This window comes from Artemia franciscana, chromosome 7 (assembly GCF_032884065.1).
Source record: "Artemia franciscana chromosome 7, ASM3288406v1, whole genome shotgun sequence".
NCBI lineage: Eukaryota > Metazoa > Arthropoda > Branchiopoda > Anostraca > Artemiidae > Artemia > Artemia franciscana.
The window spans coordinates 31,064,605-31,136,693 of NC_088869.1; the positions used below are offsets into that span (position 1 = coordinate 31,064,605).

The following is a 72,089-nucleotide window of genomic DNA, read 5'->3' on the forward strand; positions in this document are numbered from 1 at the left end:
GAACTTTGGCATAGCTTAGTTAGTGGCTCAGCTAAAACTCAACATGCTTCTTTCAAATGTACAGGGGTAATGCCATAAGGACCTGTTGACTTATAATGATCCACCCTTTTCAACTATTTATAGACTAAATTGGAATAAAGACTGGGGATTGGCATAGGATTATCAATTTGGTAGTTTGGCTGTGATGGTAGATTTGTATCATCTGGGGGTGTGACTACTGACTTAAACTATTAACTTAGCAAATTTGCTATGTTCTTAGGGTTAGTAATCAATGGACCTAGTGATGCTGGATGGGTCTACAATCTCCATTTCCATTTTTTGGGGGGGATTAAATTTTGTCTCTGTTGCCAAAAATGCTTCATATTTTGCAGTTACTTTTCTTGTCAAATCTCCAAGGTAATTTCTAGCTTGTTCAAACTTTCTTAGTTTATCTGGGGATAAAGACTTTTGGTAGACAGTCATTGTTTTGTTATTTTTTGGTAATAACTTTTAGTACTTCTTGGGAAATAAATAGAAGGGTTTTGTTTTTTTTTCTCAAATTTCACTGATATGTTTTTCAACTGATTCTTACAATAAAGTTCACGTTTTACTCCATGTACTTACAAGATCTTGTTCTTCAATAAAAGAACAGTCAGAGATTGTTAATTCTTTAGTTACTCTACAGTAATCAACAAACACATGTCTTAAAAATTTATATTTTCTAGATGGAAGCAAACAATATACTAAGATGCACAAGTGGTCACTATGCCCAAGTGGTGGTAAATTTTTACCAATACAACATCATCTATTTCATTCACTATAAGTAAATCTAGAAGGGATTGTTCCTTGTTTTCTTGATATCTTTCATTAAAGTTAACCACCTGAAACAAATCATTTAAAAAATGGCCTGGATTGATCTTATAGAGATCATTTTTACACACATGACTCATAGACAAGGGTAAGGGAGACCTATAGTTTAAAGTGCAGAATCCAGATAGCCATTCACTCAGAGGAACACAACTTTTATGAACCAACTGACAGCCATCTAGAGAGTGCTGAAACAGGAACTTGTCTCTAATGGCACCAAGGATTCTGTAACTTAATTATCATGCAAACACCTCAGGTGAGAATTATCTCCAAAATATTCTGTCTCAGATTTAAGGAAACCTTAACCATTCAGCCACTTGATATCTGGTAAATTAAATTCTCCTGTCATTGTCATATGCTTTGAAAAGTTGACTAGTTGGTGTATTGATCTTGTAATACTAACCAAGGAGTCATTTCTACTAGATGAATAGGGGCAGCAATAACATATCCCCAAGTCACATAGTCACCTGGATGCAGATTTTAATTATATTTGCTCAGCCAATGGCTTTACATAGCAAGCCACTTTAATTTGGCACACTCGAAAATAGTCTTTCATATTTATTACTACACCTCTACCTTCATCTTGGTTGCTGAGAGCCTTGTACCTATTGAACACAATCTGGTCATCAGTTAATTTTATGGATGAGCATTTAGGTTTTACTTCACAAATTGCAACAACATCAACTGATTTTGTTGCAATTTAATGCAGTTCTGTCATTTTGCTAAGAAGAAAATTGCTATTTGTAAACAAAACAGACACCTACCAGGCTCTATATGACATTTGGGTGTACTACATGTTGCCAATTCAGATTTAATGCTACAAAAAAATGTCATCATTTAAGCAAACAATTAAATTAAGTTCAGGGCTTACAAAATTGAGTTTCAGGGGTACTAGCCAAACAAGAAGCTGCTAAGGAGTAAGAAGAGATATCCTAGGTGCATATTCATAAGTAGACACTTCATGAAACATTAAATGAACACTTTTATGGACATGAAATGTACAGTCTCTATCATTTGGGTCTTTCAATATTACATGGGAGAGACACCTTTGCTACTCTCAAGGTGGTAACTTCAGTCAATTATTGGATGAATAGAGGTATTTCTAATGCACAAACTGTGCTTGTCACATGTCACGTCCTGCTTTTCAACTCTGTGACAAGTTCTTTGTGCCTGAGCCTCTCTTCCTTGGACATTTCTTTGAAAAAGGAAATGCTACTCTTTTTTACAAATGACTGCTTAAGATCTTGTACTTTGTAGAAATGCACTCAACTATAAATAGGGTAAAATTAGAGCAAATGGTATTACTGGCTTTCATATAAAGTGAATATACCACTCAATGCCTTTTTTAATGCTCTTTACAAATATAATAATTGCTTCAACAAGAAATTCAGATTTAAGCACTTTTTGACCTCTTAAAAATGACCTAAATATGGGGTCATTACAAATCTGTAATAGTTTACAAACAAATTTGGGCTATATATTTGCACATCAGGGGGATGGGGCCAAAGCATAGCATATATTAAATACATAAACTAACCATTGCTGTATTTTTTTTACACATGTGCACATTGAACTTTAATGAGAAGAGAAATCATGAGTGCAACAGCACAAATACATAAAAAAAGAGAAAAAAAATACAGCAATGGTTAGTTTACATATTTAACATATGCTATGCTTTACCCCCACCCACCCTGATGTGCAAATATGTAGACCAAAGTTGATTCTAAACTATTAGAGATTTGTAATGACCCCATATATAGGTCATTTTTAAGAGGTCAAAAAGTGCTTAAATCTGAATTTCTGGTAGAAGTGATTATTATATTTGTAAAGAGCATAAAAAAAGGCATTGCTGATGGCCTAGGAGTATATGCAAAACCCTGCTGATTTACAACATTTTTTGGGTCAATGTTTTTATTACCTGAGCAATTGTTTAGGGTCATGTACAGTGTTGCCAACTTTCGGAAGAAAAAGTACCGCAAAACGCTCCAAAATTGTACCACTGATTAAAAAATTGTACCATATCTATTTTTTTGCGTGTCGTGCTACGGGCAAGACGAAATTTTTTTTTGCGCTACGCACAAAACGTGGACGATCGGAAAATTATATTAGAATAAAGAGAACAAAGTATCACATATCTTCTTTCAAAGATATTTGGGAGACCTCCTTTCTCCTGTAGAGACCATTTTGGTGTCACTCCTCCAAATACCTATTTTATCTCCTCACCTATTTTGTGCTTACCCTACAGATGGCTGTACTGCTTCACGCTATATTATGACCGCAAGAGGCCAAAAACAGGCACTTAAATAAATGTGTAAAGGAAAACTTAAAACTCTAGAAGAGAAAACAAATAAAAACTACAATTGACTGGGCGTTCTGACGCCCAGTCAAATCTTATTGTACCATATTGTACCACATTTTGTAAAATGTACCAGGAAATTTTTGATTGTACCAGAATGTACCTTTAGAGGTGAAATGTACCAAAATCGTACAATTGTACCGCTGTTGGCAACACTGGTCATGAAACTATTGTTGATATATGTATTTTGACTTTTTGATTCACGATTTCAAATATTCGATCAAAGAAAACAGAAACGATTGCAAATGTATAAATACAGAATATTGGGACCGGAATAACGGTGAGTTTGCGGTAGTTTTGCAAGGGAGAAAAGATTTTGTAATAGTCAAAATGCATCTATTAACAATAGTTTCATGACCCTAAACAACTGTTCAGGTAATTGGAACATTGACCATTTTTTGCACCTTTTCATTATTCATCAGCAGCTGTACTAATTGTATGATGCCACCAAAAAAGAAAAAGTTATAAATATAAACAATCATCAATGATTTAAAGGTAATATATTAAAAATTCCCTCCAATAGGGATTGAACCCTGGCCACCCGCTTAACGAGCAGGTATGCTTGCCATTCTACCTTCGAAAACTTATAAAACGTAAGTTACATATAACATGATAATGCATTCACTAATACACTTAAAAAAAAAAATAAGAAATCGGTCTGGTTAATCATACCCGGGTTGCAACGGTAGCTTGCAAACTGGTAAGAGACGATCACGTCAAATGCAAAGAAATAAAATAGCCCATACCTCCTAAAATTAGCGTCTGATAAAAATACAAAGTATGCTGTTACAATCACTTTGTCTGAAACCCTTATTTAGGAAAGTTAAAGCTCATTTGGTGCAATAATGAAGAAAATCCATTGGCTTGAAAAACAAGAAAAGTTGCTTGAACTACGATATTCTGCATCGAGCGCATCTTTTGTTCGTTTTTTTCTACTCAGATATTTGGGCACTGGAAAATAATAATTAAAATAATTAAAAAAGTAAAAAAAAATAAATAATAAATAATTAATTAATAATTAATATGACGTAAATAGAGAAAAAACGCAAGGTTAAGACATTACCTCAGATGAAATTGGTTATGACGTCCTGATTAGACATTGTTTACGGCGTCAGGATTATTTTATTAGGAGCTGTTAGACTACAGCTTAAATAGTAATAAGATGTCTTCTAAACAAGCTATACGTAAGTTAAAAAAAAAGTTCTACACAAAAAAAGAGAAAGTATCTCTTGCCTTGGCTTGAATAACAACAATATATATTGGTTTGAAAATCAAGAAAAGTGGCTGAAACCAAAATGTTTTGCATCGAAAGAGGGCTCATTCTAACGAAAATTAAAATTTCTAGTGCCCTTTTTATGTGACCAAAAAGTTAGAGGGCACTTAGGCCTCCTCCCATGCTTATTTTTCCTCAAAGTCAACGGATCAAAATTTTGAGATAGCCATTTGCTCAGCATAATCGAAAAACTTAAAAACTATGTCTATAGGGACGAAATACTCCCCCACAGTCTCCGAGGGAGGGGCTGCAAGCTGCAAACTTTTACCAGTGTTTTCATACAGTAAAGGTTATTAGGAAGTTTATAGACATTATCAGGGAGATTTTTTTAGGGGGGTTGGGGGTTTGGGAGGAGGGAGCTACGCAAAAGGATCTTTCCTTGGAGTAATTTGTCATGGGGGAAGAGACATCCCATGAAGAGGGTACAGAATTTTCTAGTATTATTTAGAACAACAATAAAAAATAAATATGAAAAAGTATTTTTTCAACTGAAAGCAAGGAGAAGCATTAAAACTTAAAACGAACAGAAACTATGAGGTATATGAGGGATTCATCTCGTCTTAAATACCTCCCTCCTTACGCTAAAGTACTTTTATTAATTTAAACTATTTACTCTACAACCTTTGCGATTCTGGGGACATTTTTAAAGAATCGAGGCAAAATTTAAGCTTTAGTGTAAACAGCGACGCATTAACAAGGGGAAAACCCCCCGCGTATACACAATATAATTATACGAATATAGAAGTTCATTACGTAATTTAATTCGTAAGGTACGTATATTTTTTACTAACAAAACGTTCGTAAGAAATTAAAAGCTCTAGTTGCCTTTTTTAAGTAACTATTAAATTGGAGGGTAATTTAAAGGGATGTTTCTCCTTATTTTCCAAAATAAGGAAAAATTTCTCAGACTCGAACCTTTAGATGGGTAGGACTGAATTGGATGAAACTTATATATTTAAAATAACTGTATAAAAATTTGATTCTTTTGAAATATCTAATAGTATCAAAATTCTAGTTTTTAGACTTTCATTTACTATTGAGCCGGGTCGCTCCTTACTACAATTTTTGACCACGAACTGTTTGATTTTGCAAAAAAATTGTACAAGCTACTAAGAAAATACGTTTTTATAATTCAAACTTCACATAAAAAAGAGTCCATAAGCAGCTAGGTACATTAATCTGTTGGAAATTACGAAACTACAAAATTAACCGGAAAAATTTTACGTTTTTTTTAAGAAAGCAAATAGAGAAGATGAAACAAATAACAATGATCGCGATTAAAATTCATTATTAGAAACTGAGGCACCTGGATGCTTTTAACTTTTTCTGTTAGTAAAGTGCTAATAATTAATTTTTAACATTTTGTTATTTTTAGCTACTGAGTAAATTTTGTGGTTTCATGAATATAGTTGATAATCGTTTATGGGAGTGTTTATTGTATACATACATTAGTTAGGCTGTTTCAGTTTTATAAATAATTTTATTTATAGATTCTAGTTTGAGAATCTTATTGTTGTTGTTTCTTTTTCTTTTGTTTTCGTTGCTCTGCGCTGTAGAGGTCTTGTTACAATTGGGCAAAATATTCGTTTTATTGTTATTTTCTTCTTTTCCTTTATAATTGTCATATAGCTGTTCGTTGTTTGTATATTTAGTTCTTTATTTTATTTTGTTGAAAGTAAACACCACTGGCGATCAATTTTAGTTTGAGCTTTGTCTTAATCTGCTTTGGAAACGCATCAACAAAGGAATACCAGTTTTTGACGACACGTTCCATGTATAATATTTTTTCGCATAGTTCTTTCTTGACATTCACTTCCGCAATACTTGTTCAGAGCCTAGAACTTTTGAATTTTGAAGAGTAGGGCTATTGCTTACTTGGGATCACCGCTCAACTAAAACATCCAAGCATATTAATAATTTGAGACAATGCTTTTTCTATGCTATTGGAAGAAGCCTTAAATTAGGTCAAATTCACTGTACTACAATATAAATTCTTTAAACTTTCTTATTCTTTTCTTCTTACATCCTGATCAACTTGCATATTATCATCAAAGAAGAGTTGACATTCTATTCTAGCCACAATACAAATGGTAAAATAAAATGCAGACAGGTTGCTGTTGGCAATTTCCTTTTCTTTTCATGCGTTAAAATTGTTTTTCAAATGAACACCTGAAAAAAACTGGTTATTGCACTTATATGTGACATTTTTGAGCTTTGCATGTTAAAGTGTGTTTTTATGTGTTGTGCGTACTGCAGTGTGACAATGACCAAAAGAGTTTGACAATTGGCAACCGTATTTTGTTACAAGTTTTGCTGTTGACACCGATAGGTCATGAAAGTGATGAAAGAACCAAAAATGTTCAAAAAAACTTCTATTCAGGAATGAAGCGAAAATCTAATGTTTACACGTCTGAAAGTGCAGATCAAGAAGAGGGAGAAGTGTCAGATTCAGATCAAAGTGAAGACACAAATTCTGAAGCTTCAGAAGGAGAAACGTCTGATTCAGATTTAGATTTTGCCCTGCTTACCCTGCCCAGAAAGAAGAAAAAGTTACCTAGTGATACAAGTAGCTCTGAGAGTGAATCAGAAACTGATAGTTTCCCTGAAGAGTCAGATTTAGATCAAAGTGAAGACTCTGTAAGTAGTTTTCTGTTATGCCACATCTTTGACTTGATAGCCTAAGTTACTCATGCCTATTTGTTAATCTACATTTCAATGGTAAGCTATCAATATACAATTCCTCTTAAGGAGTAAAATTTGAAGAAAATAATTTGTATTTCTTAATAGCCTAGGTAAATTTTTGACATTTCAAATAGCCTAGGCTAACTGACTTACCAATAAAGTGAACATACTAGCCTACTTAATGCTCTATATCCTATTCCCTCTAGTACACACCTGATGCTATACCCACCATGATTACAAACTCTTAAGAAGGGCCCAAATTACCACCAATTCCTCAACAATGCAAGGGAATTTAGATCAACTATCTAGATGGTCATCTGAGTAGGGTTTGCAGTTCAATGTGTCAAAATGCAAAGTCCTGCATCTTGGACATAACAATTTTAGATGACCTTACCATATTGGATATGGCCTACTTGAGACTATAAGTGAGGAGTAGGAACTGGGAGCTATTTTACATTTCCTGAATTTAGAAAAAAAAACATTGGTGTGGTTTAAAGTTTTACCCAAATAACAGGGATCACATTCAGGGCTAAAACCAGAGGAAAAGAGAAAGAAATTTTCTAAGATAGGCAATAGAAACCATCAGAGGGTGACCATAGTAGCTTAGCAATTTATTCTTGGAATATGTTTTTGGCCATGGATGTGTTACTGAAGGTTTTTTTCCTAACCACTTTCCAAGGTAGCTTGTCTTGAATCTTATCCATAATTAGCTGGGATGAAAGTGAATGGTTTTTGTATGATAACTGCCCTACCCCTAAAGCCATTCATTCATTGATAAATTATAAAACTTTTTTTCATGTTAGTGTGAGACAAGAAAAAACAAGTGACAGAATAGATAGAAAATTTATAATTTAAGCTATGTATTTGCCAATTAGGGGGGGGGGGAGGGTAAAGTATTTGGACAGTGTGAAGTTAAAAAACAATTCTTACTGCATAATATGCAGAATAATTGCACCTGCACATTAGATATGCAGACCTTCAATATTTTACCCCCACCCCCCCCTAATTTGTAAAGTAGGCTATATAGCCTACTTTACATTTTTATATTGTTATATTTTTATCTTACTTGTGTATATTCCATTAGGATTGAGTGTCAGAGTACCATATTAGAAGAACATTAGACAGGGCATATATCATACAAGTACAGAGTGAATATATCACTTAATGCCTTTCATAATTCAATAATTGCTTTTGAGGGAAATTGCATCTTGGGCCATAAAAGGGGCCCCAAAGGTACATTTTTTCTTAACCCCACTAAAATGTTTATCAATACAGTTATTGCCATTTACATGCCCTGCCCTCCTCATGTCCTTTTTACTGTCCTAATTCAAGACATCAAAAGGTCAATCATCAACCACTCCACAAGGATATGCAATTTTGTGGTGATGCATCCAAGACAGAGAGAAACAGGAGAAAAGCCTTAGTTGAAGAGCTGAAAAGAAGAACAAGCTGAGGTGAATCTAACCTCATGATCTTCAAGGGCCAAATTGTTCCAAAAAATGTGGTTGCTCATCTCAGTTGGAAAGCCCCACCCCAGCCCCCTCCAAACCAATATGCAATGGAAACCTAGTAATACCATTGCCTCTTCATGTAAATAGTTTTGTTTCTCTATTGCCTTATTTTGTTCATCATTTTGATAAGCTGTCAGTTGATATTTCTTGTGAAGCTCCATCCAATCCTTCTCCAAATGTTTCTCATGTCCATCTAAGTATTTTTTCTGCTGATGATAATTCAAATGTTCTATCTAATAATTTGTTTGTGTCATGTCAGAGTTCAGCAAATTCAATATTTTTAAGTGCCACATCTGGCTCTGAGTGTCAACATCCAAATTTATTGAGTCAGAAGCTCCTTTCTGGAAGTACTTTCCATATTCTTCAACAATTTAGCAGTTTGGAGCACCCAAATTGTTGAAGAGGAGTTGGTGTTTATATTAGAAACAGTAACAACAGCTGGTGTTGTAAATCCTTCTATGCTTGATATATCTTTGATTGAAAGTATATGGCTTGATGTCTCCATTGCTAATAAAAAATTGAAGATAGTGAAGATAGTGAATTGGCTCTCAAAACTATTACTGATGAAATGGCATCTTCAATATTCCTTCCCAGCTAATCTGAGTTAATAATCATTAGAGATTTTAATTTTCCTGCAATTGAGTGGGTTGGAGGAACTGGACATTTTCATCTAATAGTACAGATTCACCTTTTTATCTTGCCTGTCAAATAATTTTCTTCATCAGGCTGTTGATAAGCCTACACGCCTTAGAGCTGATTGGAATCCCTTGCTGTTAGACCTTGTCATATTACATGATCCTGGTTCCCTCATTTGTATTGATTATTTACCACCAATTGCTAGTAGCAACCACCTAGTTATTCTGTCTGTGTTGTCCCTAAATAGTTGTCCTCAACCTAAATTTTGTCCTCAGACTTTCACTGACTATGAGGCAATACAGCAGGAACTTTCACCTGCAAACTGGTCATTGCTGAACTTTCCTTGCTCTTAAAAGAAACACTCCAGGGTTATTTTTAGAAAACAGCCTAAAACATTTCCCTTCTTCACTAAAATTTTAAGAAGCTGGTTAACCAGAAATCTAAATATTGGAAACAGTATATGAAGAAGAGGAACCAGGAGACCCTGTCAATCTACAAGGCAGCACAGAATCATGTAAACGATTCTGTAAAAAAAAACTGAAATCTACTTACAAGGAAAAATTAGCCTCTGACATCAAGTTAAACCCAAAATCTTTTTGGAGACATGTCTCTGCTAAAAAACCCAAATCCTCATTCTATTCCTGACCTTGTTGACCAAGGTGTACTATACTCATCTCCAATAGATAAGGCTGATCTTCTAAATGCTCAATTTGCTTCTGTCTTTACCCAAAACTCAGGTACCTCCTCACCAAATCCTCCATTGTATGCTTTTTCCCATGCCTGATATGTCAGTAAGTGAAGTAATGGTTTTCAATCGCCTTGGGAAGCTTGATGTAAATAAGTCAAAGGGTCCAGACAGTGTTCATCCATGTTTTCTTAAGGAGTGTCAAAAAGCTCTCAGTTACCCCCTGTGCATGTTGCTCTGGTTATCTCTTCAAAATGGGGAACTACTGCATGATTAGAAAACATCTTATATAACCCTGATCCATAAAAAGGGATGAAGAGACTCTGCAGAAAATTACCATCCTACAAGCATCACTTCTGCAGTTGTTAAGGTGCATGAGAGATTTGTTAACAGAGTTCTAATTAAACACATTGAGATCAATAACATCCTCTCCACATCACAACTTGGATTCAGATCTGGTACATCTGTGGACACTCACCTCATCCAAATATATGAATTAGTGACTACACTACTTGATAAAGGTCTTCCTGTTGACATGATTCTTCTTGATCTGTCCAAAGCATTTGACAAGGTTTGTCATGAATTCCTCATAATCAAACTGAAGGCAGCAGGTGTCAATGAAGGTGTTCTACAGTGGATTATAGGCTTCCTCTCTGAAAGATCACAGAGTGTCAGAGTTTTTGATTCACAAGGAACTTTTCATTTCTCTTCTCCCACAACTGTATTAAGTGGCTACTTTTTAACTTCTATGTCAATGGTGTACCCACCCTTCTTTCAAATCTTGTTACCCTTTATGCTGATGACTCAAAACTAGTTGGAAAAGTGGGTACTCCCTCGGACCAGCAATGAATTCAGACAGATCTTGACAGTCTAGGAAGATGGACTAACATGTGGCTCCTTGCTTTTAATGTTGATAAATGCCATTTCATCCATTTTGGTAAACAAAACAAGCATCATAAGTATTTCCTTCAAGACAACTTCCTTTCTGCTGTTTCTGATGAAAGAGATCTTGGGTTTATTGTTGATCACCAATTAAGGTTTAGCAGCCATGCTAAGTCTGTTTCATCTTCTGCAAATAAATTGCTCACTATCATAAAAAAAAACCCACTCTAGCAAACACCCAAGAATTTTTATGAAGTTATATAAGGTGCTTGTACAACCACGTCTGGAGGTTGGAATGTCATCTGCAGCCCCTTTTTTCAAAGAAGATAAGAAGTTACTTGAGGATGTCCAGTGTTGTACTACTAAGATGGTTAGCAGCATGAATAAATTTCCATACAAAGAAAGACTATGTCATTTGAAGCTGCTGACACTGACATACCAAAGGAAAAGGGGTGATATGATTTTAACGAAAAAAATCCTTTCTAAAAATACCCTTCCTGGTCTCTTTGCACAGCCCTTGAATTCTGGTACTAGAAGACATTCAATGAAGCTCCCCATGCAGCATTCCACAAGCAGACATAGAATTCATTTCTTCAGCTGAAGAGTCATCAGTCTGTGGAATCGACTGTCTGAGGAAACAGTTTTTGCAACTTCAACCAACATGTTCAATTCCCACCTTGAAAAGCAATGGCTCTGCTGGGAGTTTCTTTGCAATTGGGAAGCTGCAGAGTCCTCCACAAGAGTCTAGATCAACCATAATCAACGCCAAAAGATATTTTTTTTCATTGCTGGATCATCACAAGGATGGGAAATCCTTGTATTGCTCCAAGCTGGGAAATCTCCTGGGCTACATAATTTTCAACCACCATGCAAAGAATCTTTGGTGAGTCATTTGATTTCCAGTATCTATCCAGAAATGAAATAAGGGGAGTGTAGGTTGATCAGTATGTATATTTATTTATTATTACAATAGTGGTAAGCATTAATGCTTGTTGCAAGTGGTGTAACTCTACACCACTTCTAGAAGTGGTGTAACAACTTCGATTCTAGAAGTGGTGTAACTCTAGTTTCCCTATTATATGAAAAAAGAAAAAAACAGACATTACAGTCCACATCCTCAACTTCATTCACTGACCCTGAAACACAGACAAATATAGATGATGATAATGAAAAAGCTGAACATTTTAATAAACTTTTTTCATCTGTTTTTACGCGACCTCACAATGAAACTCCTATTGATCCTAATTTTTCTACCAATTTCACAATAGATTTTGATGATTCTGACTTTGATGATCAACAAGTTTTTGAGGTCTTGAAGCATCTTGACACAAATAAATCACCAGATATTCATGAATTTTCAAACCATATGATCCAAGAGCTTGCAACAGTACTCACCGAACCACTGACACATTTGTATAATCTGTGTCTGGCGTCTGGTACTTGCCCTTTGGCATGGAAAAAAGCAATAATTAAACCCCTGTATAAAAGTGGCACAAAAACGCAATTTAAAAACTATAGACCAATATCAAACACACTTCAATTTTTTCCAGAGTTATGGAAAAACTAATTGTCAAGAGAATACAAAATTATTTCGAATCGAATCTTCTTGGCATCCATCTCAACACGGATTCCGTAAAAAACGTTCATGTAATACACAGCTTTTGGAAGTAATTACTGACTTCCATAGGATGGCAGATGAAGGTCTCAGATTTGATTGCATCTATATAGATTTTTCTAAGGCGTTTGATAAAATTTCCATTCCGCTTTTACTTCAAAAGTGTGAGGTATATCACCGTGGTGCCAGAACGTTGGATTGGATTGGTGATTATCTAACAGGCAGGACGCAGAAAGTGATTGTAGGTGATGCTTTGTCCTCTGCTGAGATAGTTTTAAATGGCGTTCCACAAGGTAGTTGCCTTGGTCCAGTACTTTTCTGCCTTTTCATCAATGACTTGCCTCTTGTTGTCCACCATTCCACAATTAAAATGTTTGCAGATGATGTAAAGCTCTACCGCTCCTTGACAAATTCAGATGAAGCTTCGTTGCTTCAAAAAGACTTGGATGCAGTGCACAATTGGTGTAATGCTAACTCCATGTTTGTCAACGAAAATAAGTGTAGGGTTGTCCATTACTTCGGCAAAGTAGAACAAAGTTACCAATACCATCTTGCTGGACATTCAATCTTACCTGTTGAAAATGTCCGTGACCTTGGTGTTCATTTTGATTCTAGTCTTAGGTTTGACAAGCATGTCTCTGAAGTAACTCGTAAGGCAAACTATCAGCTATTATGTCTTAGACGGAATTTCCGTAAGTTTAATCTCCGTTCATTCATTGCCATTTATAAATCAACAGTTTGACCTATACTCGAATACAATTCGTCAGTATGGTATCCATTGAATAAAAATGACAGAGCAAGGGTTGAAAAAATACAGCAAAGAGCAACTAAGCTTGTACCTTATTTGAAACATTTGCAGTATGAAAATAGACTGCACAGGCTAGGATTGTCAAGTCTTCAATTCTGAAGGGATAGGGCAGACATTATTAATACATTCCGTATAATCAAAGGCATTGATAATATAAGGACATCACAGTTCTTCACATTTAATGACACTAACAGGACCCGTTATCACCCACATAAATTGTACCCCTCACTTTCAAAAAGGAAAATTGGCCAGCATTCATTTTACAGCATGGTGTGGAAGCCATGGAATGACCTTCCACCTAAAACATTTCTAACAGATGACATAAATAAATTCAAAACAAGACTAGCAGAAACAAATTTTCAAAGTAAATCATTTTAAAATAATTTATAGTATTATTTGTCAGTGTTTGTTGTAGTCGTTATTTTCATCGATTTATATGTGTGTACTATGTTGTCAGTTGTATTATGTATTATGTTGTGTATTATGTTGTCATAACTTCTATTTATTATATTTATTGCGACAAGCTTGAAAGCTTACCATATTTGGTATTAATAAATAAATAAATAAATATCCTAGCCATTCAAACTCTCTAACAAGTACTTTTTTTCAAAATACTTTAACTTGATAAGTTTTTTATGTAAGTGGGAGGGGGAGGGTTAACAACTACCCCAAAACTTCCACACTACATGTGTTTTTTTTTTATTTTAAAGACCACACTGCCTGCTGTTCAAAAAGTGGGGTATCAAAGTAGCAATGCTACTTGGGAAATTTTGTCTGAAAACATCAATTTTATATATAAAAATAATTTTTGCTCAAAGAAAAAGCTATCAAAACACAAGTTGTGCTCTGCCATGCAAAAAAGTGGGATAACATAGTAGCAATGATGTTTGGCAGTTTTCATGGCCTAGTAAAATTTGTTGGCAGATTTAGTCTAAAATGCCAGTGCTTCCACTATCCAAAATTTTTGGGAATTTCCCAAAAATCTGTCTTTTCAAAAAAATCAGTCCCCCAATACACCCTTTCATTCAGGGTTGGCACTCCTAGTGATTTATCACTAGTGACAAGTTTTTGTCTCAGTTATTTACTACACATCAAAATCCAGACATAGACCATTGAATTAATGACCTTTCTTCCTATATTAGTAAAAGTATAATGTTTATCCATTTCATTAAAGATACTCTTGTGACTCACGGTAAAGAATTCCATTTGAACACGTTTATGTTCAGTGTAATTCTGAGCATCAATGCAAAGAGGCTTATTCTAGACAGCTGGACAGTGAGTTTAAATTTTGTTTTCTTTTGCTATTCTGTTTAATTTTATAAGGTTTGAAAGGTATTTGTATTATAAACCTCTTACCACTCAAGTTGTTCATTCATTGATGCATTGTAGAACCTTTTTTTGTAGGTTTCATTCAGCTTAGTGTGAGACAAGACAAAGACAAGTGGCAAATAGATGAAAAATATACAAATTGGATATATTTTCACATTAAGGGGGGGGGGGTAAAGTATTTGAACGGTGTGAAGCTAGTAAACAATTCTTGCTATATAATATGAAGAATAGTTGTATCTAATACATTAAGAATACAGACCCACTATATCTCCCCACCGCAATGTACAAATATATATTGAGTGTCAGAGAAACACATGAGAAGAATATTAGGTAGGGGGCATATCATAGAAGTATTATCTGAAAATACAAGAGGTAGATTAAAAAATTATTCTAAAATGAAAAAGGGAAAGCATGGTACCCATGCATAGAGGAGGAAGAATTTTGTAATAAAATTGCTATAGAGCTATAAATTAGATGAACATACCATTCAAGACCTTTTTTATGCTCTTTTAGAATACAACCATCATTTTACTCAGAAATTAAGTGGACCCTTTAAGATGATACCTTTTTCTGTTATTTCTGCAATTTATTTTGAGTCTTATTTTGTTTTACTCTAGGTTTTGGGCATAATATATTAATCCTAAATACATAGTAATTGAATGTGTCATAGATAAAAGGGTACTTATATTTTATACCACCAACATACAAGTTATTATTAAGAAACAATTAGCTGGTGCTCAGTGGAAAATAAGTGTTGGGTGACATTGGAATTATATAACTGGGGTGATATATTTGCACATTAGGGGTGGGGGTTTGGTTATTTTTATTATGTTTTCCCATGTTTTGATATTATTCATTAGGATTAACCAAACTTTATTTCTTGAGTGTTGGCCAAATAGTACCAATTAAAGGAATTGATCTTTTTGCCAGGAATCTTCACCATTTAAAAATTTGTTGAATTTGGCTTCAATTGGTATATAAAAATTAAGTACTTTTCTTTTTTCCTTGAGAATTTTATTCGCATATAACCTATTATCTTCAAATGTATTCCCCTCCTCTTCCCTCCTCACCATTGCCTCTCTGGCGCCCCCTTGCAATAGTTTGGTGGTGTCTATGGTTGATTGGATGGCTCAACTGTAATCTAGGATCTTTTTACAGTCTAGGAAAGTTGTTATGTAAGTGAATGAAGTAAAAATTCGGTTGTTTTTTCCTGATTGTTTTACTGTAAAGTTTTATATTATTTTCAGATTATTTTTTTGTCATACAAACAGTTAGTCTTTATTTCTCACTCTTCTACCTGATATCTGTGTTTGAAGACTGTTCAAACAGTTTGTGGCAATGAACTGTAAGTAATTTGACCCAACAGGAACCAAAACTCTAAAAAAGAACAACTTCAAAACAAAAAAGAGTAGTTTTCGTTTTTGATATTCTTTTTTTACTTGGTGATGTATCTCTTCTGAAACATCTGTTCTCATGCTGCTGCTTTTTAGAACTTGTTCAAACTAACTAAAAGATCATTGAGTTTCTTTGTTGCTATGTGAAAATTTACTTCAAAGTTGTTGTTATTCTTGTTCTTAAGGTCAAGTTTTTATTTCCTCTGCTTCTCTTCAACTGAAAGTGATTATTTGTCCACAATATATGTACACTCTCGACTTTTTTTTAAAAAGACATGGATGTAACCTATCTGGTCCAACTGATTTGTTGACATCTAGCAATTTAAGTCATTTGATGATCTTTGAACTATGAATCTCAATGGGCTCCATTGGACGGTGGATTGGTTTGGGTTCAACATTGGGTAGGTCTGTATCTGATGTATTACTAAAAACAGACAGAAACTGGCAGTTCAATTCATCCGCAGTTTCCTTGACATCTGTTATTTCAGCTCCTTTAGCAGCTGGTTTAAATATTGTCACCAATCAGGAGTTTTACATGACACATATTGCCAAAATTTCTTTTGATTATCTTTGCATTCTTTAGCTAGTGTGGCTTCCAGGTTCTAGTATAGTTTCTTGTTTAAATTTCTCAACTTATCTCTTACTTTTTTGAACTTTTGTTCTGATCTAAACTCTTGGTTGCTTCTTATTTTTCCCAGGATCTCTTTTTTTTTTATTGGGCTGCTTCTTAGTTTCTTTGTTCATGTATGGAAGAGTTGTTGGTTTTCTCCTGTAAGATACAGTAGTGTTGTTGTCATGTACTCTGAGTAAAGTTGGCTTGAGATTTTCCCATTGCTTCTCTACTGACCCCTATAAAATTTCAATCTACTTCATTAATTTTAATTTCCTCCTGATAGAATTGTAATCTGTGAAGACCCTTTTAATATGGAGTTGTATTTCTTTAGCTATTGGTCACTCTTACCAATGGGGGTTAAGTACTCAATATGTTCCAAAATGTAAGGGTTATTAAGGAAAACAAGGTCTGATATAGTTGGGTTCTGCAAAATTCTATCTCTAGTTGGTTTATCAGTGGCTTGATATAAGGAGAGGCTATGTATGCAATCAAGAAATGGTTGTTGGGTTGCATTCTCTTCAATATAACCAAATCTGTCTTTCCATGATATTTGGGGGAAATTAAAGTCCTCAGCTATTAACAAATTACCTTTATATGATGCACTGCTTGTTTGAAAATGATCTGCTATAGCTTGTTCTGTAACAGTTAGTAAATAGAGCCACAATGGTATATCTCCATGGGTTATTCAGAAATCTCAAAAACAAAAGTACATGTTTGTTTTTTACCCTACTTAACCAGTAAGGGGTAAATCTTCCATAGAATTTGAGATCTCTGGATAAACTGAAATTCTTACCAGTGACAAATATACCAATTCAGGAGGTTACACTTATATCCCAAAGGTTGGAGTGCTTTATTGTTAACTTTTGCAATCTAACACAACAATACATTAACCATGTAATAGTTCAACAATAGAGACATACTGAAGCCAAAACCTTGCATTATCTAGTAAGAAATGTTACCAAGGTTGTTGTTTTCAACAAGTTTTAAATTTTAAACTTCTTGGGTTTGGGTTTTAAACTTCATTAAATTTTAAACTTCTTGGGATAAGCAAAATATTTTTTATGAGGGGCATGTCAGTAGAACCTCTATGAATTGTATATCTATAAAACAGAGGTCAAGCTCTGTAAGTTTTGGTAATAACCCTGTCATTAATTATAAAAAAAACAATTACTTGTAAAGAATAGTTGTAGGATACTAGCGGGTAAGTTTTTAAGTATTTCAGGAAATAAATTATTATAAATATCTAGGTAATATAGCACTTGGTAAAAAGTAAAAGCATTTTCAACAATGAAAAACATAACTTTGTTATACATCATGAAAGATTTAAGTCTTGCTAGGGATTGAAAAGTAAACTTGGTGACAGCTCAAATTCAGATGGTCCCCAAAAGATTCAGTGCTGTTGTAATGCAACAGTAAAGTTTATTGTGAAGAACATGAGCGGATCCAGGGGGGCTGAGGGGGGGGGGCGTTGCCCCCCCAAGATTGTTCTTGCGCCCTCATTTGCATTCCATTCATTTTTTTAACTCTTTTTTAAGTATACTTGTCAATTTTACCAATTATTTGTAATGGATTTACCCAGTTAACAACTAAAAGCAAAGCTTTCCTATGATTATAAAGAGCAAAGTTGAAGCTTAAAACAAACAAAAGTTATTTATCTTCTGCCGTTTCAGAGTATATCTGCCAAATTTGTATAAAAATCTTTGATTGCTGGAAAGATTTTTCTACGAACATGAAACTTTCCCCTATTTACCCCCTCCATCCTCAAAAAATCCTTAATTTTAGTTTTTCGACAAATTAAATCTCGAATGGCCCAATAGGGCTTTCGTGTGAATAAATTTATCTATCTATTTATTTTAACTGTATAGCTAATTTTGTTGAAATTAGATGAATGAAAGAATTTAAAGAAATTTAGGCCAGGAATAGATACATGAGGTTGGCGGGGGCGACCCTCCTCCTAAGACACTTCTGGCACACTTATTGCCATTCTTTTCTCTTTTTTTAATTTTTTTAAAATAAATCTTTTAATTTGGTGCCCACCTCGAGTCACATTGGCGCCCTTGGTTCAGCGCCCCCCTCAAGATTTTTCTCCAGATCCCCCCCCCCTGGTGAAGAAACATACCCTTAAATGAAACTATTATTCACACTATACATAAGAAAATGGTGACCCTGTACTTTTAAAACATCTCACGTTACTACTGCTGATGATCTCTGCATATGGTTTGATTTAGTCAATATTCTGGATTGGAGGTCTTTCTCATACTACAAATAAAACAAACATAATTAATGCAAATTCTTCAGACCATAACTGTATTAACCAGTTCATGCAAGCTTTGTGAACTACTGTTTCTAAAAGAGCTTGAAGGAAAATGTTGCATATCTTGACATTCATTTGGTCAGTTATATCCTTTAACAGTCTTCGGTGTAGGCTGTCAGTACTGTTACTATCAAGCTTTTAAGACTTTTTTATGTCCTCTGCAAATAAATGGCATGATCATTTGTTCTGGAATTAACTGCTGTGGCAGAGGACTAATTTGTTGGTTGTGGGTAGTGCAGGGAAATTTGTACCAATTCTGAAGTCCAAGAGGTTTGATTTTTCTCTTATATCCAAAGCTTTTTACCGTCTTCTCTCATAAGGTCTGGGATATCTCGTCTGGGTGGGTTAAGTGCCATGACATGGCGTGAAAACGTCTCAGGGTTTAGTTTAGGGCCAGCTACAATCACCTCTTAATGATGCCTCACAACCTTCCAAGTCAAATTTCTAAATATGTTCTCCAACCTGTCATGGTGGTTATTGCATATACATTTTACATACTTGGCCTGTGTTCTTTTCTTTTTCTTCGTTGCTCTTTTGGTATGTAAGGAAGTGTTACAGACAGTAGAGACCAATATGTGCAGGTGTTTTTCTTTTCAGCATCTAAAACAGTTGCCTTAAACATTCCTAGCTTTTCTCAATGCAAGGGCTTACAATACCGTCCTCCCATTTAAAGGCAAAAAATTGCTGGAGGACAATCAGCCTCCCTCTTGGTTCTTTTTCTTCTATCTGGCTTTTCTCTAACCCCTATGATATCTTGTCAAAATTTTGAGATGTTTATTCTGTTCAAAAATTTCTAATAAGAATGTCTTTGGGTTTAATATCACCCCAAGCTTTAACCCTTATCTCACCCCGCTATGATAACTCAACCCATAAAAAAATAAATATTAAATGTGGAAATAAAAACTATGGAATTTTACACCAGGGGTGGGCAACTTTTTTTTTGGCTCAGGGTCAAAATTAACCATAATATGGAGATTAAAGGGACATCTGGGTAAGTGATATTTTCATTAAAATAATCCTGGTGAATAATAAGATTACTCATTTAGGCTAGTATTGGTTTTATTAAGAAAACAATCAGAATGCTTTTTTAAACTTTAATTATCATTATAAACTAAAAAATATATGCAGGTCATCCAGTGGTGACCTACAGGTCATAGGTTGCCAACCCCTGTTCCACAATCCATATTCTGCCTATATTTTGGAATATCGGTCGACTACAAAATTTCTTATTTTCCTCTTTAATTCTGTTTGCAATATTTTCTTTGTGAATGACATAACTGTGGTAGAGACAAGGTGAATCCACTACCTTATTTCTTTTTGGTAAATATATACAGAGTTCTAAGCTGTAACCAAGGTAGGAACAATGTAAGCACACTACTTGATGCCTTTTTTATTATTATTCTAAAATATAGAAATTGAGTGATATTTTCTTTGAGTGATAATAGAAAAACTAACAGAAGCAAAAATGTGGCATTTTCCCAAGGGTCCGAAAGCGCTGCCATCTATTGTTTCTACCCATTTCTGTTCGTAATTTCAGCTGAGTTTATCATTTGGTTTTTCGGACTTGAGATTGCGGTAGAGATATGGTATCAGATTTGCCTAATAAACTTTAAAAGTTCTCTCATTGCTAAAGAAATTGGAGCTTATCCTTTGCTCCTTTCTAAGTGGTGATGTTAGAAAGTTGGCCTATGGCAAAACAAATCAACTTTTGAACTGAGACAAAATTAATTTTTTTTTCGACGGCAATCGATAGCTCTTAATGAGCTAATCAAAGTATATGTCATCCATTTTTTGGTACAAAAATTCCTTCATGAGGTATACCAGTTTGAAAGTTTCAAGGGGTTGACAACTTCAGTAGTAAGGTACATACTGAAACGAAATCTAGCCTGATAAAAGTTGTGAGACATGTAGAGGACTTGTAAGCAACAGTCAGTTGTTAGGTAATAATCACCTTCGGCAATGAGGGGTTAACAACTTCTGCTAGTTGGTGTATCTATTATTTGTTTCCAGTGTATTTGATGGTAAAACCAATTAGGTTCCAGTTGTAAGACATGTAGCGTGTAGACTGTAGCCTGTTAGGCCACAGTCAACTTAAGCGATGAGGTGCTTGCAACTATGATAGTTGGTGTACCCATTTATTTGTTTCTAGTGAACTTGATTCCTATCACGGGAGAGGGACTTATAAGTAAGAAGTGGTTCACTTTGGGCGAGAAACGGCTGTTAGCTCATAATCATCTTCGGTAATGAGGGATTTACTACCTTTGCTAGGTGGTGTACCTATTATTTGTTTCCGGTGTAGTTGATTGTTAAACCAATTTAGTTCCAGTAGTAAGACATGTAGGGGACTTGTAAGTAATAATCGGCTGTTGGGCTACAATCATCTTCAGCGATGAGGTGTTCGCAACTTTTGCTAGTTGGTGTACCCATTTATTTGTTCCCGGTGAAGTTGATGTCTATCACGTGAGTGGGACGTAAGTAAGAATCTGTTCACTATGGGCTTGAAATTTGTGCAAATTGGTGCACATTGTATTCGACCTTTTTAAATATGACAGAATTAAGTGTTCACGCAACGGGTACAAACGATAACATATAACATTGAGGTAGTTTCGTAATAAATACCCTCACCGATGGTATTTTAATCCTGAAAAGTTTCGGATAGCTTTATAATACCAACTAGATTATATAAGATATTGTTCCAAGTTTTCATCCGTCATGTCTACGATTGAAAAGGACAAAGTTCAACTGGCTGCAATGTCAATTTAGTCCCTTCTTTCGATATTATTTTGTAGTTGTTGTTTTTTCAACGCTGAGGCATAGTCTTTGGTCATGTGATAATTGATTGCGTTCTTTTTTAAACATACCGTTTTAAAAACTTCGATAGGCTGACAACTTATTCATTTAACCGATAGTGAAGAAACAGGTACAAACGAGAATGTAAAACAATGAGATAGTTTCGTAATAATTAATATAATGCCATCTATGGTATTTTGATCCTGAAAAGTTAGGGATAGCTTTATAATACCAACTAGATTATATAAGATATTATTCCGAGTTTTCATCCGTCACGATGTCTACGATTGAAAAGGATAAAGTTCAACTGGCTGCATAGTCAATCTAGTCCCTTCTTTCGATACTATTTTGTTGTTGTTTTTTAACGCTGAGAAATAGCCTTTGATCATGTGATTACTGAACGATAGCGAAGAAACAAAACCAAAGTGTTGCTCTTGCAACACTTTAGTCGGCGAAGTCGGACAAAGGTTGCCGCAACACTTCACGTTGCCCGGACAACGTAGATCTAGTTATATACTCTAATTATCATGTTTTCTTTTATTTTTGTTCAAATGTCCAACTCACTGAAAATACTATTAGTTATTCTATGTTCAACAAAATTGCTTTGGCTAAACTGAATGTATATGAGTCTACACACCATATCCAGTTTTACAATGGAAGTAACAACAAACAAGTATGTTATTTTGGTTATGTATGGGTCCATCACTGAGAAAGGTGTTTAGTGTGTAATGTCAGGATTTTAACTTTTATGTTGAAAAGAAGCATACAGCAAGGAATATAATGGTACTAAATTTATTTTATATTAGTTTCTACATATTCTAGGCCTATACATGAGACCATTAAGGGTGGGGGTGAATTACTACAAATTCAACTTTAACCATATAATAGAACGTGAAAATAGTTATCTTAAAAATGCCCATCTTTTTGTTTCAGCATGTCTCCTTGTGGGGGAACTAATGCTCTGTGCATTTACCCATTTAGTTCTGCTATTTTGTACAATATTAAGCAACATTGTGAATAGTTTCTCTCCAGTCGTTTTGCTCACTTAAGATGACACTACGACGTTTCATTTCAGATGGAATGAACCCTCTCGCGATCTCTTAGGAACTTTTAGTTTGATACAATACCCCGGGAAAAAAGCATGCATCCATGATCTTTCTTCCAACAAAAAATCAAATTTCACATTTTGTTGATAGGAACCTGAAACCTCTGCTATAGGGTTCTCTGGTATGCTGAATCTGATGTTGTAACTTTTATCTGTTAAGGAATTAAAGGAATCTATTCTATGTTCAATATTATCTAAAAATGGTTTATGAATGCAGATAGAATTAAAGTTAACTTGATAATGGGATGAATAAAAGCATACTGTATATTATAAAGTAGGAATTTTGTTTTTTAAGGTTTTTTTTAGTCTTTTACAAACCTCTATTCTAGAGCTATGTATGGGACCATGGTGTGGGGGTGGGGGTACTTGTGAGTAATTTTTTTTTCTATTTTGAAAAAGCATAAAAATGAATCAAGTAGTGTGTTCACTTTGTCCTCTCCTTAGTTATGGAATCTTGTGTGCATTCCGACCGTTTCTCTGTTCTTGCCATATATAATAGTGTTTCACTAGCAAACCAATTTACAACCCTTCGGGTTTTTTGGCACGAGAAACGAAAACTCTAAAAAAAAGAAGAAAATTCTGGTAACAATTGGCACAAAAAAACATACATTATTTACTGAGTCCTAACACATAAAATTCATGAGGTTTAATGTCGCCCATCAAAGGCTAGTTGCCTGAGAAAATTCTCCTCATTTTTTAAAAAGCAGAGAAACGCTCCCCAATGAGTTAGGTTATCATGGCAATTATAATTTGATATTAGGGTCAGAAGAAAGAAGCCTTGATGAATTGTCATTGACATCAACAAGGAATTTGAGATGCTTCCTACCTTTTCTATTGCATTCTTCCCACTTTGCATTCCTTTCCACAATAAAGACAAAATCAGTTATGTCCCACAGCGAGAACTCTGTCATGCTGTCAACTTGATTTTTATTTTTGTTGGAAAAATAAAAACCGAAATATAATAATGTCAAAAAGAGATCTAGTCTTTTTGTAATTTTTTTAGTTAAAAAAAATACTTACACCACATTGCCCTTGAAGGAAACAAAACTCCATAACATGCTTTTTTTTAATAAAAAAGAAAGTATAAAACCTTCGTTTAACAATATGACATCATTATCTTTCTTACTTTGTTTTTTTTCTATTTGGAAAATTTGCAGATCAGTGGTTGTCAGCTACCCTATGGATGGCTCTTTTAGGAAATGGATCTAAAGGTCAAATTTTGGCCCAGGAAGTTGTTTCAAGTACGGATTTCAATCCTTCTCCAGTCCTCAATTCTTAATTGCAAAAGCCTTACTTTCATTGAAAAATATTGAGCAAGTTTCAAAAAATAGGGAAAACGATCAAGAACGGGCATGTGATTTTGATGTGAATTATATGAACAAGGAATGGTTTAAAAAATTGTAGTAGGCACATTTTTAGTATATTTAATCAAAGGTTAAAAACATAGTCCTGCTTTTTTACGCGTTTGATAACGCTGCTCTCGCAAAAATACACAACCACAGCGTTATTTCATCCAAACATTAACGTATTCATGAGATCAGTTAACTAAGAGATCAAACTTGGTAAGGAGAGAAATAATGACGAGACAAATATCACTTGTTCTGTATAAAGCTAATTTATTCTTAAAAAAACAAAGAAATGTCAAATTCTTTGTGACAAATAGTTAAATAGTGACAAGACAAGTATCACATGTGCTTAATCAAATGTTGAAAAAAAAAGAAGAAAACGCACAGAAAACCAAAGAAAAAGGCTTTTTGGTGTCAGAAAATAGCTATGGTTTTTTGAGGACCGTTTTTCCCTGCCTACTCTCTTTCTTATGAGAAGAGGTCGACGACGTCTGTAAAGAGAATGGAAAGGTTTATTTAATCACAATCCTTTTCACCGAAAGCAGAATGGTGCACAACAAATGTCTAAGCAAATCCCAAATATTTTGCTCTAGTCCTTTGCCATCTTCGCGGCTCAAGACGGACCAAACCGAACATCCTAGACAGCATGAAGAGACCTTTATAAGGGAAAGACTGTGTTAGATTTCACATATAGTGTATTTTATGCTATGAATGCTTACGAAAAGTAAGCAGATACAGAATGAATCGGATTCCAATTCAGAAGCGTTATACAAAGGTCCAACCACACCCTGGGTTCAGAAAAGGCCAAGTGAAATTTTAATGCAGAATTCCTGTACAAGAAATCTGTTCAAAGCTTCAGTTTTCGTTTTTGAAAAAAAAAAAAATAAATCAATTTCTAGTGGTTAACCATTTTGGAGAAAAAAACTTCGGCTATTACAATCTGATTTCAGTTATTTGGTTTTCTGATTGGTTAGTCAAATAGGTGAGGTTCAGATTCATTCTCTATTTGCTCATCCTTGTCGTCGGCCTTGCAGTACCACCTAGAAAAGTTGTTGAGTAATATTGGCGTAATCTGCCACCGATCCACCGACGCAGCACTACGAGTAACCATCTGCTTTACATGCATAAGAGAATCCACAGTTTTTACTTCCAACCGATTTCGCAACTTAGTTTTGAAGTTTGTTAGTTGAGAAAACTGCCTTTCTGCACCAGCACTTGAGTGAGATAAAGCGCATAAGTTCAACATAAAGTTTGATAGTTCACAGAATTTGGGAATGCCGTCGGGACTCTTCACATCTAATAATAGCTTCCAAACATAACATAGTGAGGGCACTATCTCTTCACCACCAGTCTTCAGGATCATTTCTTCTTTGGAATCTGGCAGGCTCAGCCACTGGTTTTCGAGAGTGTCTCTAGCAGACTCTATCTCGCTCTGACTTTTCCCCAGGAGCTTGCTAAATCTGCTGGTTAATGGACTAATCGTTTCAACAGTTCCATTCACGGCAACTTTCAGGGCTAAGTACTCGAGAGCTTGTAACGTCTTATCTTTATGATTGAACCGCTTTCTCATCTGCTTCACAAGTTCAACGTAGAATCCCAAGCACGTCAGCTTATCAAACTTATCAGCTTATCAGCTAAACTTATCAAAAGGTTTCCCTGATGGTCCTTCTTCATTCAGATAAGCTTCTGTGTTGGGACCACACAACATATCTTTCACATCTTTGTAGTTTCGGGGCTCAAGAGGCAACTCAAAAGCATCACTTCTGTTCAGGATTTCTAGTTTCACGAAGCATCTTATCGCTTTCAATGTCGATCTGAAGCTTGATATCAAAGTGTGGATCATTGTGTCCCCAGACTGGAACTGTACGTTCAACGTATTTACCTAACCAGGCACAAAAAGCCAGAAAGTACAGATATGCCTTCGTTGTAGGTTCTTTCATGTAGGCTAGAATCTTGGATGTCTTATCTTTTGAAGCCTTGTCTGCAGAGGGTTCCTTTGACTGTTTCACAAAAAAAGGTAACCAGGGGTGACCACACTTCCCAAACTCGTCTGATAGCTGCCTCTAGAGAAATCCATCGGGTATGGGCAATCTGCAACAATTTGTAATGCGTAGACTGGAGGAATTCTTGTATCTGGTTGAGCTAGTTATTTCTTTTTTTTTAGTTTTTTAGCTTTTTTTTAGTTTTTTTTTCTTTTTAGTTTTTTACGTTTTTTTATTTTTTTTTACGTTTTTTATTTTTAGGTTTTTCCTTTTTTTTTATTTTTTTACGCTTTTTTTAGTTTTTTCTTTTTAGTTTTTTTTTTAGTTTTTTTACCATTTTTCTTTTTTCAGTTTTCTTTTTCTTCTTTATTTTTCAGCGTGACCATGAAAAACATATCGCCGAACCTTTGTTTTTTTAACTAAAATCTGGTAGGCATTGATAACCTTATCCAAGCCAAAATCCCAAATCCAATCATCATCGCTATCATTTTTATTATCATTTTTTTTATACGTTTTGACTCTCGCTGTCCAGGTGGATTTTCATCTAACTGTGCGGTTTTGCGTTCTTTAGCCGTAAGCCTTTTGGCATTAACCCTTTGAGCAGATTCCTCGGCTGTTTCTTCTGCCATTGTAGGATTTATACTAAAATTTCTCTTTTAATTAACTATTTGAGCAGCTTCCTCGGCTGTTTCTTCTGTCATTTTAAGATCTATACTAAAAATTCCTCTTTACGTGCTAAGCTTGCTAAAGCTCAACAATTTATAATAAACCTCAAAATTTTAAGTATCTGTTTGAAGGTTTTCGAATTACTTTAATCTATTGTCAAAATATTTCGAAATATTTATGCAATTCCCAGTTTTTACATTTTAGTTTGTTTTCTTTTTCTTCTTTATTTTTCAGACGTCATATGTCTGGCGTAACAGACATAGTGTAATAGACATAACACACAAACGACTTATTTATATATATATAGATAGGCATAAATTTTTTTTAACTTAACTTAGCCTAGTTAACACATTTTGACTATGATTTCACTAACCCCCCTAGTTTTCATAGATATAGCCCAAATTGGGGTTAAATTCTAGTTTAGTCAGTTTTTGCTTTCTTGGATAGGGGCTAGGTAAGGAAAATGACATTTAAGGGATTGATCTCGGTAAAATTCTACTTAATTGACTTCTTGCCATCTCGGAAAGGGTTTAGGTTAGGAAAATGAAGCTTTCAGGGATGGGTCTACATGCTAAGGTATGTCCTGGGAGGGTATTTTAAAGTACCCACCTCCACTCCTCCCTCTAGAGGGCCCTGAAATTTGCCTATATGACAAGTCTTGAAATTTTGACAAAACAACATGTCAAATTTTCTAGTAATTTTCAGTTACTAGTTGCTTTTTCTCTGGCTTTAGTTCTGAAAATGCAATTCCTGTTATTTGAGCAGAATTTTGAGCCATATCAATTTTTTTTTTTCAAAATTTAGGAAATGTATTTGCATATCTTTAAAACCTTATAGAATGGAATTGAGCAAAATTATGAAGCTCAAAACAATTTGTTTTACTTCAGTTAAGCAGAAGATCTATTTTGCAAGGTTTCACTTTTATAAAACACATGTTTTTAAAGGTCATCAAAGGTCAGGGCCCTCTAGAGGGAAAAGGAGTGGAGGTAGTTGCCTCAAAATACATTCCCGGGACATACTTTAGTCTTTAGATTCATCCCTTAAAGTTTCATTTTCCTAACCTAAACCCTTTCTGAGATAGCAAGAAGTCAATTAAATAGAATTTTACCTTGATCTCCAGGCTTAAGTAGCCTTGGCTATTTCCTTGGGAGGTATTTGGAGTAGGTTACTGACCTCCACCCCTTCTCCCTCTAGAGAGAACTGACTTTAATGACTTTTAAAAATCTTTGTAAAATTCTAGTTTAGTGACTTCTTGCTATCTCAGAAAGGGGTTAGGTTAGGAAAGTGAAACTTTCAGGGACAGGTCTACAGGCTATACTGTGAAGGTATTTTGAGGTACCTGCCTCCACTCCCTCACTCTCTAGAGGGTCCTGACCTTTGATAACCTTTAAAAATATGTATGTTATAAAAGTGAAACCTTGCAAAATAGATCTTCTGCTTGAATGAAGTATAACAAAATTGTTTTCAGCTTCACAATTTTGCTCAATCCCAATTTATAAGGGTTTAAAGATATGCAAATACATTACCTAAATGTTGAAAAAAAACAACAACATTGATATGGCTCAGAATTCTACTCAAATAACAGGAATTGTATTTTCAGAACTAAAGGGAGAGAAAAAGCAACCAGTAACTGAAAATTAAGGTAAAATGTTGTTTGTCAAAATTTCATTAGGTTTATAGACCTGTCATGAAGGTGAATTTCAGGGCCCTCTAGAGAGAGAAGGAGTGGAGGTGGGTACTTTAAAATATCTTCCTAGGACATATTTGAGCCAGTAGACCCATCCCTGAAAGTTTCATTTTCCTAACCTATCCCCATTTCAAGATAGCAAGAATATAGTCCAAGACTATATTACAGTATGTTCTAATGTCAAAATATTGTTTAAAACAAAAATTAGTATTTAAACTAGGCTTTAAACAGCCCTATATGATGTTTCAGTGCTATTTTAAAAAGAAAAAAAGAGGACATATCAGTAGGCTACTATCTTTTTAAAAATGTGTAAATTTATGACAGTCATATAACTGACTTACCAATATAGTGAACATACCACTTGAAGCCTTTTTTTTATGTTATTTACAAATATAATAATCACTTCTACCATAAATTCAAATTTAAGCACTTTTTAACCTAAACTAACATTATTAAACATAATTTATGCATTGAGAAAATGTAGCATTATTTTTATTTTTTGGAAAATGAACAATGACTCATACTTTAATGAAAATTTATCATTTTTAAGAGCTCAAGAATTACTTAAATTTGAATTTACGGTAGAAGCAATTATTATATTTGTAAAGAACATAAAAAAAGGCTTCAAGTGGTATGTTCATTTTATTGGTAAGTCAGTTATATGAACTGTCATAATTTTTTTTGAAAGTCTGTCATTTTTAAGAGCTCAAACTGTGCTTAAAATAGAATCTACAGTTATAGCAATTTTTATATTTGTAAAGAACATAAAAAAGGTATCAAGTGATATATTCACTTTATTGGTAAGCCATTTATATGAACTGTCATAATTTTACCCAAAAATGGGATTTTTCAGTTTGTTAAAGTTATGGCTCTCAAGTTTCCTATTAAAGGTTTTCAGTAAGGGTGATTCCATTATTGGAGTTTTTGTTATGCTTTGGTACCAGTCTTTTTTAAAAATTCCCTTAATTTAACTATCCATGGATTGAATTCAAAAAGGTTTAAGAAAGGCTAGTAGGAAGGGCAGTAATACAGAAATCTTCAATGAGTCTTTAGTAATAGTGGTGGGGGTACTTATTAACAGGACCTTGATTAATCCAGCTGTATCTTTTGATTATCTTTAAAAAGAAGCTTGTGAGAGAGAATCAAAAATAAACCCATTTGGGTTTATAAACAAACCCATGCGCATTCTTAATTTTGAACCCCTGGATATTTGCCCCTAATCTGAGAGATAAAGCCATTTCTCCTTATTAATTGTGTTATCATCAATTCTTTGGTACCCTAAGTAACATTTTAATGGGCTAACCATAATATTATGTCCTTTATTATTAGAGTTTGTGAATACAGCTTTTAATTTTCATGGGAATAGTGTGAATAATGGAACTTCATATCAGAAGTATTGATATTGTATTGGGAGAAGTTCATTTGGACTTTCCTATTTTTATATTAAATACCAGTAGCCTATGTTAGTATATTAGTCATATTAGCCTACAATGAATTAATATTATTCTGGATTTAGAGACTAAGAACATTCATCAGTGTTTGAAAGTGGCCGAATTGACAAATAGAAAGTGCTTATGTGAATAATCACAACACTGTATTTACCTGTTGATGTATAGCTGCTACCTGTGCCCATAATGTTACACTCATCTGCGCATGTACACTGGATCTCTGAATCCACATTTTGAATTAGGTGCAAGCCACAATTTGTACTTGAGAAAATCCCTATTCTTGACCAAATTGAAAATTTCTTTGGAAGATGGCAGAGCAGTACCGCATAGCAAAAGATAAGATGATTTCACCATGGAAAAGTGGAGAGGACATTTGCGCCTCCTCCAAGGTAGCACTAATGCTACAGTCCACTGCCTTGAACTGTGATCAGTGTTTGAAGTTGAAGCCAGGTTGTGTATTCGGTGCATCAAGATGCCAATGACCACATGCAAGCTTATCAACACCCTAAGCAATGGAAACAAGTTTCACTGGCTGTGTCCTCTGTGTGAACTCAACCCATGGCAAAAGAGAGGCATAAACAAGGAGGACATTGTCTGTACCATAGTTGTATGTTCAACCAAGCAGCTTAAGGAAGATATCAAAAGCAACATGGAAGATATGCTGATAGGTTTTACAAACCAGTTGGGGACATTGAAAGTGAATTGGTTAAACTCTGCACAATGGATGATATATTGACTGAAGTTAGAAAGTAGTTAGAAGACATCCTGCAAGCTGCTTCAAAGACACTATCAAGTGAATTAGACAAAAAGATATTTGAGGCCATTTGAACCAACAGATAGAGAGAAATGCATAAAAGAATCTCATTGTTTTTGGTGTCCCAATCAGCCCTACACTGTCAGTTGAAGCCCAAAACACAGCCAACAAAGCTTTCATTGTGGAGTTTCTACAGAAAGAATACAACCTGCCTGCTACTATCACTAGTTTAAGGCAGCTGAATAAGTAACCTTCTGCAGCGTCCACTCAAGATCCATCCAATACCACCATACTAATTGTCTTCACAGTTACCAACCATTTATTGCCCAGGAAAACCACGAATATGTTATACAAAAGAAGAAACAAAACAACACTACAGTTCCACCACGACAAGGTTAAAGCTGACAAGGAAAGTAGAAAATTGCCACTGGCAGAATTACATGATCATGTATCTAATGGCGAACTAGATCTGGTCATTTGGGGCAACAAAATCGTCCAAAAACCCAGAAGCAATGGTGGTGTGATTCCAATTGTCACCCCACCATCAGTATATAGTGTAAATAGTTATGCCATTTTTTATAAAATTAAAAATGATGAAGTAGCCCTTAGTTGCTTTATTAGTGATAAATCATCAGACTTGTTTGTAACTGCAGAAACTTCCCAGAAAGAAGAAGAAGAAATGACATTTGTTTCTATTGATACTACCCCTCCTAATCTAAACACATATTTCAAGGAGGCACACTCGTGCCTCTTTAAAGAGGCGAACCACGACAATGTTCAGCGATCTTCGGTTCCAGTGGTCGCAGAGGGATGGGGAGGGATGCATTTCGTAGCCCGAGCTCCAACTAAGAAACCTGCCAAATTTTATCCCCCTCCGACTTTTCCTTCATGGGGAAAATCTGGCCGAAAGTTTCGACCACCCAACCCCAGCCCCCCTTTAACGTTGTCCGATCGGGCTGAAATTCACAAGTTAAGATCCCCTAGGGCCCAGGAGCTTATCCGCGAAATTTCAACTCGATCTGATAACTCCTTCCCTGTTTTCCAGAAACCACGCATAGCCACTTATTGTTCATGTTCTATTTTTTTTCCTCGACGCCTACAGGTCACAGCCGACATCGGATCTGGGTGTACGAAGACTCATTCGACGCGGAATTCTCCGAGTAAGTGCCCTGGAAAGTTTCGTCGGAAAATCTTAACCCCCCGATTTTCTAGCTTAGAAAAACCCGTTTCCCCATTGAAGGTAAAATTTTCTCTTGTAATAACATCACTTGTTTGAAAAATTCTTACAATAACAGCGGCTTGGCGAAGCGGAAGCGTGCTGGGCCCATAACCCAGAGGTCGGTGGATCGAAACCGCTAGCTGCTAGCTTTTTAAAATTTGTAAAATTAGGTAATTTTGTCAGTTTGAATTTATTGATACAGAAAGGGAGAAAATAAACATGGAAACATGTGATCAGAATTACATACTGGAATGTTCACAAGAATTTATACTGAAGCGGGGGTAAGGCTTGATGGAGGCAAGTTAAAAGAACCATTTAAATTGATTTCCTAATTGAAGCCGTTGGTGAAATTTTCTATTGTAATAACTTATTTGATAACAAGCATATTATTTGATAACGTGCTGGGCCCGTAAACCGGAGGCGGGTGGGTAAAATCCACTAGCTGCTAAATTTTTAATTAAGCCGCTAAACTATTAAAATTATCAAAATTAGATAATTTTGTCAGTTTGAATTTATTGATACAGAAAGCGAGAAAATAAAAATGGAAAATTATTATTAAATTACATCCACCATGGATTGTAGAAAAACGTACAGAAATAATATGAAAAAAACTTCGTTTTCTTAAAGAGTTAAAGAGGCTGCGTCCCAAAGTCGAACCTTAAAACGTACAGGAATTAGGAGAGGCAGTTGGGGGGCTGCCGCCCCCCAAACCCCCCGCTTTTAAAGACTCTTTTATACAGGTTTTTTTGTATTACCTCCTATAGCTATTACCCGCCGCTCTTGGCTTCGGAAAGGCCCTCTTTTAATTAACAAAAAATTGAAATGAATGAATAATAGAATAACTTCGAAAAATGTTAAACACAAGAGGACAGGAGAACCATTGTGCCGAAACTAGTAATTAGTAACAATGAAGTCCCCCCACAACAAAAAACCTGTACAAGAAAGTCTTTAAAAGCGGGAGGTTTGGGGGACGGCAGCCCCCCAACTGCCTCTCCTAATTCCTGTACGTTTTAAGGTTCGACTTTGGGACGCAGCCTCTTTAACTCTTTAAGAAAACAAAGTTTTTTTCATATTATTAACCTTAAGAGTGACAAATTCTCAACTATTGACCTACAAATTTTGTCAATAAATATACTGAATAAAATATATAAAAAGAAAATTGATAATCTCTGCTCTGACCATTTTGCTACAGTTTCCTCTTTAAATGAACCAGCCAAAATTTTCCCACATATCCCAAAATATATCAACACTAAATCAAATTGGACTATGTTCAGAAATAAGCTTAATGATGAAGTTATAATGAAGTTCTGAAATTCTCGATGAAAACAATCCCTAAACACACTCCTAAAGCATGTTGGACAAAAGATTGCTAAATTATTTGGAGAATAAAAAATGCAGCTAGGAGAACATACCTAAAAAACCATCCTCTGCTACATATTTAAGTAAATTACTAGCAGAGGTTAATCTCAAAAGAACAATAATTAATGCTAAATATAATTACTGGAATAATTTTGCAAATAGTCTTTCCAGAGAAACATGTGAGCCAACGATACATAAACTAAAAAAGCAAAATCTATGGGAAAAAAGCATCCCCCAACCCACTTCAGTATGAACTAATACCTGATAATACTCGCTATGACAATGACATGGAAAAGCCAAAACCATATGCTACCCTTTTCTCAAAAAGGCTAACATCAAAAAAAAATATCACCAGTCAAATCTTGACAAATGCAATTTACCAGTCCTGAACAGGATCAGAATATATAAACCGTCCATTCTCAATAAGTGAACTGAATAATGCCATACAACATATCAGGGCCAATGATACAAGTAGCTATGATAATATACACCCTACATGGATAAAGAATATTACCCCTTTATACAAACAGGAGCTCCTAAATTGCTATAACCATGCATGGGCCACATCCACAACCCCTAATATCTGGAAATGTTCATCTCTTCAACCAATTTTAAAGAAAATAAACCTAAACGTGACCCTGAGTCATATAGACCTATAATGATTACTCCTGTGCTGGGAAAAGTAATGAAGAAAATGATTTACCATTGGTTGCTATGGTTTGTTGAGAAGAATAATCTGATACTTCATACTCAAACTGGCTTCAGGAAACACCACTCCTCAACGGATGCTTTCATATTGTTAACGAATGCAATAAATGAATCCCTATGAAAAAATAATGTCCTAGCTCCTGCTTTCCTTGACTTTGAAGGAGTATATGACAATGTTAACCACCAGATTTTTTTAGTTAAACTTGCAAATCTGGGATTAACCCCCAAACTTATATCCTTCATCCTATCTTTCATAGAAAACCGAAGTTTTATTGTTTGTGTAGGTTCAGCCTCTTCACCCAAAACTTCAATAACCAAAGGCCTTCCACAGGGTGCAGTCCTGAGCTGCCTCCTCTTTTCCCTATTTCTCTGGGACATAAACCTCCCACACACCAATCTACATTATGCTGATGGTCTGGTTTTATGGGCAACTGGCAACACCTTTGAGATTGCACATTCAAAGTTGCAAAAAGGGCTTTTCCAATTTGAAATTTTTTTTTCAAAATTTTCATTTACCTATTGCACCCAGCAAGTCCAAAATTGTCCAATTTCACCAGAAGTGAAATAATCTTAATGCAAGGCTAAGAGAATTAAAAAAAAATTATTAAAGGGAATATATATTCCAGAGGACAATCAAATTAATTATCTAGGCCTCATACTTGAGCAAAAACTAAGTTTCTACCTTCACATCACAAAGACAATGAAAAAATGCTATAGAAAATTAAGAATAATAAAAGGAATACTAACCCCACCTTGGGACTGTAATGAGAAAACATTACTCTAATTTTATAAATCGCATGTAAGACCCCATATTGATTATTATTGATTATGGTTGAATAGTTTTATAGTCTCAACTAAAAAGCCCCCATCTGCTGATGAAGAGGAAGAAGAAGAAGAAGCCAATGCCCAAGAAGAAGTGATGATATCCACCAATCTCAGCATAGCCATCACGAATATAGACCAGCTACCAAACAAACTCAATGACCTCAGTTCAGTAATTTATAATAAAGATTATGATTTGATCCTCCTTACCAAAGATTGTCCAAAAAATAGCTGGAACCAACTAACTGACCAACATGTTAAAATCCCGGAATACCAGCTAATATCCAATCTTTCAATCCCTGATTGCCATCAAGGTATTATAGCCCTTGTTAAAGCTTTGTATTTCATCAAACCTATACAATTATCAATAAGAAAAAGTCTCAAAACAGTATGGTTTGATCTTTGTGAAGCTGACAGCTCGCAGAATGTTCTAATCAGGGTGAGATGCATCTACAGAAGCCCCTCATCACTGTCAACGTTGGAATCCGAGCAGGCACTTGCTTGTGTTTTCGAAAAAGCAACCACCAACTTCAGAGGAAACCTACTCATCGCTGGAGACTTCAACTTCCCTGATATAGCCTGGAGTGATGGATTCGCGCATACAATATCACCATTGAATTGCCTGAAAAACGAGTTATCCCCATTCATACAATTTATCCACAATCTCTCCCTCACCCAAGTTCTAGACCAGTCAACGCAGTATCATTTGCACCAGAAACCATCACTCCTCAATTTAGCTTTCGGGAACAACCCAGAACTAGTCCAGAAAATCGGCTACATGCCACCAATTGGAAAGAGCAACCGCCAACTGCCAGAAATTCAGACATCAATCAAATAAATAACCAACATACTTGTTACAAAAATGTTTGCTGACTACAGATCCATTAGAGCTGATTTATCTAATGTTAATTGGGACAATATCGTCAAAGGACCTGTGGAAGACAAATGGAACATGTCCAAAATCCTCCTTCTAGATGCAGAGAAACTGCACACGTCGGTTAAGATGATCCTCAAGCCTAAAACCCTACCATACATGATCGGGAAAATCAGGAAAGAAAGGAACTGAAAATCCCACTAATGGAAGAAGTACTAAAAGAAAAGGGAAAAATCCAGAGCAGAGACCTACAGACCAATCAGTCTAACGTCCCGCTAGTGCCATGCTTCTTGAGAGAATGGTGAATGATCCAATCCACGACCATCTCACAACCCACATGATACTTTCTAATAACCAACATGGATTCCGTTGCAACAAGCCAGTGGAAACCGATATACTCAAAACTTATAGCCTCACTACCAAATTTCTTGACACTGGTATACCTGTTGACCTGATTCTCCTTGATCTAGCCAAAGCATTTGATAGGGTCCCCCAAAAGACTGCATAAAGCTCCTCTCTGCAGGCCTGAACCAGACAACAGTCGATTGGCTCATGTGTTTTCATGTGTAATTCAACATCAGCAAATACTGCATATTGCAGTTTGAACCTAAGAATGATAACGCAGTGTACTCTATGTGGTGTCCTGACAAGCAAACAAGGATTGATCTTCAAACCCACAATGAAGAAAGGGACTTAAATGTACTCGTTGATAATCAGCTCATGTTTCACTCCCACATAAGGAATGTGGTTTCCAAATCTAACATAGAAGTTGACCTACTCAAGAGATCTATTACGAGCAGATCGTCCAAAGTCTTTCTTAAACTTTATAAGGCCATCATAAGATCTAACCTTGACGAAGAAAACTGCATAGGTGCTCCTTAATACAAAGGCAACATGAGACTTCTTGAGGGCATGCAGAGGCGTTCCACCAAGGTTATAGATGGGCTAAAAGACCCCCCCCCCCCTATGATGGTATTGCTGATTTGACTGGCTGCAACAGGGTTTATCAAACAGTTCGTGGTAACGAACTGTAGTAAGGAGCGACCCGGCTCAATAGTAACCAAAACTCTAAGAAACGGAATTTTGATACCAAGACTAAAAAACTTAAACTACCTACTCTGGTCTACCGCCGAAGACAAGGTGACATGCTGCTTACCCACAAACTCTTCAATGACACATCTAGTCTCATCAACCTGAATAAGTCCTACCAATTCCATACAACAGCCGATTCAAAGAAACTTTCTAAATGCCAGGTGAACACAAGAATGTGTCAAAACTTCTTCTCCAAAAGAATTGTCCACAGCTGGAATCCCCTCTCCGAGTCTACAGTGTCTGCAGCTTCACCTGTAACTTTCACGCAGTCACTGGATAATGAGTGGTCATGCAGGTACTGGAAATGCTGCTGGCATGATCCAAATCAGTAACACGTGTCAGCCATCATCACTCACAGAGCAACACATCCATTCAACCTTATTGCTCTGAAGTGCGTATCAAGGTAATGCAAAAAGTATTATTTTCTTGGGATGAGTGTCTCTTGCAATCTAGCAGTGGATGGTAAATCAAATAAGAAAACAGGTGGCATGGATTCAGGCCAGAAACAGTACGGATAGAACTGGACTCGCTTAAATAGGAATTATTACATGATAAAAAAAATTCATTAGTTGGCACATGGGAAATATCTTTGCTACCAGTGTCTAGACTTCTGCAAGTTCTGTAAGAAGGTGATATCTAGGAGTTAGTGAAAAAAAGCATTCTAATAACTATTTGAAGTTGTTGATTCTGACTGACTAGGCGAGATACTTGCTCCTCTGCATATTTTCATTGGGTAATTTATTGAGAGGTAGTTGTTGATTTTTCAGGCACATACTTAGATCTTGATGCAGAGGTTCTGACCCGGCTGTGGAGAGGGACTTTGCTTGTCTTGTGCTAGTATATAACTAAAAAGGGAATGCTTTTTGACTTACCTCAAGCGCTCAAGCAATTTAAAGGACATTCAAGCAATGATATAACAAGGAACTATTATTGTGTTATTGCAAAGGCACAATATTTTTGGTATTATATATGCCTTTATCTTTTTAGGAAATCGAAAGAAGAAGAGATGTAGAGACAAATAGAGACGAAAAAAGAAGAGATGTAGAGAAAGCTAAAAAAGAGGAAATTTTGTTTGAGAACAAAAGCTTACAAGAACTCTCTGGTATTTATTCCATTTTATCAAATTATTAAACACATTTTCTCATGCAGCTTAGGTATAAAGAAGGATAGGGAGTAACCACCTCCTCCAAGATCCAATTTATGTAATGCTGCTTGGACAGCAGCTGTGATTATGCTGGTCAAATGTCACGACAGGATGCTTTTGCCCAAATGCTGGCCACTCCTCACAAGCTCTAAATGGCCTAATTAAAGAGCCCAAACTACAGAGCAAGTGACCCCTGTCCTCTAAGAGGCCAAATCTATTGTCGCTCCTTAATATTCTAAGATTAATTTATTAGTGGAATTAATTCCACTTTAAACTGTGTATGTTATCTTGGATTAAAAAGGAAACAATAATGTACAATACTAAAAGAAAGAGAAAACATTTGTGCAACTGACAAGGTTTTAGGACCCATTTTCTTGAGGTTCTTGGTTAGATGTATGTAAGCGTTCTTTGCTTATGTTTCACCAAAAAAGAACCGAAGATAATCTTTACCAGATGATTGGTACCTTGGAATCAAAATCTACTGTTTATTTTTAAATCTTCATCTAATTTAAATAAATAGAATTTTCAATGAACTTTGTGGCGTTTCAATAACTCACCTGACTCTTTGAGAGCTTTATTATTGCAATTATTTGGATATAGTTCACTCTTTTTTATGGCACTTGGTATTTGCCAAGTGACATATAGCAATCACAATTCCTGTTGGTCTGTCTGTCCTGGTTTTGCTAGTTTGGGCACTTCCAGATAAGCTGGGGCAATGAAATTTGGCAGGTGTATCAGGAACTTCACCAGTTTAAATTAGAAATAGTTGTTTCCCCAATTTGACCATCTGGGGGGGGGGGATGGTTAGTTCGAAAAAAATGAGGTATTTTTAACTTATGAATGGGTGATTTCATGTGTTTAAAATTTGTTATTTAGAACGATAGCTTGTCACAGAGCTTAGATTTGAAATCCCGACCAGATACAGTGACATCGAGGGGAGTTATTGGGGGAAACCTGTAATGTTCGAAAATGCTTAGAGTGGAGAGATCAGGATGAATCTTGGTGGTAAAAATAAACACGAGTCCTAGATACAAAGATTGACACAACCGGAACGGATCCGCTCTTTTTCGGGGAGTTGGGGGGGGGGGTAATTCAGAAAACACCAGTCTTGGTGTTGCCATCTTTGTTCATGATTCAATGCATCATTCCCCTCGACCTTTAATTATCTACAGGGATGAAATTAATGTTGTAGGTATAATGATTACCTTAGCTAATGGTAATCAGCTTACCGTAAAATCACTGTATAACCCTTGTGGGAGCAAGGACATCCAAAGTGTCCTGGAATCTGAACTATTAGGTAATAATACCTTTATTTTTGGTGATTTTAATTTCCATAACCCTCACTGGGAACAATCAGCTGGTAGCAACAAAGCAGGAAGAGGAATAGAGTATATTTTGTCTAATTTTTCCCAACACTTTGATTTTCATCCCATTTAACTTCAGACCAGGCATAACATTTCATGTAACTGTTTCTCAACTATAGATTTGCTTCTGAGCCCTTCTTCATATATGATCTAGTCCAGATGGTAAAGGTCTCATCTCTGCTACCTGATCATTCTGCAATTCTTACATCATTTCAAGATTTATACTATTCTCCCAAACTCTACATACCAATATTTAATACCTCCAGAGGTAATTGGTCCCTTTTTCGCGAGATACAAAAGGAAGTAGACCTTTCCTTTGTTTCTTCAAATTCTGATATTAATGCCATTGAGTCTAATTTTGAAATTCAATGAAAAAAAACAAGTTTTTTTAACTGAAAGTAAGGAGTGACATTAAAACAAACTGAAATTACCCCATATATGAAAGGGGCTGTTCCCTCTTCAATGCCCTGCTCTTTGCGCTAAAGTTTGACTCTTTCTCTCAACTACTTTTTAAAATAGTAATAACTTTAGCGCAAAGAGCAGGGCGTTAAAGAGGGAACCGCCCCTTTCATATCAGGGGTAATTTCTGTTCGTTTTAAGTTTTAATGTCGCTCCTCACTTTCAGTTTAAAAAAAAACTTTCTTTTATTTAATTTCTGAACGTTTTTTAGTTAATCCATGTTTTGATTTCGGCTCTCCGCAGATGAATATTTAAAGCGAAATTTGCATATTTATTTATTTGGCTAAATGGCTCTCCCATAGTTTTGATCCAATGATTTTGAGAAAAAAGGAGGGGGGAGGCCCAGTTGCCCTCCAATTTTTTGGGTACTTAAAAAGGCAACTAGAACTTTTAGTTTTTTACAAACATTTTCATTAGTAAAAGAAATACGTAGCTTACGAATTAGCTTATGGAACAAACTTCTATATTCGTATGTTTTTATTACGTATATAAGAGGGTTCGCCCACTCGTCAATACCTTGCTCTTTAAACTAACGCTTAAATTTCCTCCCCTGAATAACAAAGGCCGTAGAATGAATTTTTGAAATTACTAAAAATACTTTAGCGTAAAGAGTGAAGTATTGGGATGAGGTGAACCCCTTATATGCGTAATATTTTCTGTTCGTTTTAGTTTTAATGTTACTCCTTACTTTCAGTTCAAAAAACTTTCCCATTTATTTTTTCATTGTTTTTTTTAAAATAATGCTAGAAAATGCTGCGCCCTCTTAATGGAAGTCTTCATCCCCCATGACAAATTCCTTCATGTAGAGTTTCCCCTACATAACCCCCTCTCAACCCCTCGTCCCCACCAAATAATCCCCCTGAAAACGTCTGTACACTTCCCAATAATCATTACTATATGCAAACACTAGTCTAAGTTTGTAACTTGCAGCCCCTCCAACGGGGACTGTGGGGGGAGTAAGTCGCCCCCAAAGACATAGTTATAAGGTTTTTCGACTATTTTGGATAAAATGGCTATCACAGAATTTTGATCCGACGCCTTTGGGAAAAAATAAGCATGTGAGGGGGCCTAGGTGCCCTCCAATTTTGTGGTCACTTAAAAAGGGCACTAGAACTTTTTATTTCTGTTCGAATGAGCTCTCTCGCTAAGTTCTAGGACCACTGGGTCTATACGATCACCCCGGGGAAAAAAATGAACACGCATCCGTGATTTGTCTTCTGGCAAAAAATACAAAATTCCTTAATTTTGTATATAGGAGCTTGGAACTCGTACAGTATGGTTCTCTGATACGCTGAATCTAATGGTGTGATTTTCGTTAAAATTCTATGACTTTTAGGGTGTGTTTTCTCCTATTTTCTAAAATAGGGCAAGTTTTCTCAGGCTCGTAACTTTTGATGGGTAAGACTGAAGTTGACGAAACTTATATATTTAAAATAAGTATTAAAATGTAATTCTTTTGATATAACTATTGGTATCAAAATTCCGTTTCGTAGAGTTTTGGTTACTATTGAGCCGGGTCGCTCCTTACTACAGTTCGTCACCACGAACTGTTTGATCAACCCTGTTGCAGTCAGTCAAATCAGCAATATCAATGACTAAGTTGTATTCTTACAGTGGCTCCAAAATACACAAGAACTGGTGGAATGACAAGTTTAGTGTTGCAGTTCAGGCAAAAAGAAAGGCTTGTAAAATGTTTCAAAAGCACCCATCTCCGTTAACAGCAATCTCTTATAAGCAATCACGTGCTAAGGTGAAACTAGTTTGTAGGAATGCTAAACAGTGTACATAGATGAATTTCAGCTCAAGTATTACCTTTAGAACCCCAATTTCAAAAGTTCACAATTTCATTAGCCAACTAAATGTTGGGAGCAGTCTAATGATGACCGTAGACATGATATCAGTCAGGATGGTTGTCCAATTGTTTCAGTTAAAAAGAAGGCAGATATGTTTGCCAATATCTATGAGATTCATTCGGCCCGACGTCCTTTTTGCACTCTGCCTCTTACCTGTTCATATAAAGGCACCCTGATGAAACCTTTTTCCCAAGATGGATTCAGTGTAGCACTTAACTCTCTTAATATCAATTCTTTCCCAGGTTATGATGGTATTTATATGTTGTGGAATCTTGAGTCCCCAAAGGTTAATAATCTTATTTAGTCTAGCAAAAAGCTCCCAGATGTTTGGAAGATTGCTCAGGTATTTCCAACTTTAGCACCCTCTTGCTTCTAGCGATCTAGTGATCCCAAGTCTTACTGTCCTATATCAGTATTACCTGCCTTTAGCAAAGTTCCGGAAAGGCTAGTGTTATCAATAATTGAGTGGTTTGGTGAAATCAATAATCTCTTTCCTAGTGAACAAACATGTTTCAGAAAAGGGCATAGCCCTTTAGACAACATTACCTAGCTAGAAATTGATGTTTTTAATTCCCTTAAAATAAGACATGTCACAATGGCTGTTGTCTTTGACTGGTCAGATGCCTATGGCAATATAGTTCACAATTAACTAATGGAAGTTTTAATTAATCTTGATTTCCCTTACTCTTTCATTACTTTTATAAAGTCCTTTCTAACTTATAGATGTTTTTATGTTTGAGAAATCGGTCTAGAGGTGAGTGTAGTTCCATTACAAGAGGTCTTTCTCAAGGTGCAATATTGAGTCTTCTTCTATTCAACTTGTTTGTTTATGAATTTCAAGTATCTCATGCATCATTTGATCTTTATGCATATGATTTGATTATTTGGAAGTCTGGAAGGGATTTTTTTCCTTCTTCAAAGTCTTATTCAACAAGATATAATATTTGTCCAGAGATTCAAATATTTGTCCAGAGATTCTCAAATATTTCTCACAAATCCTGGCTTATGCAACCAAGCATGCCTCATATGCACATACCTTTGCTGGGAAGTCAGCCTGTCCCAATGCCCATTTATCATGGAATCAATTTCAAATGGAGGTTTCAAATTATAATCAATATTCTGCTTACGCACATCCCTTTACTGAATCCCCTCCATGGGAAATGAGTCCACTAGGTTGTCAAGTAGAACTCATCATGATTAACAAAACCTGATTCCTAATTATGAGATCCAGAACAGATCTCAGAGGCGTATCCTAATGATAGAAAAATATATAGACATGGATCTGTCCTGAGGTAGAGAGCTGGAACAGGAGCATGTATCCTATTTCTGATCTTGAACATCTATTCTCCTATCCCATTGGGAGCTTCGATTTTGTGTGCTGAATCATGTGCCATTCACCTGGCCCTAGATGCCTTTTATACATTATAACATCGAATCTAAAAATATACTCAGTCTCTCTGACTCCAAATCAGCATTGCTGTTAGTCCAAAATATTAATAGAATTGCCAATGACAAAGATTTATATAATATTAGAAGACAGCTTCTTAACCCTAAGGCTAAAGGCAATCAGATCTATTTCCAACATGTTCTAAGTCACAAAGGCATGTTAATCCCTAGTCCTTCTTCTGACCTCAATTCATGAGATATTATCTGGTAAAGATCTGATGTCAATTACATTAAATTAATTTTATCCCCGTTTCATACTAGGTTAAATACTGTGCTATATTACTGGCTGATGTCAGGTGCCCTTCTTCTAAATAGTCTGTTGTTTAATTGGAAGCTACACCATTCCCCTTTATGCCGAGTCTTTTTCTCAACAGATTAAACAATTCAGCATGTATTATGTGATTGCCAGGCTCTGAGTGAGGAGACTATTTCTTTGAAGCGTTTCTTCTCTTTGGCTAAGATTCCAAACGCTGCTTCCTATGATTCTATCCACTTCTTTCAAATATAGCTATCCTGAATTCTAACCTGTCTTGAGATATTGATATTAAGATATTTAAGGCATCTATTGATATCTTAAAGAAGAGAAGCAGGGTTAGTTATTAATAAAGAATGAAGAAGTCAATATAAAGGAGATGATTTATATATAGATTTTAATTGTGCAGGAGTGAGCAGGAAGAGCCGTATTGGTACCGGCCAGCCTAGTGGCTTTAAACTGCTGAGGACAGGTAGCTCAGGTACCCACACTTCCCACAATCTATAATAGAGTAGTATTGTATATAATAGTGTGTCCATTGTTTACTGACTTGAGGAGTATAGTGGCTAGTCCATCTGATGAAGGAGTCAACGAGTTGAACGGACTTGATAATAGTCCATATGCTTTCTCTACAATTTTTGGAACTGGAACTGAATCGGGATATACTTATATTATAATTTTTATTCATAATATTTTGATGAAAAAGAATTGCTAATTATCAGCTAAGGCACATAAATAGGATCTGCAGTATCTACTTGGGAAATCTCATTCTAGGAAAAACTTCACTCTAGTGAGCCCCAAAAGCTGTTAAAATTGCTTTGGCAAAAAGATACATTGAATAATCTCTCAATGGCAAATAGCTTGCATTAACGAAATATCTAGTCATATTTACGTTATCGTATCATGGAAAATTTCAAAGGAAAGAAAGAAGCATTGAGATTGTTGAAAAGAATGTAATATATGTCTAGTAATATGTTAGGAGTAAAATAGTGAAAGGAGGTTGTAAGGATGGATTGAGGTGTTGCGTCAGGTGGCTTAGTTCTGCAGTGAGTTTTGTAAACTACTAGTAGCAATAGTCATATGGTCCTTGAGCAATAACCATGATGCAACCTTAGGAAATCATACCCCGCTCTTTACGCTGAAGTTTGTTTCTGTTTTAAAAAGTAGAGTTGAGAGAAAGTGTCAAACGTTAGCGTAAAGATCGGGGCGTTGAGGAGTGAGCAGCCCCTTTCATATACGAAGTAATTTCTGTTCGTTTTAAGTTTTAATGTCGCTCCTTACTTTCAGTTGAAGAAAACTTTTTTTTTTAATTTAATGCCAAAGAAAAGAATGAGAACCACTATGCTATTTTTTAAAAACTTTTTCGTGACTAGTTACAAAATTCAGTTTAATATTACTGTTTAGCTATAATTTTTTAGTATCATGATAAATTTTTATGTATGTATGTCTGTTCTTTTTTTGCCATCTATAAAAAAAAGGCGACGGAGCACAATAATAGAAAGGAAACAAAAAAACATGTCCTAAAGCTATAAAAAATTACTAATAATACTAGATCTAAAGTAGTTCGCCATTCCATGGGTGAGAAGAGGGCTTGTTACTCAGTTTCTGAAAATGTTCATCCCCGGCCTGAACCATTTTCACTGCACCAAAACAGTTAACGATATGCCTATTCTTGAACCACCGAGGGGCTTGAAGCAAAAATTTTGTGCACTTAAATAGAACTTTCTTAACATTCGCCTATCAGATTCAGTAAAATGTCTCAAAATGGGGTCAAATATAGAATATGTGGGAAATCTAAACTGTAATATGTTCGAGAAAGGGCTTTCCGTTCCAGATTAAGTTGCAATGTACCCACACTAGCATAAGCAATTCTGAGTTTAAGTTCAGTATTCAGAAGCAAAAACTTTCGTCTATTCATAATCAAAGACCTGATCAGGAGACCTAAATATGTTAGTACAGTGGTGGATGCCGTGTCACTATCACCTAGACGGACACTATCGGGTGCATAACTACCCTGCAAATTAAAGACTTTGGATATTCGCAGTATTCTTAGTTTGTCCTATTTGTTGAAAACTCCGTTGAAGACTAGCTATTGACTAGCACAGATTTGAAAGCTCGTCTGCATAACATAGAACTGATGTATCCATCACTTTTGAAATGCAACTAATCGGTATGCCAATCTGTTCGGGAAGAGAGGTGCTGTTGTAGATAATCAGTGATGTGATGGCTCCTTGTTTTATTCCCATTAATATAATGGGAAAATTACATCTAGACTAACACCTCGGTTTTATAACTGCAACATTTCCTGGTAGTGGATGAGGGAACCAAAAGCATTCATAAAATTGTATGCTTGAAGAACCAGAGTGCTCCCAGATGCTTCTTTATCTGTGAGTATATTACAGAGACTTCTAAGGGCATGGAGCCCCTAAACTGGACTGGAACCCAAACTGGAATGGCGGCATAATGCACTTTTCTTTTAAGTGGTCAATAATCAGAAGCTCAAATATCTTTGTGAAAACGTTTGACAATGTCACTGGCCTATATGATAAACGAATTCATTTTGGTTTATTCTTTTTCAGAATTGGGCTAATCACTCCTATGCATAAACTATCCGGAACGACGCCAACGTTAAAAACCATTTGAAAAAATAATGCAAGGTGGTTATAGACGGAGGTCACTTGTGGTGATAAAATGCTAAGCACGAATTCTGTAGGCACAAGACGAGAATTTCTTCTTTCTAAGCTTCAACAGAACCTCCTTAATAGTTGACAGTGCTATCACAATAGACTTTAGTTTTTGAATAGAATCAAGCAACGAAGCCATCTTACTATCGAAAGGAATGTATACACTACTGTTGGGTTTTACAAACTGACTTTTGAAATAGATACATCCAAGGGTAGTTAAGGTCGTTTACAGTTTTCTCGGTAATAATCGACTTGACCACCACTAGATGCTCCTGCAGAGCATTCCTAAATAATCTTCTAGAATAAATCCGGACCACTTTTACAACCCTGGTCCTTGGCCTCTCACACATGATCCAGAGCCAAAACCACTACTTCACTGTTGCACAGGCTGATACTAGAACGTGTTTTGAATAATACTCTTTATTTGATTAAAGAAAGGACATGGCTTCACTGAATTCTGACTCTTGTTGAAATTAAATTAAAAAAAAACTAGTTTTTTTTTAACTGAAAGTAAGGAGCGACATTAAAACTTAAAACGACCAGAAGGTACTCCGTATATGAGACGGGTTTCCCCTCCGCAATCCCTCGCTCTTTACGCTAAAGTTTTTAATTGTTTTAAAAATTAGAATTGTGGCAAAGAGTCAAACTTTAGCGTAAAGAGCGAGGGATTGCGGAGGGGAAAACCCGTTTCATATATGGAGTACCTTCTGGTCGTTTTAAGTTTTAATGTCGCTCCTTACTTTCAGTTAAAAAAAAACTAGTTTTTTTTAATTTAATTTCAACAAGAGTCAGAATTCAGTGAAGCCATGTCCTTTCTTTAGAATTGTGAATTGTGAATTAAAAATTAGAATTGTGGCAAAGAGTCAAACTTTAGCGTAAAGAGCGAGGGATTGCGGAGGGGAAAACCCGTTTCATATACGGAGTAATTTCTGTTCGTTTTAAGTTTTAATGTCGCTTCTTACTTTCAGCTAAAAAAACTAGTTTTTTTAATTTAATTTCTGAACGTTTTTGAATTAATACATGTTTGATTTTGGCTCTCGGCACATAAATTATTAAAATGAAATTCGCATACTAATTCTCTTTTTGCTAAATGGCTTTTGAGAAATAAGGAGTGGGGAAGGAGGCGTAGTTGCCCTCCCAATTTATCGGTTACTTAAAAAGGCAACTAGAACTTTTAATTTTTAACGAACGTTTTATTAGTAAAAAATATACGTAAATTAAGAATTAAATTACGTAAAAAACTTTTATATTCTTTTATTTTTATTATGTATATGAGGGGGGTTTTCCCCTCGTTAATACCTCGCTAATTTAAGAATTACCCCTGAATCAGAAAGGCCGTAGAATTAGTAGTTGAAATTACTAGAAATACTTTAGCATAAAGAGCGATGTATTTATCTCCTCCTAAATACCTCGCTCTTTATGCTAAAATATTTTTAGAACCCCTCATATGCTTAATAATCTCTGTTCGTTTTAAGTTTTAATGCTACTCCTTACTCTCACTTGAAAAAACTTTTTCATTGTTTTTTTTTTTATAGTAATGCTAGAAAATCCTGCGCCCTTTTCATTGGGTTTCTCATCCCTCATGACATATTCCTCCAAGGAAAGATACTCACACATAGCTCCCTCCCCTCAACTTAACCCCCCAAACCATAATAATCCCCCTGAAAATGTCTGTACACTTCCCAATAATAATTACTATATGTAAACACTGGTCAAAATTTGTAACTTGCAGCCCCTTATTAGACATAGTTATTATGGTTTTCGACTATGTGGAACAAAATGGCTATCTAAAAATTTTGATTTGTTGACTTTTGGAAAAAAATGAGCGTAGGAGGGGGCCTAGGTGCCCTCCAATTTTGTCGGTCACTTAAAAAGGGCACTAGAACTTTTCATTTCCATTAGAATGAGCCTTCTTGCGACATGCTAGGACCATTTGGTCGATACAATGACCCCTGGAAAAAAACAAAACAAAAACAAACAAACAAATAAATACGCACCCGTGATCTGTCTTCTGGCAAAAATATGAAATTCCACATTTTTGTAGATAGGAGCTTGAAATTTTTGCTACATAGGTTCTCTTTTACGCTGAATGCGATGGTGTGATTTTCGTTAAGATTCTGTGACTTTTAGGGGTTGTTTCCTCCCTATTTTCCAAAATAAGGTAAATTTTCTCAGGCTCGTAACTTTTGATGACAAAGACTAAATTTGATGAAACTTATATATTTAAAATCAGCATGAAAATACGATTCTTTTGATGTATCTTTTAGCATCAAAATTCCGATTTTTAGAGTTTCGTTTACTATTGAGCCGGGTCGCTCCTTACTACAGTTCGTTACCACGAACTATTTGATTAACTTATGCAATAAAAGAGTATAGGCTAAGGTGTTTGCTATGATATTAAAATGTGCAAACACTTCGACTTATTACAAAGTGAAATATAAACCAATTAGAATAAATAGAATAAGAAACGTCTATATTTAAGTTCACTGGCACCCCAGGGTAAGGATAGCTTCAGCCCGAATGAAGACAAACTAATATACATACTTTCTATCGTTTTTTTTTAAAACAACCCTCCCCAACCACCCCAACTTTTTTTGAGAAATGGTATTACAACAATATTACATAAAAGCAAGACGGTGGAAAATTTCAATATGAATTTTAAAATTTGCTTTAAATTTCAGTTGCCATCAAATATTTAATTCTTTATGGGAAAACATTAAAAACTATTTGAAAAAATTTCCTGTAACTAATATATAATAAAGCTGTGTCCGTTGAAAATGGACGGAACTAAACCTAAATAAAAATCTAAAAAGGGGGAAAAAAGTAAAGAAAAGTATAGTGGTTTCAATTAGTTCGTGATAACTAACTGTAAGTAAGGAGCGACTTGGCCCAATAGTGACTGAAACTCTAAATAAACTTAATTCTGTTTTAAAAGTTATAAACAACTTTAGCGTGAAGAAAAGAGTATTGAGGAGGTCCCCTCATCTACCGAATAATTTCAGTTCGTTTTAAGTTTTAATGTCACTCCTTACTTTCAGTTGAAAAAACTTGATTTTTTTTGTAAACACTACAAAACTAGAAGAAATAAGACATGCAATATGCAAAATTTAAAAATCCTATGAATAAATGAATAAAACCTTAAAATCCATAAGAATTTAAATGAATATTGTACTCAAATTCAACTTAAAACAAACAAAAGTTAAATTTAATATTTAGGACTTAGTTAAAACATACGTGAATTACCACAAATGACAATGGGGCAACCACCCCCTCAAACGTCCTAAAATCTAAAGTGTAATTAAGGCACTTGGTATTAACGAAGTGACATATAGCAATCGCAAATTTTGTCTGTCTGTCGGTCCCGGTTTTGCTACTTTAGGCACTTCCAGGTAAGCTAGGACGATGAAATTTGGCAGGCATATCAGGGACTGGACCAGACTAAATTAGAAATAGTCGTTTTGCCGATTTGACCATCTGGGGAAGTGGGGGGCCGGTTAATTTGAAAAAAAGAAGTATTTTTAACTTACGAACTGTTGATCAGATATTAATGAAATTTGATGTTTGGAAGGATATCGTGTCTCCGAGCCCTTATTTCAAATCATGACCGGATCTGGTGACATTGGGGGGGGGGGGAGTTGGGAGGGGAAACCTAAAATCTTGGAAAACACTTAAGAGTGGAGGGATTGGGTTGAAAGTTGGTTGGAAAAATAAGCATAAGTCCTAGATACATGATTGACATAACCGGAACGCATTTGCTCTCTTTGGGGTAGTTGGAGACGGGGGGAGGCTTAATTCTGAAAAACTGGAAAAAATAGGTATTTTCAACTCACGAACGGGTGATCGGATCTCAATGAAATTTGATATTTAGAAGGATACCGTGTCTCAATGCTCGTATTTTAAATCCCTACCGGATCTGGTGACATTGGGGGGAGTTTGGGGGAGGGGACCTAAAATCATGGAAAACGCTTAGAGTGGAGGGATCGGGATGAAACTGAGTGGGAAAAGTAAGCAGAAGTCTTAGATACGTGATTGACATAATTGGAACGGATCCGCTCTATTTGGGGGGGGGGGTTAATTCTAAAAAATTAGAAAAATGACATATTTTTAATTTACGAAGGAGTGATCGGATCTTCATGAAACTTCAAATTTAGAAGGACCTTGTAACTTGGATCTCTTAATTTAAATCCCAACCGGATCCATCGTCATTGGGGGGAGGGAAATCTTAGAAAATAATTAAAGCGGAGGGATCAGGATGAAACTGGATGGGAAGAATAAAAACAAGTCTAAGATACGTGACTGACATAACTGGACCGGATTCGCCCTCTTTGGTGCGGTTGGGGGGGGAGGTAATTTGGAAAATTGAGGTATTTTTAACTTACGAACGGGTGATCAGATCTTGTGCTTTAAAGTTCTTATTTTAAATTCCGACAAGGTCCTTTGACATTGGGGGGAGTTGGAGGGGGAAACCGGAATTCTTAGAAAACTTGAAAATTGGGGTATTTTTTATCTGACGAATAGGTGATCAGATTTTAATGAAACTTGATATATTTATTTATTTATTTATTATTACGAATAGCGGTAAGCCTCAATGCTTGTCACAAAAACACAAAATGGTAATACTAATCTAAAGTAAATTGGCAACGACAAACTAAATAGCAAAAACTTCTAAATAACACGAAACTACACAACAAAACCGTATAAATAAAAAGGTTTATTTACTAAGGCACTCTTAAAAATTCGAACACTATCTGCCTCGACAACTTCCAAAGGCAAACCATTCCATATTGAAGGATCTTATGTCTCAGATGCTCCATTTTTGATTAGAATTGGATCTGGGGACATAGGGGGTTGGAAGAGGGAAACAGAAATCTTGGAAAACGCTTAGAGTGGTGAGATTGGGATGAAACTTGATGGGAAGAATAAGCACAAGTTTTAGATACGTGATTGACATAATTGGAACGGATCCGTTCTCTTTGGAGGAGTTGAGGGGTGTTAATTTGGAAAATTTTGAAAAATTGAGGTATTTTTAACTTAAGAATGGGTGACCAGATCTTAATGAAATTTGATACTTAGCAGGAATTCGTGTCTCAGAGCTTTTATTTCAAATCCCGACCAGATCTGTTGACATTGGGGGGAAATATAGGGGGAAATCGGAAATCTTGGAAAACGCTTAGAGTGGAGGAATCGGGATGAAGCCTGGTGGATAGAATATGCAAATGTCGTAGATACGTGATTGACATAACCGTACTGGACTCCCTCTCTTTGGGGGAGTTGGGGGGAGGGGTTCAGTGCTTTGGCGAGTTTAGGGCTTCTGGACGTGCTAGGACGATGAAAATTGGCAGGCGTGTAAGGAAACTGCACAAATTGACTTGATAAAGTCTTTTTCCCCGATTTGACCATCTGGGGGGCTAAAGGGAGAGGAAATATTAGAAAAAATGAAGCTTTTATAACTTACGAGTGGGTGATCGGATCTTAATAAGTTTTAATATTTAGAAGGACATTGTGACTCAAAGCTCTTATTTTAAATCCCAACCGGCATTAAGCCTCTGATTTTCCTTTTAAGTCAATCTATTGATACTTAGAACTTTGTTAGAGATCATACCATATGAACTCTTGGCTCTTAGCTCTTCTGGCCTTGTCACAAGTGCCATATGAGCTCTTAGCTCTTATTTTTTCTTTATAAAGTCCAAAGATCATTTGAAGTTTTTATTGAGTTGCTCTTGTTTTTTGTTTATAAAGTCAAAATATCATTTGAAGGTTTTATTGAGTTGCTAGCTCATTTTTGAAAAAAAGTATGTAATATACCCATTTGGTTTGGGCATGACGGATACAGTTCAGGACTAACAAAGGATTCGAACAGCTATTGCGCACTGCATCTTTAAGCGTATACGGTGTTGATAAAGTTTTTTCATTTATGTATTATTACTTAAAAGTATTATGGCATATATGTATTATTAAATATATTGTTATGTATTATCATTTAATATTATTGGGTAAAATTATCCATATATTGCCTTTACATCTTACATCTTTTACAGGGCCTTTTAAACTGGCATGTAAGACTTTACATCAGGTTGCAAACAGTGCCCCTACTGGTGACCCGGAGAGTCTGGTTGAGGCCATTCGAAGTGTCGGGGATTGTTTGACATTTGAAGAACTTCTGCCATTGGATATCATAAGTCAAAGTGGAATATTGCCAGTTCTGGTAAAAGCTCTAAAGACTGTTGAAAAGTATGAATTTTTATTTATTTATTTATTTGCTCCTTATATGTATTTTTTCGGATATTCCGTGTTGAAATAGAAAATTGCTGAAAAGTCCAAATGCTAAAACAATCAAGTCCAAAAATGAACTATTACATTGTGAAACTTGTTATAAGAGAAGAAGCTTCACAGGCTGTACATAATTTTCTAAAGTATGTATGAACGGTTCTAGTAATAGCTGTACCCTAGTAAGAAGGATACAGTAGGCCATATTTGGTCCATGTGAAAAATTTTTTAAACCACAGCCCCCTCCTGTGAAGCCACTTAAAAATTACATTTTTTTGTATTTTCTTCCCAAATTTATTTTGTAATAGATCAGAGTTCAGATGCACATGCAAGTTGCACGTTCAGGTTTATGTGCACTAAAATTCATTGTGTTTACTTACCTAATCCCGTATTCTTTGTCATTCTTTCCCTCCTCTCCATTTTGCAGGCTGTGCAACATTAAAAATGAAACTATTGACCATTATCCAATTGAAAGTAACGTGGTAACTTAATGTCTGAAAGGTATACAAAATGGAGTCTTAGATTGCCTCAAATCCTATAAACTATCGCCTGCAACAAAAAGCCTTGCCGACCCTACCCTTACAAAGAACACTGAGCTGAAAATATTCAAGTTGATAATCCGGTATCTTGAATCCAAAGAGTCACTACAAGAACTTTTTACTCCTCCGTAAGACGGGGGAGTAAAAAGTACAAGAATATAATACTTCTCCGTAAGACGGAGAGGCACGAAGAAGCTGTAAAGGTGTGAATGGGGATTCCATAATCACCTAACAGAATAAGGGTAAATATCATAATCTAACGAAGTGCCTTTTAATATCAAATTGTGCCGCAAACCTAAATTCGGGCCCAAATTGGGCCAAAAAGAAGGATGAAGTAAATTTTGAGACAACCAACCGATTTATTATCGTCTAAAGCATTAAAACTACCAAGGACAGAAACATTGACATCTAAATTCTTGATTTACTTCATGGAAATCAGCACAGCCAGGCATATTTAAAAAAAAAGAAAAACAAAGAGAATTTAATTTTTAATAAAAAAGAGAATTCTTTTTTAAACAGCTTTTCTAAATATGTAGTTGTTTTTGATAATCAAGAGGCTGTTAACGTTGGAATTTTAACCAACAAAAAGGATTGCTAAACTAACTAATTAGTTTTTCATATTTTCATGAGTTAACGTGGCAACACTCACGAGAATATGATCCTGGAATAATAATTTCCCAATTTTGAAACGACCAAATGAACAATAAAAAAACTGAGTTTTCTTGTATGAATAGACCTAAGGTTGGTCTCATGGGCAAAATTTTTGTGCTTTGATGTCCTCATCACTTAACGGGATGTTTGCAGTTCCTCGTCCTGAGAACTACGGAAAATCCCACTATAGCATGGGTGGCATGGTTTTTGCTTATTTACGCTTCACGTCTCGAAAAAACTTTTAAAAAGTTAAGTTTGAAGCCTAGTAGATATCATTTATAGAAACCGGACTTGCTTTAATAATCAAATATCTTCGAAAGACTGCAATTTATACTCTATAATTTTACATTTATATATAAATATATGTACATTCGTGTATATATATATATATATATATATATATATATATATATATATATATATATATATCTATATATATAAAAATAAGTTGTCTGTCTGTGTGTTGTCTGTCTGTGGATCAGGTGACGTCATGTTTCTGTGTTGACTGACGTCATGAAATTAGTTGTCGTCATTTTTGCTTTGACGGTGACGTCATTCAAGATATTTAAGACATATGTTCACGTAGAAATCTATTAATGTTTAAGTTTACAATGACTGATGAACTTACCATGGCAAAAGCCGATGAAGATGCTCAAAGAGTCTATGCCAAAAAACTTGCTGCTGATAGAGAAAGTCAGAAAAGAAAGCGTGCCGAGGAACTACCAGAGCAACGCGAAAGCAGACTTGCTGCTAAAAGAGAAAGTGAAAAAAGAAGGCGTGCCGAGGAATCAAAAGAACAGCAAGGAAACAGGCTTGAGGCTGATAGAGAAAGAAAGAACAGAAAGCGTGCCGAGGAATCAAAAGAACAGCAAGGAAACAGGCTTGAGGCTGATAGAGAAAGAAAGAACAGAAAGCGTGCCGAGGAACTACCAGAGCAACGCGGAAGCAGACTTGCTGCTAAAAGAGAAAGTGAAAAAAGAAGGCGTGCCGAGGAATTACAAGAACAGCAAGAAATCAGGCTTGCTGCTGATAGAGAAAGTAAGAAAAGAAAGCGTGCCGAGGAATCAGAGCAACCTGAAAGTTATCGCCTGGCATTCAGGTACAACCCAGTCGATGATTATAGCTTGAGTAGATGTGTTCAAATCGGGACAATGTCTAAAATTTGTCCCTATTGCAAGGCCTTGAAATTCAATGGTGAAACAATGGGAATGTGTTGCGCCTCAGGAAAAGTTAAACTTCCTCTATTGGCTGCACCACCAGAGCCATTGAAGACTTTCCTTACTGGAACTACGTCAGAATCTAAGCGTTTTTTGTCAAAAATCAGAAAATACAACTCATGTTTCCAAATGACGTCGTTTGGAGCCCAAATCGAAAACCCAGATCAATTTATGTCTACTTTCAAAGTAAAAGGGCAAATTTATCATAGAGCAGGGTCCCTTCTACCATTCTCAGGCGAGAATCATAAATTTTTACAACTGTACTTCATCAGTGATAGAAATTCTGAATTGAATGCACGTTGCGAAATTTCTCCCAACGTTGAAAGGACAATCGTTTCCCAATTGCAACATCTTTTCCACGAAAATAATAATTTAGTGCGTCTGTTCAAAACAGCCATCGAGTGGAGAATGACCAACACTGGGATAATTTCATCAATGACGCGTGCGAAACGTCAACCCCAAGTCAAATTCGTGCATTGTTTGGCATCATTTTAACAACTACTTGCATTCTACAGAAACTCCCACGTGCAATATTTCCAAATCATCTGGGATGGGTAAAGTATTGCAGCAATGCAAACTTATTATTTGGGATGAGTGCACAATGGCACACAAAAAATCGCTCGAGGCTCTGGATCAATGCTTGAAAGATTTGCGAGGGAAGTCGAAACCCTTTGGCAGCACATTAATATTGCTTGCGGGAGATTTCAGGCAAACATTACCTATAATACCTAGATCAACTCCTGCAGACGAAATGAATGCTTGCCTGAAAAATTCTAATTTATGGGCACACGTAAAAACATTAAAATTAACTACAAATTGCTTTACCAATGTACAATTGTATGTTGCATCTTTGAGGGTCGGTAAACCTGACAATCTATTTATACGCACAGACAATGGGACAGCGAAGACTGTTGTATATTCACAAGTTTTACGTAGTTAATTTGTATTGTATCTATCTATCTATCTATCTATATAAAAACGAGTTATGTGTATGCATGTTTGTTTGTTTGTAAAAAGAGCGTTTGCATATGACGTCATTATTAGTACATACGGCTTTGTATATGGACAGACAATGGGAAAGCCAAGAATGTTGTATATTCGCAATTTTTACGTAGTTTGAAACACATATATAAATCTATCTATATTCACAGGTGGGACACAGGGACACAACTACAATGGCGCGTAACTAATATGGCGCGTAACGACTTACGCGCGCGGGGGGGCTTGGGGGGGCGTGAAGCGCCCCACCAACTAGGTGTTGGGGTGGCGCGAAGCGCCACCCCAACAGCTAGTATATATATATATATATATATATATATATATATATATATATATATATATATATATATCTATATATATAAAAATAAGTTGTCTGTCTGTGGATGTGTGGATGGATGTGTCAGGTGACGTCACCTGAAAAAACTGGATCAGGTGACGTCAAAACTGAAAAAACTAAAAAAGGCAAAAACTACAAAAAAAACTAAAAACTAATAAAAAAAATAAAAAAGCTAAAAAACTAAAAAAACTAAAAAAAGGCAAAAACTACAAAAAAAAACTAAAAACTAATAAAAAAGCTAAAAAACTAAAAAAACTAAAAAAAGGCAAAAACTACAAAAAAAACTAAAAACTAATAAAAAACAATAAAAAAGCTAAAAAACTAAAAAAACTAAAAAAACTAAAAAAAAGGTAAAAAACGAAAAAAACTAAAAACTAAAAAAAACTAAAAAAAAGGGAAAAAACTGAAAAATAAGCTAAAATAAAGGTAAAAACCAATAAAAAACTAAAAAAAAACTGAAAAAACTAAAAAAAGGCAAAAACTACAAAAAAAACTAAAAACTAATAAAAAAAGTAAAAAAGCTAAAAAACTAAAAAAACTAAAAAAAGGTAAAAAACTAAAAAAAATAAAAAATAAAAAAAAACTAAAAAAAGGAAAAAACTGAAAAATAAAAACTAAAAAAAACTAAAAAAGGTAAAAACTAAAAGAACTAAAAAAGAAAAAAATAAATGACGAAACTCAAAGAGAAAGCGACCAGGACAAAAGGAATGTTCGATTAGCAATCAACAAAGCACCGGGAAGCACCGGGACACAGGGAGTATGAATGACGACCAGGACATAAGTAAAAAAAAAAATTAACAAAACTAAAAAGAAGTTAAAAACTACAAAAAAACTAAAAAGAAAAAAAACTAAAAACTAATAAAAAAACTAAAAAATCTAAAAATCTAAATAAACTAAAAAAGAAAAAAAAAGGAAAAAAATAAAGGAGAAAAACCAACGGGGACACCGGGGGAAACAGGGGGATATAAATGACGACCGGGACAAAAAAACTAAAAAGAAAAAAAAACTAAAAACTAATAAAAAAACTAAAAAATCTAAAAATCTAAATAAGCTAAAAAAGAAAAAAAAAAGGAAAAAAATAAAGGAGAAAAACAAAACTAAAAAACGAATGTATATACAGACCGGGACACCGGGATACAAATGACGACCGGGACACAGGGAATATAAATGACGACCGGGACACAGGGACACAACTACAACGGGGACACCGGGGGAAACAGGGGGATGTAAATGACGACCGGGACACCGGGACAGGGAATGGTCGATTAGCAATCACCATCAACAAAGCTCAAGGGCAATCATTAGAATCATGAGGTATAGATCTGAATACAGATTGTTTTCCCATGGACCATTATATGTTGCATGTTCAAGAGTCGGTAAACCTGACAATCTATTTATATGCAAAGACAATGGGACAGCAAAGAATGTTGTATATTCGCAAGTTTTACGTAGTTAAAACCATATATATATATATATATATATATATATATATATATATATATATATATATATATATATATATATATATATATATATATCTATCTATATTCACAGGTGGGACATAGGGACACAACTACAATGGCGCGTAACTATTATGGCGCGTAACGACTTACGCGCGCGGGGGGGCTTGGGGGGGGCGCGAAGCGCCCCCACCAACTAGGTGTTGGGGTGGCGCGAAGCGCCACCCCAACAGCTAGTATATATATATATATATATATATATATATATATATATATATATATATATATATATATATATATATATATATATATATATATATATATATATATATATATATGTATATATATATATATATATATATATATATTATATATATATATATACGAAACCCAGTAACTATGACAAATTTAATCCTTTAATTGCAAGTTATATTGTATGGAATAAGTTGCCCGAATCAGCTCGAAGGTGCCACTCATTCGGTTTGTTCAAAAAAATTATTAAAAATTCATTGGTTCTTAAAAATTATTTTATCTCTTTTTATATGTGTATATGCGTGTATGTATGCATATATATTTCCTTATTATTTCATTGGAGTCTATTTTTATCTACAGATCTACATAATTAATTTAGTCTGTTCAATCTATTAGTCTATTTAGTTTTGTTTTCTATAGTTTTTCATTTTATTTATATTTTCCTCTCTTCTCCTTTTTGCTCTTCTCTCTTTGAGTAAGTGATTATTTTTTTTCCTTTTTGCTCTTCTCTCTTTGAGTAAGTGATTTTTTTTTTTCTCTGAGTAAGTGGCTCGTTCATTTTCCCCTTTTTTACAGGCCAAAGAGCCTTTGGGGAAATAGTAAAATGTAATATTGTATGTGTGTTTCGTGATGAATAAATCTTATCTTATCTTAAATCAATGATACACTAACTTTTATTCTGTCATGACTTTTGAACATTCGTTATTTTATTTGCTTTGCCAAAAATAAGAAGAATTTAAGGTTATTCATGCCAGTTCTCAAATTTTCATTCCGTTGTTGCTTATTTGAGCTTCACTTCTCGAAAAAACTTTATTCTTGCTTACTTAACATCTAAATTGCTTTTCATTAAATCTTAAACAATGAATTGAGTTTGATATATTCTAAACAATGGATACATTCTGTTGTATAGAATATCTTAGCGTAATTATTTTTAGTTGCGACCTTCTCACTAAACGATTTTATTTTAGCTATTCAGTTATGACTCTTGTCTTGTGGTAGCCTCTTTCGCCAGGTTATTTACCAAGGCGTTTGGCCTCCCATTGACCTGAGTCCATAAGTAGTTCCTCAAAGGAACACCTTTGTGACAGTCAATATAGATGTTAAAGAATTTACCATTAGAGCGGGCCGTAATTTTAGTTTGCTCTATGTATATATAAACGGAATTTACTTATAACAAGTTTGTTTTTTAGTCCCAACCTCCAATTAGAGGCTGCTTGGGTCCTTACAGAAATAGCCAAGGGCACGTCAGCTCATAAACAAGCTGTTTTTGAATCTGGAGCGGTTCCTACATTCATTGAACTCCTCAAATCTTCACACCCCAATGTCTCTAAACTAGCAGTATTGGCCTTAGGTAATTTTGCCTCATTTAATTTGATAATTTATTAGTTATTGAAAATTGAATTTGGCTAATTTATGATGTGAGATAACTAAAGTCTGTTTTTACTCGCCTTGGGATATTATTTATGTTGTTTTTTATAAATAAAAATGTATTTTTTCAAATCAACCCATTAATATGTTATTCTTATACGCTATGACTTAAAAGGATTTGGTTTCGCTTTGGCTATAAACTGGGTCTAAATTATTAAACTAAAGGTTTAGTTGATGAAAAATTAAGTAATTATTTTAATTATCAAACTTTTATTAAACTTCAAATTATTGAAATTAGTTTAGAATATTACTTTGTTGTTTAATGATACTAGTTACTAAACTGTTGATTAAATTATATTTACTTTTTATCTATTTAATTCTGCGAGAATCAAATTTGAAAGTAAATAAAAGCTTAAAGTAAAGAAAACTAGAGGTAAAGGCATAATGGACAGACATGTATAGAGGTTGTATATAAGCTGCTGAAGCTAAGTAGTTCTGAATTTTACTATCTTTTGCTATTATTTCTTAACTATCTATAAAAAAATCCTTTATTATGAGGGAGGGGGGGGTTGACCCTTTATAGCTTTGATTTTTAAATTTAATTGCAAGTGGTTTGGATAATGGATAACACTGTTTGTTTTTGAATATTCTATGGAAATTAAATAAGTCATTGACGGTGAAGGTCTAATGTAAGGGAATTTCGTCCCTTTTCTGACATCTATTTGAATATAAATTCAGCTATTAACGGCTTAGGTTCTCAGTCATTGTGATTGGCTTAATGAAAAGATAATATGTTATGAATAACATGGCTTTAACTTTGCCATTGCCATAATTTAGTTTTTAAATTGTTCGTGTTTGATTGTCTCTTAACTATTAAGTTTTAGTCATTAGCTTTTTACATTATTCAAATATTAGCTTTATTGATTAATATGTAATAGATTTTTAATGAGTAACAAATTAACAGTAAGCTTACTTGTTAGCTTCATAAATCCCCTTTCCAAATGTATTTAAACAAGCTTTGTGGAGAATTGAAAGTGAGTGATTGGTCTTTAGCATGAGCTGGTAAGAAAATTTGCTTTTCATGAGGGGATAGTGTTTTCAACAATTTATATGATAGAAAAATTATTGCATATTATTGATATATCTCAGTAATGAATTTAATGTTTTGAATTAGAACTGTGTTAAGTAGTGTATAAAGCAGAAAGACCAACTTTATGTGAATTGTTTAAATGATCGTTCAAATGATAATGTTATAAAATTCAAAGAAATTTGGAATATTTTAAATTCAGTAAAGCGGAAAGCTCAGAATGAATTTCATGAAAATCAAGGGAATATGAAAAATACATGGAAAACAATAAATAAACTTTTGGGTAATTTTCACAGTAGGGAGGAGGTGAGAGCTATGGAGACGACAGAAGGTCGTCTAACTGATTCTCAACACATTGCTGAATTTCTGTGTGATTATTTTGCAAATGAAGGAAAAAGACTTTGCGATCAAGCGCGGGCTAACCTAAGCACATCTGTGAGTTTTGGATCTTTTTTGAAAGACAGGAGAATTGCAAGAGTCGTTCCTCTTCATAAAAGAGGAAAAAAAGATGACCCATCGAAAGGAAGACCTATATCTATTCTCCCATTTTTCTTTAAGTTATATGAGAAAGTTGTACTTGCCCAGTTAAGTTATTATATTGAAAATAATAAAATTCTTAGAGAAAACCAATTTGGGTTCAGAAAAGGGCTATCTACAGATATGGCAGTTTTGAAATTGGTTGATTGGATTAATGATGCATTTGAAGCTGGTCTTATAACTGCAGCTGGGTTTTTGGATATGAGAAAGGCGTTCGATACGGTGGACCACTCGGGGCTTATTCAAGCTCTTGACTCGATTGAGGTTGAAGGGTTCAAGCCTTGAGTGGTTTTCATCATATCTACACGATCGTTATCAGATAGTACATAATGGATCATTTTTATCTTCAAAAAAGAAAATAGAGTGCGGGGTCTCACAAGGGTCAATCCTGGGACCCCTCCTTTTCATTATTTTTATAAATCAAATGAAGCATTACCTGTTGGAGGCTGGTGTCATCCTGTTTGCAGATGACACTTTGCTCTTTCTAGCTGCGCCTTCGCTTGATGTTTTGTATAATAAAAGTCACAATGCTGTCTCTGAATTTCTAACTTTTTCTCAACAAAATTTGTTAACCCTAAACTTTTCTAAAACTTTTTTTTATGATATTCTCTAGACTTTCGTCAAGTGTTGGCAATGATCAAATCATGGTTCGAGGAAATGTGATAAAAAGAGTGACAACAGCGAAATATTTGGGGTTTTTAATTGATGAAAACCTTTCGTGGAAAAACCATTCAAATGTTATAGCTGAAAAATTAAGCAGAGGTTTTGGGGTGATGCAAAGAATTATAAATCTAGTCGCAAAAAAGATTCTAAAAATGATTTATTTTTCTATATTTTGTCCATATATTGGCTACGGATGCTCTATATGGGCAAGTAATTTAGTAACATGTTTCAAAAGAGCGCAAAAACTTCAGAATAAAGCTGTAAAATTATTATAGGAATTTTATGATTCTGATGAGGTTCCTGCTCATGAGCATTTTAAAAAGAATAAGTCAATGGATGTATCCCAAATTCGAGATTCCCAAGTCACGATTTTCTCGTATAAATATTTGAATCGCCTGCTCACCCCTGCTTTTAAAAATCTTTTTACTTTTAATAGAGACCGTCATGCTCATACTACAAGAAAAGTGGATAGCTTAACTCATGAGTTTAGGAGTAGTGCTCGAGCATCTTTTGTGATTCGCCATTATGGCCCCCATGTTTGGAATATTTTGCCCGAGGGTATGAAAAATGTGCCTAGTCTTTCGGCTATCAAGTCACGGGTAAAGAAGTTTATTTTATCTCGTGAGTGACTTTGATGTGAGGACTGTTCCAGGTTGTCATTCTATTCAAGGCATTTCCGTGATTTATTTGCTGTTAATTTTTTTCTGTTTTTTTGTGTCTTCTTATTGTCTTTTCCTCTTTCTCTTTTTTTCCTTTCTTCCTTCATCATTTGAGTTTCTTTTGCATTGAGTAGCGTGATATGAACGTGGTTTTAATTAGCTGAGGGTGATGACCTCGCTTGCCCTTCCAAGCTTATTGCCTTTCTTGGCACGCGAATGGCGAACAGTGTTTTCTTTTCTTAATAAATGTATATCTCAGTGTAAAATCATTCCGCGGGGATAGGAAACGTTGAATCATGTGATGTAGGCAGGGAGGATGGGTGTAATGGTAGAAAGTAGGACTCCTGATGAATTAAGAGAGCAAGTAAATCTTGTCTAGGCTCGGATGGTGTTACAAACAGAATTCCACGCGAAAAATTTATGCCTGTAGATTTTTTTCATACTATTTCTTAAGCATGCTTTAATTCCGTTCTTAAATAGAGTTGAATTTATTTATAACCCGTTATAATACACATGAAAAACGGAGTATAATGTGACCTAAAAAACTCCACAAAAAACTTTGCAACACTTCACCTTACTTAAAAACAATTAAAACATACAAAAGGAAAACATTCATTGAATCAAAATAGCGCTCTATGGATGCCGACCAATTCTACTATTATAAGCTTCTATGCTTTTTCTGATAGAAACATTCGGGTCTATGATGCCGTATCTTTTAATGACCCAGGAGTTGCTTGACCATGGTGGAAGGGCAAGCAGGTATTTGGCATACCGGAAATAGATTCGCCTAAAGCTCCTTCATCTAGGTTATCGTAAACGTACGCCAAAAAGGTGCAAGGTATAGGAAATCTGGGAGTGCAGAAGCATTGTAAAGGTTCGCTAGCAGTTTGCGGTTGAGTCGAAGTTTGTTTGCTACCAAGCTTCCGTATGCAGTTGCTCTTCGACGTTGGAAATGAAGGATCAAGAGCCTTCTAGTTGCTTTAAGAGTGACACCGATAGGAAGCCCTAAATACTTCATTTGTGATTTTGGGGAAACTGGCGCGCCGTCGAGATTAATAGTAAATCCTGCTCGAGTTTCAACCCAGTTGAACAGAACCACGTCCGATTTTTCTCTATTGAATGTAAGGCTAATCTTAGCATATTCTTTACTTAAAATAGCAAAGTTTCTTTCGAACGACTGTACTGTTCGACTGTGGTTAAAAATATCATCTGAATAAGCGATAAGTGACACATCAATCCCTTTTAAAATACACGAAGGAACTGCGCTGGATTGGGCGTTCAGGATACAGTTATTAAAGGCAACTGGAGAGGCAAGGGCACCCTGTCTGACACCTAGACGGACTTGAATAATAAAACGTGTTATGGTCCCATCAGGTAGCCTGATTACAACAGCAAGATGGTTATACATATCATACAAAGCACGAATGGCAGACGTGTCAACTCCCCATTTATATAGCTCAAGGAGAATTTGTGCGTGAATCAGAGAGTCGAAAGCATGGCTTACAACATGACTCCCTGGGACGAGTGAATCACCAGACTTATCAGCACCTATAGGTATTGACGATAGTGCAGTAAGCACATGGGCACACCCTAGGCCTTTTTGGAAGCCAAACTGATAGGGCGGCATGTAGCATTTATCTGTAAGTTATGGCATTACGAGTGTTTCAAAAATCTTAAAGAAAGTAGTAGCAACCGTAATAGGGCGATATGAAGAACAATCATTCAGCGATTTATTTTTTTTTTGGAACAGGAGTAAGACGACCAGAAGAGAACGAGGTTGGAACTATTCCAGTTGTGAACACCATTTGGAACATGAGATCAAGCTGACAAAGTAGTAGGAAACTTCCAAGAAGAATGTGTTTAGCACAAATATTATCTGTACCCCTCGAAAAAGGTTTCTTAATTTTGTACGCAGAATTCATAATATTCAGACAGTGAAACAATAAACGTGGGTACAGTCTTTTTTGACAGTATCCGATTGAGATCACATTTAAGGGTATATTCTACTTTGGAATCAGGTTCTGAAAACTCTTTCAAAAAATGCTGTTGCCAGGCCTCAGCAGAGATTTGAGCCTACGGAGCGTTTCTTTCACTCTGGTTGCGGGTCAAACTTTTCCACAGAAGCGTCGGACTACTCATTATCTTTTCTGAAAAATCAGAACGAATAGCGGCTCTATGTTTTTGCAGTTCTTTGAAAAAATGGCGCTTTGTGGAGACGCGGGGTCTCCCGCGTTCTATCCATATGCCTTGCCAAAATCAACAAGGCTTCAACAAGGGATGGGTTCCCGGACCAGCCCTTATTTTTTGACCCTGCTCGGACTCTGGATCGAGGGACAAAGTGCGATTCCGCTTGTAGTAGCGCATGCGAAATAAATGACGAGTACATATTTAGTTTTAGACGAATTTCAGACGTGGGAATAGGTACTGATGTTTGGAGCAAGTCAAAAGGTATTTTTATCTTCGAAAGTAGATTATCAAGCCATTACTGATAATGAGTCAAATCAGTTTTACTCCATTCAATGATTGTTCTCCGTTTTGAAGGTCGATTTGCGCTGACGTAAATGGTCAGAAACAAAAAATTCACGAAGCCCATCTACTGTTAATGAGCTACTAAAAATACTACTAGATCAGTGCTGCCACTTGCTTGAAGTACTTTTACTTGAAGTACTACATAAGTAAAATTTTCCATTACTTGTACTTTACTTAAGTAAAAACTCTACGGTGTACTTATTACTTGATACTTAAGTAAGATTACGAAATACTTATTACGTAAAATACTTTTAATGTACTTGTTTTTCAAATACTTTACCTTTGACAAGGAAATTTTGTGTGTGTGTGTGCTTTGGCAATGTACAAGAAAACATCACTTTTAGATTTAGAGGAAACTCAGATATAGCTTTTGTGTGTGTGTGTGTGTGTGTGTGTGTGCTTTGGCAATGTACAAGAAAACATTAGCCTTTAGATTTGGAGTAAACTCAGATATAGCTCCATGCCCTATTTCTGGATATGAAATAAGGTATTTGTTTTTGACAAAAAAAATTATAGTATGATTAACACTTGGTTTAATATTTGTTTAAAAATTATATAAAAAAGAAAATTGAAATTATTTCACAGTTCACTGGTCGACAGTGAGCTATAATCCCTTGTTTTGTGCTAAATGTTGCATACTGTAGTCCATTTGGGCTTATATTTCTGACATTAGTGTTTAAGTTTTGTCATCTCGTCAACTGAACCAGATTTCTACCATTTCATCATCCTAAGGACCATATTATTGGTAAAACTACTGAAGCTATGAATCTTTGCCCATCTAAATGTTGTCTGCAATAAACAAGTTTAGGGTATTCTAGCTGGATCCAATGCAGTGGTATTTTGTCAAATTCGTTCCAGCTAATTCAGGTATTCAGACGAATCTGACTTCAGATTTGTCAATCCATGCAGAAGTTATAGGCCCTACCAAATTAAAAGAAAACTCAACTTTCTTAAGACTTGAAACCCTCTCCCCTTCACCCTATTTGATAAAGGGGTTGTGATACCATAACTTGATATGAGCCCTGATCTTAGACATCTTTAGTCTAGTTTTCATTCGGATCCTTTACTCCATTTGCCAGTTATACTAAATTAAACAAAAAACTTAAATTTTTCAGGAATTAAAACTAACTCCCCCTTGTTAAATTTGAGCTAGGGTCTTTATCTCAAAACTTGATTTGTCATGGTCTTAGGCCTCTTTGGTTCAATTTTCATTCAGATCACATTAGTCGCAAGTTACTCTGAATTAAACGAAAAAATGTTAATAGCAATTCTCCCCCTGTTTTATTTGAGCTAGGGTCTTCATCTCTGAACTTGATGTGTCTCATGATCCTTGGCACCAAATCTGGCCATCAAAATTTTCATCCAAATCCACCCAGCGGTTCTCCCTTATATGTGATTACACAGACGGACGGACAGACAGACAGACGGACGGACAGATTTTGCAACGTCTTATGTAGCCGTGTTGGCTCATTGAATTCAAAAAAAAGGAAAACAATAACATATCATCATCCAGGTATCATCACCTATTTGGATATTGGAAAATATCCATCAAGATAGGTTTTTGAGATCTGTCCGCCTGTCTGTGCAATCGAGTATAGCGGGAGAACCACCAGTATGATTTGTATTAAAATTGAACTATTTGGATTAAAATTGAGATTAATTAGGGCGATGGGGCTTTAAGTGTAAAAAAAAAATCGAGTTTTTCATTTAATTCACTGTAACTTGCAAATGGAGAGATGAATTTCGATGAAAATTGAATAAAGATGCCTAAGAGTATGATATGCATTGATTTCTGGGATGGAGACACAAGCTTAATTAGGGTCAGGAGGAGCGGACTTTAAGTGCTAAGAAAGTTGAGTTTTTTGTTTGACTCAATTTAACTTGCGAATGAAGTAATGGATCTCAATGAAAGTCAAGCCAAAGATGCCAAAACCATAAGACACACAATGTTTGGAGATGAAGACCCTAGCTTAATTAGGGGGAGGGGGCTTTAAGTGCTAAAAAAAGTTGAGTTTTTCATTTAATTCAGTGTAACTTGCGAGAGATTGATGGATCTCAGTGAAGATTGAACCAAAGGTGCCTAAGACCGTGACAGGCATCAAGTTTTGAGATGAAAACCCTAGCTCAAATAGAACGAGGGGGAGTGGATTTTAAGTGCTGAAAAAAGTCAAGCTTTTGGTTTAATTTAGTATAACTTGCAAATGGAGCACCGGATCCAAATGAAAGCTAGACCAATGATGACTTGGATCAGGGCTCATATCGAGCTCTGATATCACAAGCCCTATCTAAAATAGGGCAAGGGGGGGGTTTCAAGTTTTAAGAAAGTCGAGTTTTCCTTCAGTTTAGTAGGGCCTGTAACTACTTTCACCCATGGCTTGCCCAAAGCCTGGAAATAACCCTTTTCCAAAATAAATCATACTGAAGCCAACCTTCAACCAAATATTCCATCCCAAGAGAAAAATTACTTTGTATGGCACTTGGTATTTACCAAGTGACATACAGTGATCACAAATTCTGTCAGTCTGTCTGTCCCGGTCTTGCTAGTTTAGGCCCTTCCAGATAAGCTAGGACAATGAAATTTGGCAGGCGTATCAGGGACGAGACCAGATTAAATTTGAAATAGTTGTTTCCTCGATTCGACCATCTGGGGGGGGAGGAGTAGGAGGACAAAATTAGATCGGATCTTAGTTAAATTTGATATTTAGAAGGATATCATGTCTCAGGGCTCTTATTTTAAATTTCTACTGGATCAGGTGACATTGGAGGGGGAAACCTAAAATCTTCGAAAATGCTTAGAGTGGAGAGATTGAGATGAAACATAGTGGGAAAAATAAGCACAAGTCCTATATACGTGATTGACATAAACAGAACGAATTCCCTCTCTTTTGGGGAGTTGGGGGGAGGGTTAATTCTGAAAAATTAGACAAAATGAGGTATTTTTAACTTACGAAGGAGTGATCAGATCTTAAATTTAATCGGACGAAATTTCATATTTAGAAGGATCTCGGAGCTCGGATCTCATGTTTTAAATCTCGATCGGATCCAGTGTCATTGGGGGGATTTGGGGGGGGGGGGCAGAAATCTTGGAAAACGCTTAGAGTGGAATGATCAGAATGAAACTTGGTGGGATGAATAAGCACAAGTCCTAGATACGTGACTGACATAACTAAAGTGAATTCGCTCTCTTTGGGGGAGTTGGAGGGGCTGTTAATTCGGAAAAATTACAAAAATTTAAGTATTTTTAATTTAAGAGCGGGTGACCATTCGTGAGGTATTTTTGAATTTGATATTAAGAAGGAACTCATGTCTCAGATCTCTTATTTTAAGCCACGATCAGTTCTGGTGACATTGGGGGAGAGTTGGAGGGGGAAACCGGAAATCTTGGGAAACACTTAGAGTGGAGAGATCGGGATGAAACTTGGTGGGTAGAATAAGCAAATGTCGTAGATACGTGATTGACAAAACCAGACTCGATCCACTCTCTTTGGGGTAGTTAGGGGGGTCCAGTATCTTGGCGAGTTTGCTACTTCTGGACGTGCTAGGACAATGAAAGTTGGTAGGCGTGTCAGGGACCTGCACAAATTGACTTGATAAAGTTGATTTCCCCGATTCAACCATCTGGGGGAGGGGGCTGGAGGGAGAGGAAAAATTTGAAAAATGAGGTATTATACATGCAAGTGGGTGATCGGATCTTAACGAATTTTGATATTTAAAAGGACCTTGTGTCTCAGAGCTCTTATTTTAAATGCCGACCGGCATTAAGCCTCTGATCTTTCTTTAAATTAATCTATTGATTCTTATAATTTTGCTAGATCTCATGCCATATGAGCTCTTGGCTCTTCCGACCTCGTCACAAGTGCCATATGAGCTCTTAGCTCATATGGTCCTTCCAAATATAAAATTTCGTTAAAATACGATCACTCCTTCGTAAGTTAAAAAACCTAATTTTTCAGAATTAGTTCCCCCCAAATGGAGCAGATCCGTTTCAGTTATGTCAATCACGTATCTAGCTTTCTGCTTATTTTTCCACCAAGTTTCATCCCGATCCCTCTACTCTAAGCGTTTTCCAAGATTTTAGGTCCCCCACAACTCCCCCATATAACATCGGATCCAGGGTGGATCCATTCCGGTTGTGTCAGTCACGTATCTTGGACTTGTGTTTATTCTTCCCACCAATTTTCATCCTAATCTCTCCGCTTTAAGTGTTTTCCAAGATTTTAGGGTCCCCTCCAACTCCCCTCCCCTTAATGACTCTGGATCCGGTCGGGATTTAAAGCAAATGATCTGATTTACGAGGTCCTTCTAAATATGACATTTCATTAAGATGCGATCACTTCTTCATAAGTTAAAAATACCCCTTATTTTTTCAAAATTTTCAGAATTGCCACCCGTTTGTAAGTTAATCAGAATGTTTAAGTTTGTAAGTTTCAGAATCACCCGTTTGTAAGTTAAAAATGCTTTTTTTCTTTTTTTTCGAATTTACCGGCCCTCGTCTCCCCTCCAGATGGTCAAATCGGGGAAAACGACTATTTTGAATTTAATCTGGTCTGGTCCCTGGTGCGCCTGCCAAATTTCATCTTACTAGCTTACCTGGACGTGCCTAAAGTAGCAAAACCGGGACCGACAGAATTTGCGATCGCTATATGTCACTTGGTTAATACCAAGTGCTATAAAAACCCTTTAAGATGACATTAGCTTGATTTTTGCACTATAAAATACTTACAATAATCTTACTTATTTTACAGAGAGTTGGTATAGATAAATTGTTCAGAGTTTTTGGAAAATTGATTGGTGACTTGACCACATTTTCCTGCATAGATTGGAAACTTTTATTTTTATGGCAGTTGGTATTTACCAGGTGACATATAGCGATGGCAATTTCTGTTGGTCTTTCGGTCCCGGTTTTGCTAGTTTGGGCACTTCCAGATAAGCTAGGATGATGAAATTTGGCAAGTGTATCAGGGAACAAACCAGATTAATAAGTCGTTTTCCCGCTTTTGGCATCTGGGGGAGGGTGGGGGGACAGTTATTTCGAGAAAATTAGAAAAAGTGTGGTATTTTGAAATTAAAAACGGGTGACTGGATCTTCATGAATATTTAGAAGGATATCGTGGCTCAGAGCTCTTATTTTAAATTCCTACCGAATCTGGTGATATTGGGGGGAGTTGGAGGGAAATCTTGGAGAACGCTTAGAGTGGAGAGATCGGGGATAAAACTTGGAGAAAAATAATCAAAAGTCCTGGTTACACGATTGACATAACTGGAACAGATCTGCTATCCTTGGGGGAGTTTAGGGGGGGGGGGGGTTAATTCGGAAAAATGAGAATAAATGAGTTATTTTTAAGTTACGAACGAGTGATCGGATCTTAATTAAATTTGGTATTTAGAAGGATCTGTTAACTAAGACCTCATATGTTAAATTCCAACCGGATCCAGTGTCATTGGTGGGAGTTGGGGGGGGGAATCTAGGCATAGGTTGAGCGTGGAGAGATCGCGATGAAACTTGGTGGGAAGAGTAAGAACAAGTCCTATATACGTGATTAACGTAACCGGACTAGATCCGCTCTTTTGGGGAGTTAGTGGGAGACCTAATTCGGTTAGTCGAAAAATTAGAAAAATGAGGTATTTTTAACTTACGAATGGGTGATTGGACCTAACTAAAATAAGATATTTAGGAGGACTTTATGTCTCAGAGCTCTTATGTTAAATCCTGAACGGATCTGGTGACAATGGGAGGAGTTGGTTGGGGAAGCCGGAAATCTTGGAAAATGCTTAGTGGAGAGATCGTGATGATACTTGGAGGGAAGTCCTAGATACGTGATTGACATAACCAGACTGGATTGGTTCTCTTTGGGGGAATTGGGGGGGGGTTAATTCGTAAAAATTAGAAAAGTGAGGTATTTTTTACTTTCGAATGGGTAATCATACCTTGTTGAAATTTAATATTTAAAAGGATCTCGTGTCTCAGAGCTCTTATTTTAAATCCCAACCGTATCCGGTGACATTGGGGGAGCTTGTGGGGAAATTGGAAATCTGGGAAAACGCTTAGAGTGTAGAGATCGGGATGAAACTTGGTGGGAAGAATAAGCACATATCTGAAACTAGATGCGTGATCATTATAGCGATCGCTCAAAGTTGGCTGGCATATCAGGAACCCAAGCAGATCAAATAGGTAATAGTCGCTTCCTCGATTAGACCATCTTGGGGGAAGTAGAAGGATGGTTAATTTGGAAAAAATTGGAAACTTAAAGGTATTTTTAACTTACGAACAGATTATTGAATCTTAGTGAAATAGGATATTTAGAAGCACCTCGTGTCTCAGAGCTCTTATTTTAAATCCGACCGGACCTGGTGAAATTGGGAGGAGTTGGGAGGAAGCCAGAAATCTTTGAAAACGCTTAGAGTGGAGAGACGTAATGAAACGTGGTGGGAGGAAGCTGTTGCCTCTTCCGACTTCGTCACAAGTGCCATATGAGCTCTTGGCTCTTCTTTCTTTTATGTTTTTTGGAATGGTTTTCGTTTTTTGTTCATTCTCCTGCTATTTGGAAAGTGTTTTGAGTCTCAAACCCTCTTTAGTCCTGAGTTTTCAAAATACTAACAGGCATTTTAATCATCTGATCATAGGCAGAGCTATAGCGCTGCCTAAGTAAAGAACGATGTTGGCACAATGAATGTATTATTTATTTTTTGTTTAGACATTCACTTCGTTTCGAAGGAGTTATTGTTGAAACTTCAAAAAAGGCTTATTTGACTGGAAATAGAAAGCCTAGTGCCCTTTTTAGTAGTCGAAAGTGATTGGACAGCAACTAACACCCTCCCACTCCCACCATTTCCCCAAACACGTCCAATAAAAATTTGAAAGGTTTAGAAATTACGTCTTTGAGGATGACAACCCCCAGTCCTCAAGGGCAAAGGTTGTTATCTATGCTCTGGGGGCAAATAAGGTTTTTAGAGAAAGTGTTGTCGTAGAAACTTCAAAAGGGGTCATTTAATTAGAAATTGAGTGGGCTAGTTCCCTTATTAATATTAGATGGTGATCGGAGGATGAATGCCCCCCTTCTCCCCATGCCCAACATTCACTCAAACACTTCCTAACAACATATTGATATAGCCACTTTGTTTAACGTAGTTGAAAGGTCTGGAAATTATGTCTTTGAGGATGACATCCCCCAACAGTGCTCAGGACAAGGGTTTTAAGTTGTTCCCTTTGGGCATATTAGGTTTCAAAAAGGAATTGCTCGATTAGAAATTGAAAAAGCTAGTGCCCTTCTCAATGGTCAAAAGTGATAGAGAGCAACTAACCTCCCATGAGCAACTCCCCCATGCCCACCATTTCCCCAAACGTTCCCAATAAAAATTTTGAGATAGCTATTTTGTTAAATGTAGCTGAAAGGTCTGGAATTTATGTCTTTGAGGATCATCCCCTCCCCACAGTCCTTAAAGGCAAAGCCTGTAATTTATGCCCTGAGTTCATATATGATTTTTATATAAACTGTTATCGCAGAAACTTCATAAATGGTTAATT

At 35.7% G+C, this 72,089-nt stretch overlaps 1 protein-coding gene across 1 annotated transcript; it reads left to right on the forward strand.

The window, feature by feature from the left end:
- The first annotated feature begins 6,825 nt into the window (after nucleotides 1-6,825).
- On the forward strand, nucleotides 6,826-59,133 carry LOC136028619 (importin subunit alpha-4-like). Its single transcript, XM_065706451.1, has 4 exons — nucleotides 6,826-7,112; nucleotides 37,784-37,898; nucleotides 52,038-52,230; nucleotides 58,912-59,133. Exons 1-4 carry the CDS (start codon nucleotides 6,858-6,860, stop codon nucleotides 59,105-59,107), a joined length of 759 nt encoding a protein of 252 aa, XP_065562523.1. The 5' UTR covers nucleotides 6,826-6,857; the 3' UTR covers nucleotides 59,108-59,133.
- The last annotated feature ends 12,956 nt before the right edge of the window (nucleotides 59,134-72,089 follow it).

Bases quoted from the DNA above. Each gene is read 5' to 3' on its own strand.
- LOC136028619 (XM_065706451.1), top strand. From the start codon at position 6,858: ATGAAGCGAAAATCTAATGTTTACACGTCTGAAAGTGCAGATCAAGAA. The intron at 37,899-52,037 runs GTATTTATTCCA...CATCTTTTACAG, and splicing joins AAGCTTACAAGAACTCTCTG to GGCCTTTTAAACTGGCATGT. The intron at 52,231-58,911 runs GTATGAATTTTT...TTTGTTTTTTAG, and splicing joins GCTCTAAAGACTGTTGAAAA to TCCCAACCTCCAATTAGAGG.